At 32.3% G+C, this 60,948-nt stretch overlaps 5 protein-coding genes and 3 pseudogenes across 8 annotated transcripts; 6 read left to right on the top strand and 2 right to left on the bottom strand.

Annotated features, from left to right (window-relative positions):
• Positions 1–3,047: 3,047 nt before the first annotated feature.
• On the top strand, positions 3,048–4,528 carry LOC106385920 (endochitinase At2g43610). Its single transcript, XM_013825821.3, has 2 exons — positions 3,048–3,553; positions 3,872–4,528. Exons 1-2 carry the CDS (start codon positions 3,103–3,105, stop codon positions 4,264–4,266), a joined length of 846 nt encoding a protein of 281 aa, XP_013681275.2. The 5' UTR covers positions 3,048–3,102; the 3' UTR covers positions 4,267–4,528.
• A 2,298-nt stretch (positions 4,529–6,826) lies between these two features.
• On the top strand, positions 6,827–12,954 carry LOC106388329 (inactive endochitinase At2g43600). The gene is made up of 2 exons (XM_013828379.3): positions 6,827–7,688; positions 11,738–12,954. The coding sequence occupies exons 1-2, from the start codon at positions 7,244–7,246 to the stop codon at positions 12,136–12,138; spliced, it is 846 nt and encodes a 281-aa protein (XP_013683833.1). The 5' UTR covers positions 6,827–7,243; the 3' UTR covers positions 12,139–12,954.
• On the bottom strand, positions 8,112–11,561 carry LOC106388330 (protein PIGMENT DEFECTIVE 338, chloroplastic-like). Of its 3 annotated transcripts, XR_007321297.1 has the most exons (4): positions 11,006–11,557; positions 10,567–10,922; positions 9,695–10,435; positions 8,112–9,620 (listed from the first exon to the last, which is right to left on the bottom strand). XR_007321297.1 is itself a non-coding variant. In XM_048752668.1 (2 exons), the coding sequence occupies exons 1-2, from the start codon at positions 10,663–10,665 to the stop codon at positions 10,262–10,264; spliced, it is 273 nt and encodes a 90-aa protein (XP_048608625.1). In that variant the 5' UTR covers positions 10,666–10,922; the 3' UTR covers positions 9,760–10,261. The 3 variants fall into 3 exon arrangements, 1 of the variants encoding a protein (XP_048608625.1); XR_007321298.1 differs by lacking the exon at positions 8,112–9,620 and having other exon boundaries at positions 9,760–10,448; positions 11,006–11,561; XM_048752668.1 differs by lacking the exons at positions 8,112–9,620; positions 11,006–11,557 and having other exon boundaries at positions 9,760–10,435.
• A 232-nt stretch (positions 12,955–13,186) lies between the features above and the next one.
• On the top strand, positions 13,187–15,902 carry LOC106385490 (inactive endochitinase At2g43600). Of its 2 annotated transcripts, XM_013825403.3 has the most exons (3): positions 13,187–13,685; positions 14,144–14,527; positions 15,660–15,902. In XM_013825403.3, exons 1-3 carry the CDS (start codon positions 13,241–13,243, stop codon positions 15,671–15,673), a joined length of 843 nt encoding a protein of 280 aa, XP_013680857.2. In that variant the 5' UTR covers positions 13,187–13,240; the 3' UTR covers positions 15,674–15,902. The 2 variants fall into 2 exon arrangements, with proteins under 2 accessions (XP_013680857.2, XP_022554880.2); XM_022699159.2 differs by lacking the exon at positions 15,660–15,902 and having other exon boundaries at positions 14,144–14,670.
• A 10,481-nt stretch (positions 15,903–26,383) lies between these two features.
• Positions 26,384–28,088, top strand: LOC111197713 (annotated as a pseudogene).
• A 10,522-nt stretch (positions 28,089–38,610) lies between these two features.
• LOC106384011 lies at positions 38,611–43,226 on the top strand (annotated as a pseudogene).
• A 4,179-nt stretch (positions 43,227–47,405) lies between these two features.
• Positions 47,406–48,789, top strand: LOC111204439 (endochitinase CHI-like). Its single transcript, XM_022699158.2, has 2 exons — positions 47,406–47,894; positions 48,210–48,789. Exons 1-2 carry the CDS (start codon positions 47,456–47,458, stop codon positions 48,617–48,619), a joined length of 849 nt encoding a protein of 282 aa, XP_022554879.1. The 5' UTR covers positions 47,406–47,455; the 3' UTR covers positions 48,620–48,789.
• Positions 48,790–59,497: 10,708 nt separating this feature from the next.
• The window catches only part of LOC125584326, a 3,431-nt pseudogene continuing 1,980 nt past the window's right edge, over positions 59,498–60,948 (bottom strand).

Genomic DNA, 60,948 nt, shown 5'->3' with positions numbered 1-60,948 from the left:
ATGAAATGTTAAATTTATTGATCAGAATAGAAATAGTAGAGTATTACAAGCTTTAGTGCAAACTATAGCTAAATGATTTACAGATCGAGAAGAAAATCAACTAGGCCGTAACTTCAAACCAACGACGCATTAAACCTTCTAACTTATGGCCCGCCTTGTATCGGAGCGAAGTAATCCTGTTCCGTACTGTTTTATCAATGATCCTGATCAATTGATATACTGTTCGCAAACATGTGTGATGCCTCCTCCCATTTCTTTCCTTCCACAATAAATAGACGCATGTCTGGAACGCCATTTTTAGCAAAATCCTGTCAAATAGGGGAAGTGAGTTGTCGCTGACGTGCCGTAGCGTGCCCATCCAGTCTGGATCTGTGCCATTTCCAGTCAACCTGTTCACCAGCTTGTCCCACACCGTGAAAGAATAAGGACATGCGAAGAAAAGATGATCACGGGTTTCATCCCTCTCAGCACATAATACACAACCTTGTTGGATGCCCCAAACTCTCATTCTATCACCCGTGGACAATCTATTCTTTACCGCAAGCCACAATATAAACGAGAAGCGTGGAACTCCCTGTGGAAACCATACAACTTTTCTCCAAAAGACAACGGGTTTTTTGTCTCTTACCTGCTCCCAAGTGCTTGATGCTGAGAAGTAAGGCTTATAATTATCATCGGAGTGCTTCCACAGCGCGACGTCGTGTCCGAGAGTTTCATGAGGTAGTTGTACAGTTTGGATGCGATCAATAAGTTCTTGAAAGTAGCGACTCCTGTGGCCACGGATGTTCCAACTTGAATTCCCGGCTGCATCCCGCACCCTTGCATGGCGATCAATTCTCAAATGGCATGTGCCAATTGGGCCAGTGATATCTATTAACTTCCCTACTTGTAGCCAATCATCCACCCAGAAGAAAGCCGTGTGGCCATCATGAACTTCAAAACGTATGAACTCATAAACCTGCAGACGAAGTTTCAAGAGTTTCCTCCAAACCCATGATCCTTTCCCATCATGAACTATGGTTAGTTTAATAAAAAGCTTATTATATAATTAGATGGACCAATATATTTCTCTAATAATTCTAAGAATCACTCTAGTGAAAAAAAATGGCTACAAAAAAAAGTTGTAATGTTTCACAAATAATATATAGGGGATTTACAGCTCATGCCATTCCTTTTAATTAAAGATTTTCTAATTAAATATATAACATACGATTGAGCCCAAAATCTTTGCAAATGGGCTCAAAATTACTTGCGTTTGTTTAAATTCATTTGGGACAAACTTTTTTCGTGTTAATTGGTTCGTATGAACTGTATAACCAATCGTATATGTTTGGTTATCAAAACCATTATAAATCAAAGTGATCCAATTTATGTCAAATGTATTTAATTCCTTGATCATGGCATTAGCTCATAAGTCATAATGGAATCATTTGCTAAACCAGCTAGACAATTCTTGCTTTCAAATTTTTAAAAGAACCATTATAATTTTCGTACAGTCACGCTGCAACCAATCTTCGTTATGATTAAAATATAATAATTCAATTGTTCACATTATAACAAGCACCACGATAAATAAGGTTAAATAACCAACTTAAATCAACATCTATCCAGTTTAACATATTTTCGGATACTAATAACTTCATATTCAAATCGTGATTCTCACACGTATATTTCGCTCCTATTTAAAAACACATTGTTTTATAAATCTAAAACGTGATTACTACTATAAAATCTTACCATATAATTGGTCTAGAATATTTTAATCAAAATCAACTACTTTGCCAATATTAATTTTCCAAAATATATAGATCCTATGTGTATTTAACTCGTATAATGTCAACTTCTATTTAGTATATCTTATTAAAAAGAGATCAACTTTTCATGTACAAAATAAATAGTCTATTTATATTATATACAATAACTAAATTCAGAAATATTTATAATTTTGTACATGAATACTATGTATTTGACATAAAAATAATTTAAATTTCAAATAGTTTCTTAAATTTGTATTACTAATTGCATTATACTATACAAACTAAAAAAACATTTAATACACATATTAAGATATAAAATAAATATGACTCAATTTCAATAATTAATAAATATTTAGACATATATTTTTTGTCCAAAAATAAGTTCTCCATTAATAATATAGATATATAATTAGTAATTTTAACATTTTAAATATTAAGGTTTGAGTACCATATATAATTATCAATTAAACAAAAAAAATAATTAATACCTGAATGTATTAGTAATACAAAAATGTAAGAAAACCGAGAACCGAATGAGTACCTAAATATCCAAAATACCATTTATATACATAAAATATTAGTTATATGTAGTATTAAAAATACCAAAAACTCTAAACATACTACTGATACACCGAACTATCCGACAAATCGAAATACTTGAATATTTTTTTTATCTAAAGTATTTAAATTATTCCAAATATTCTAAAGAACCAAATTACCTTAATAGTTTTTATCCAAAATATTAAAGTTTATCCGAATAACCAGATATATATCCAAAAACCTTCCAAAATTTTGTTTTTACCCTGAATTATCCAAAATTGACCGAAAAAATCTGAACCGAATTGTAACCTAATTGGAAACAAAAATTTATTGGATATTAGTCGGTTCTTATAATTGTTACCCGAACCGACCCTGAACCGAAAGAACCGAAGAGGACACTGAACCGAATTATATAGATAACCGAATGGTTCATATATCTCTAGAATAAAAAAACTGAAAATCAAAATAATCAAAACGGAACGGAACCGAACCAAACCCACATGCCTAATACATTCAATACGATAATTATCAAACAACGTTGACCACAAATTCTAAAGCACAATGATTACCTATGGTTTATGAGTATATAATGATTTTACAAGGCAAACACCCGCGCATGATCTAGTTTATCCTTAATCACAACTACAAGAAAAGGAATGGGTCATGACTTGTTTATAAAACATATTTAACCTTGACCAAACATATTCAATATTGTCATATTTACACTATAAATACGTCTCCAGACCCTCTCATTTCTTCATACAAATCACTCTCAGAAACATTCGATCCAAAATTATATCAAAAGATGGCAACACACAATGTTCTACTCAAAAACGCTCTCATGATTTTCCTCTTCACTTTAACCATCATGACAGAAACCGCATTTTCTCAGAACTGCGGTAAAACCGGTTGTAAAGGCAACATGTGCTGCAGCAGATGGGGATATTGTGGTACCACAAACGCTTACTGCGGCACGGGATGTCAGAGTGGACCTTGCAAATCCAAACCTAAACCTACTCCAACACCCAGCGGTAGCGGCGGTCTAAACGCTGGTCCTCGCGGTACCATAGCTAGCGTTGTTACCCCAGCGTTCTTCAACGGCATCATGAGTAAAGTCGGACGTGGTTGCCCAGCCAAAGGGTTCTACACTCGCCAGGCGTTCATCGTGGCCGCTCAATCGTTTGCAGCCTACAAAGGAACCGTTGCCAAGCGTGAGATTGCAGCCATGTTGGCTCAGTTCTCTCACGAATCTGGAAGTAAGCTCACCGTTTATCATTTTTCCATCAGAAAATATCGTAAAGTAATTAATCTATAGTTACCTTTCATGGTGATTTTCTTATAATATGTAGTCAGCTATAGAAAGTTTAACGCAAATATATGTAAAACCGTTTGTATTAGGGTTTAATTTCGAGAGTTGAAGAAATTTTTAGAGACCGGAATCTTCCTCATAAAATATAAGGATTTTATAGCTTTATTGCAAAAATATTCGATTATATTTTTATTTTATTTTATAGATATTTTTTAATTAGCTGGATCCATTTTATTATTAAGTTTACGTCTTTGGTGATGTAAAGGTTTCTGCTACAAAGAAGAAATAGCTAGGGGAAGGTACTGCTCACCGAGCACAACGTACCCATGTCAACCGGGCAAGAATTACTACGGTCGTGGTCCAATCCAAATCACATGGAACTACAACTACGGTGCAGCCGGGAAGTTTCTTGGACTTCCTCTCTTGAAGGATCCAGATATGGTGGCTCGTAGCCCAACCGTGGCTTTCAAATGTGCCATGTGGTTTTGGAACAAAAATGTGCGTCCGGTTTTGAGCCGAGGATTTGGAGCCACCACGAGGAGGATCAATGGCGGTGAATGTGACGGTGGACGTCCAGCCGCAGTGCAGAGTAGGGTTAACCATTACTTGGATTTCTGCAAGAAGCTTGGGGTCACTCCTGGAACCAACCTCAAATGTTGAAGACACTACTAGTCAATGTGGGGTTTCAAGTATTGAAGTATGTGTGGGTTAAAGTGTCGAATAATAATCAGAAGTCATATACTATGTTGTGTGTCTTACGGTATGTAATGTTGTGTTGTGTTGTGTTGTACCCGCTGTCATATATTAACCCAAAATATAAGAAAAATATATTATTTCCTTAAATAAAAACTACAGAATTATCTAATATGATTAACATATATATGACAATTAATGACTATAAATAATAAAGATTTGATAACAATTTTTGCATCCTTCTAAATTTTTGTTTAATTTTATATTATTAAAAAATAATAAACATTGACATTAACCATATAACAAAAAGTTAGATTTTTTTCTCATATGTTATATTTTCAATTTTCTAAAATGACTTTAAATTACAAAAATGAGGAAACCTTATATGTTATATTTTAAATTCTTAAAATGACTTTATATTACAAAAATGAGTAAACCTTATAAGTTATACTTTTCTTATATGTTAGATTTTTCCTTATATGTTATATTTTGAATTTTTTAAAACGGCTTTAGATTACAAAAATGTTAGTTTTCCTTAAGAATACGACTAAAAACATTAAAATGACATGTATCAATTCGATGGTTGATCTGAAATCTTTCAAAACCATATAGAAGATAAATGTCAAAATAATTCAACTGTGGAAACAATACTGTTGAATTTTTTAAAGAATGTGTTCGTTGGAAAAAATAAAGTTTTTGTGTCATAATTTGTTTAATGTCCAATCCGATCAACCCATGATATATTAATTATAGTTTAGTTCCATAGTTTTTAATAAAAATTGATCCGGTCATCGGAAAGAAATTATATAATAACAAAAAAAACATTATATATGTACAAATAAATTGATCAAATATATACAAAAAAATTATCGATAATATATATATATAAATAGGTCTCCAAATCCTAGTGTTATTTGGAGGCCTCCAAATGTGATACATATTAAAGATAACTTAGTTTTGGGGTAGTAGAATTATGCTGGTATTTCCGAAACTAAAAGCGCACATTACTTTTCCCACATCACCTGCCAGAAAACTAGCAACCGATTGAAAGTCTTCGGGTGGGCGTTCGGATCAAGTATTTCGGATTTTCGGATATTTCGGTATAGGGATAGAGAACCCGTTCGGGTATTTATGTACTTCGGATCGGGTTCGGATATTTTTAGTTCGGGTTCTGTTATTTTGAATCGGATTCGGATATTTAGATTTTTTTTTAAAAAAAAATTATTTTTTTCATTGTTTAAGTTTCTTGTATTTAAAAATATAGATTTCACTTAACTGATTTTTTTATTTTTTATAGATTGGATGATTAATAGGTTTGGAGATAATATTTCAAAAACAAATAGATATGAATTTGGGTATTGTTTTTATTAGGGGTGGGCGTTCGGATACCCGTTCAGGTTCGGGTCGGGTATTTCAGATTTTTGGGTATTTCGGTATAGGAATAGAGAATCCGTTCGGGTATTTCTGTACTTCGGGTCGGTTTGGGTATTTTTAGTTCGGGTTCAGTTATTTTGAAACGGGTTCAGATATTTAGATTTTAAAAGAAAAAAAGTATTTTTTTCATTTTTTAAGTTTCTTGTATTTAAAAATATAGATTTCACTTAACTGATTTTTTTTATTTTTTATAGATTGGATGATTAATAAGTTTGGAGATAATATTTCAAAAATAAATAGATATTAATTTGGGTATTGTTTTTAAACTTTGAATGTAACTTTTGTTAATACACGAAAAAAAAAGTTTGACATGCATTTTAAATGAATATCAAATCATTTTATCCATAATTATATATATATAGTTTGATCTCAAAGCATGTGTAGCATCAATATAAATATTTTTTAAAAAATAAGAGATGTAAATTAGAAATATAAGGGTAAGTATATATATGTTTGGTTATCTTCGGATATCCATTCGGGTTCGGATATTACCAGTTCGGGTTCGGATATCCAATCTCTCATAACTTAATACCCGTTCGGGTATTTTACTACTTCGGTTCGGATTTCGGTTCGGGTTTTTCGGGTCGGGTACGGGTGCGGCTTCGGGTATCAGGTAAAGTGCCCACCCTTAGTTTTTAAACTTTGAATGTAACTTTTGTTAATACACGAAACAAAAAGTTTGACATCCATTTTAAATGAATATCAAATCATTTTCTCCATAATTATATATATATATATATATATATATATATATATATATTTTGATCTTAAAGTATGCGTAGAATCAATATAAATATTTAAAAAAAAATAAGAGATGTAAATTAGAAATATAAGGGTAAGTATATATATATTCGGTTATCTTCGGATATCCATTCGGGTTCGGATATTATCCGTTTGGGTTCGGATATCCAATATCTCCTAACTTAATATCCGTTCGGGTATTTTGCTACTTCGGTTCGGATTTTGGTTCGGGTGCGGCTTTGGGTATCAGGTAAAGTGTCCACCCTAGTCTTCCTGTTGGCTGATCTTAATCTATCAAGTTTCTTATGACCGCCTTTCATTTTTAATGATTTTTCTATATTTTACATCTTTAGATAATCTGTTCCCTTTTTTACTCCAGTCACATGAAAGCAAATATTGATCGGCCACTGATATATAAGAAGGCAACATGTTAATGTCACGTGAACATTAATTCGAGTTTCAACTTCTCAAGATTTTAGGGTCAATAGTTGACATCTGAATATTTTAGTGCTCAGCTCATCTAGTGAGTATTGATATGTCTAGTATCAACCAATGGCTAACAAAAGCTTAATATTTAATATAAAAACAATTTAAAGAAAAATGGTTATACTTTTCTATTAGTAGTAAAGAATATCATATTATAGTCAACCAACTGGATTTGGATTACAAGTCAACCACTTTTGAACTACAAATACGTCCACAAAGGCTCCTCGTTTCTTCTTCACACAAATCTCTATTTCTAAAGTTAAGTTAACTCTAAAACGTTAAAATGGCAATCCAAAACGCGATTCTAAAACACGCTCTTATTCATTTCCTCTTTATTTTAGCAATTTTGGCCGAGAATGCGTTCACACAAAATTGCATGGATACTAGTTGTCCTGGCCTAAAGCAATGTTGCAGCAGATGGGGTTCCCGTGGCACCGGAGAAGATTACTGCGGATTTTTTTGTTTCAGTGGACCTTGCAATATCAAAGGTAAATATTACGGCTATGACTATAACGTGGAAGCAGGACCGGGTGGTAAAATAGAGAGTATCATCACACCAGCGTTGTTCGACAGCATCATGAGCAAAGTTGAAAGCAACTGCTCTGCAAAAGGATTCTACAATTATAAAGCTTTCATTACCGCTTTCAAATCATTTGGAGCTTACAAAGGAAAAGTGGCTAAACGCGAGATCGCCGCCATATTTGCTCATTTCTCATATGGATCTAAAGGTAAGTTTATTAAAACACTAGGGTCTGACGGGCGGGTAAACAAATAGAAAAAAATATATTTTAAATTTTGATAAAAATTTTAGTTTATTTTTAATCATAATTTTCACTATTTTTATTATCTATTTTACTATTTATTTTCTTTTAGAAATTATATATTTGTTACTCTATTAAAACAAATATATCTATTTTACTGTGTTCACAATATTTATTTTTCTTGTATTTAATAGATTTTTAATATATTTCTTCTTAAATTTTATAATTCTAACAATTAGAATAAGAAAAGCCATTTATTACCTTTTTCTTTAAAAAATAAGCAAGTAGCATAAAATATGATATGAATAGTTGCTATCTAAGATTTATAAATAACATATTAGATTATATATTTATGAATTATTATATTTGAGAAAAAGTATATCTATGTTGTTTTTATGTCTCTTAAAACTCACATCAACAAAAATTTGAAATAAAAAGAATTATGTAATTGTTTTCCTTTTTTTACCACTAAAATCTAGGTTAACTAATAAAATAATAGAAAACCATAACTATTTGATGTATAGTTAGCTATGAAGATTATTATGGAGCATTTGATGTACAATAGTATGATAGTTCAAATGTTAAAAACTTACAGTAATGTGTCATGTTTCTTTTTTCTCGTTAGTTGAGGTGGCAGCATAAAATATCTAAACTTATAATAGTACTTATTTTATTATTAATAATGATGTAATTGAGAAATGGATCTGGTTTGAAAGAGTACCAAAGTTCTTTTATTAGACTGTCCAAAGAAACCAAAATTTTCTTAGCTAGATTGTTGCATAGAAAACAGTTTTGAAAGATTGTTTTGATCAAATTGCAACATAATTGTTTAACAAAAAATTGCAACATAATTAAGAAAAATGAAATTGCTAAACATGGTTTTTGATTGAAACTGATTGTTTAAACGGTTTATTTTCTAAGTAAATCAAACTATTTTATAATAAAGAATGAATCATGTAAAAAAATGGTAGAACGATAAATATATTTTTGGTCTCTAAACCAGTTCATGAGAAGACATTACAGATAAAATAAGACGCATAGCAAATAAAACCAAAGAACAAATTTTCTTTAAAAAAAAACACCACCCAAACTCTCCTTTAAATCTTTTAAACCGGGCCATCAATATGTAAATTGGGAAGCTTTTCTCTGGATAAAAAAATTCCTAGCTGCTACTTACATCCCCACTGGCCTCTCACCTTGAAGATATTCAGAAAGTTTATTTCTTCCATCTATCAGTGGACGGCAAAATAAGAAACCATGTTATTGTTTAGTACAATCTCAATCACGATCATTAAAAATTATTTTATTGATTAACTATTTTTGCATTATCTTATATTCCTTTGACACTCATATCTGTCAGTTTAGATGTAAAAAACAAAATTCTGATTCTTCCTGAAAATCAAAGTATCATTCACGTATGCTTTGAAAGTTTATTCTGCGCATATATCCGCCCCGAAATGTAGAAAACGATGTTGTCACATCTAAAGCCTCATGTTGAAGAATAAAAATCTATAGTACTAAGAGTGAAAATCATGAAAAGGGGTCCAAGTGAAATCCTTTATTCTTTTGTACTTCTCTACTGCTATCACACACAATCATCAACTTCCCTCATTTCCATCTGTCTTTCCGTCATCATTTAGCATCCAATTTTTTTATGATTTGTCTTGTCATAGATTACTACTACCTAGATTTTAACACATCCTTGCAACATCTCGCTATGTCCGGCTTGTATATCGAGTTCGTCAACTTTGAAACAATTCCTTGTTATCTCTGAAACTCTTAAAGCTTTATCATGCTTCCATCATAGAAACAGTGAAACCAAAAAGCTTACTGCAAGTCAGCAGAAAAAAAGAAAGTCTTCCTTTACTTTTTCTTCAACAATATAGAACCTCTCAAGCCCTGAGATTAAACAAAAACCTAACTATTAAATCCACTAAAATGGCATGAACTCTAAAAAAACATGTGAAGCCTACTTCAATTCTGATGAGAGATATCCCACTCAGTTATCTCAACGTCAGTATCATTAAGCTGCTTGATCTGCCACATAACAACCTACTTTTTATTAGAATCTTCTTGATACATCAACCAATAACAGTTTTTGAAATCAAGGAACAAAAAGAGACATGCCTATTCTCCTAAAGTAACGTCTAGAAGAAAGCAAAGGCCTTCCACTCAACGTCCTCCCTAAAACATCTGCAAAGATCATTGTCCTATTTCCACCATACGCATGCCTTGCCTTGCAAACTACACAACTTAAAAACCATATTCATCATCATCCCTAACAATCCCCATTTTACCATGAACCAAGAATTCTTCAGCATCATAATTTAAATCACAGAGCAAGTAATCAAATTCTTTGTAGTACAATGGAACTTTCTCATTCGTCATCATGGTCCCCAACATATCTGCAACTATACTCACATCGAGTTTGTTCCCGTTACCAGAAACCACAGGTCCACAACACCAACCACAAATTCACCTGGTTTGGGATCGTAATACTCGGCGAGTCTCTCCGTCTCCTGGGAAACCTCCGATTCATTTCAATCTTCATGCTTTAAGAATTTCAGAAAGGGCTCATGCAGGACCTGACCATAGCCTGCTTTCCGACACTGATTCTCGTCCTCCTCTGGTGTCAATACATGATTAGGCTTGTTCAATAGCTGAAGCTCTTTCTCCGCCACAATTCCTCCGCTTTGTACATCGGCAACGACATCCTGTGAGCAAAATCTCCAAACAGCAAAATCATTAGATTATTAAGAAGCAACAGAGTTACATCTTATTAGTGAAAATTATTTTAGTTGGGATTTCATGTGATCACAAAAAAAAAAAAAAATCATTTTCATACTTGGTATACAAAAGGCTGATAACTTCGGCTGATATCAAACTTCCTCTCTCTTATCCCATTGCAATAACACAGTATCATCATCCTCATCGTCACTGTCATCTTCTCCCTCAGCTAATATCACATCAGGCCTCACACACACTCTCCCCAACAAATTCCCTATGGCTTCCACATCCCCACCGTCTTCGCCGTTATCGTCCACATCTTAATTTCCGTATCTGAAATCCTTTCGATTGCAGTTTTTCCGCAACTTATTCTCTCCCTCGCTTTATTCCTGGAGCAATCGCCAGCCCGGACAGAAGACGGAGGCCACTTGTGGATCCAAGGAGGGGATGCGTTTAGGGTTCCGGTGAAGAAGACTTTCGATTTAGCCATAACAACGCGAATCAGTATATTGCAAGAGATAGGAAGAGAAGATGAGTTCGGAATGAGAAATACTCACATATTTATACAGATGACACACTGCCTCGAAGATATGAACGACACATTGAAGACTTCATAGTGGGCGATGGAGTTAATAGGATTAATCACGAAATCACAGCTCAGGCCGTTTCCGACAGAGAAAGGAAGCACAGACATCACGCGGCGCCATCGCAAGAAGAGAAGAGACGATTTGCGATTCTTCAATCGAGCGGAATTAAGGTTAGAGGGCGAATCCCATCTATCCAGGCTGAACAGAACGACATACCAGAGCCCAACATGCCATAAACGTTGAAAGCCCATCAAAACTCGCGTTTCATTTAAACGATGAGTTTCGTTACTAAGTGACACATGTCAGTCTGAGAGAGCTTGATTTATCTAGCCGGCGGCTGAGTTGGAGACATGAGGAGTGAGAGAAGTATCTTATAATAATAGATATGTGTATTTATTTAAATTTTCTCTTGAATTTACGTTTGCATTCCAAACCTTTGAAATTAGTTTTCGTGTGCTGACATGCAACATTCACGTTTGCGTTTAAAAGTAATGTAATCAGGGTCGATCCTAAGGACATATAAAATATGTGTCTTGTTTCACAAATTATACAGAACTATTCTACATAGATCGTATAATCAACATTCATTTTAAATGTTTCAGCCCCATAAATTTCAGAATCGGCCTTTGCAATAATCATCACATCTATACTACAATTTTTTGTTAATTTGGATGCCTCTAACTAATTTTATGTTATGTAAAGGCTTTTGTTACAAAGAAGAAATATCTCCCGAGAAGTACTGTTCAAAGAGCAAGAAATACCCTTGTGAACCAGGGAAATACTACTATGGTCGCGGTTTGCTCCAATCAATCACGTGGAACGAGTATTATGGTGCGGCTTGCAAGCACTTAGGGCTACCTCTACTGAAGGATCCAGATCTGGTGGCTCGTAGCCCAGAAGTGGCTTTCAAATTCGCCATGTGGTTTTGGAATAGGAACGTGCGTCCGGCTTTGTACTTAGGATTTGGTGAAATCACAAAGAGGGTCGATGGCCGAGAATGCAGTAACTGGCGTCGCGACGGTCCGAATAGCAAGGTCAAACAATACATAGAGTTCTGCAAGATGCTTGGGGTCACTCCTGATCAAGGTCTCGATTGTTTTTAGTCACTAATATGCTATCACTACCATTTAAAAAAAAAATATATATATATAGTTGACAAAAAAGCAAAAAATAATATATATATATATATATATACTACTTGTAATAATTCGAACCTATCTACCTCAAGGAATCTATGAATTTTATAAACAATCAAAATGACAAACTTTAATAAATGTTTCTTTTTTCATTTAGAATACAAGAAATCAGTTCAGTTAAGAAATATATAGTAAAGCTCTTTTCAGTTCGTAAAAAGTTGTTATGTAGAGAAAAAAATCTTGATAATATTATAAAATAATGACTAAAACGAAATATTAAGGTACTATAAAATTGTATCCAAGGCGAAGATTTATTGTTTAGTGGTAAATGGTGTTTATGTTCTCGATAAGTTACCACATGGGTTCATCAAATTTGGTATAATGGTAATGACTGAATAATAATAGAAAAAGAAGAAGCCTGCGACATGGGGAGAACATGAAGGATGAAAAGCAAGAAAATGAGTAAAAGAAGGTGATTCAAAAACCTTTATTTATGATATCCCAGTCACCCACCAAGTCACCAACCCACATCCAATATATAGTAATCATTCAAGCACAGAATGAGGTTGAAAGAGAGACTTTAAGTTTTAGTTCGAAATTTTACCCCAAAATGGGTTGAGAGATCCGGTTACTAAAATATTTGCTTTAATAATCAAGCTGAATCAATCACACTAAACTTTCTTGCTAGTTTTTAATCTAGATGCCGAGATGTAGTTTATGTTTTTACTGATGTTTTATTTAATTAATCTTTATAGATGATGGCGACATCCAGCTCTTCATAATTATATTGTCAGATACTACATCTAGCTAGTGAGCATTATTGATATCTCCACTACTGGCGAACAAAAGCTTACTGTATTTTGTTGTTGGTGTAAGTTATTGTTATATTAGTTACAAAGAAAGAATTTTGAACTGAATTAAATTAAAAGGACTTCATTAATCGTAAAGAAATAATTAATTAATTTTACACGTAGCTGACTAGGTTTGCATTACATATACGTTCACAAACCAACCAGTTTTCTTCACATGGCTGATTTTACAACTAACTCCATCAAACGGAAAAAAAAATATGTCGAACCGAAACGCGACTGTTGAAAACGCTCTCCTGTCTTTCTTCCTCGCGTTTGCAGTCATGGCCAAAACTGTGTTCTCGCAGGATTGCCAAAGCACTGGGTGTCCAGGCCTCAAAGAGTGTTGCAGCTCGTGGGGTTCCTGTGGAATCAAAGATGACCAGTGTGGCTTTTGGTGCTTCAGTGGCCTTTGCAATCTCAAAAACAAATCATATGGATTCGACTACAACGTCAGCGCCGGTCCACGCGGTCCAATAGAGAGCATTGTCACACCATCGTTGTTCAAACGCATCATGAGCAAAGTAGGAAACAACTGCCCGGCAAAAGGGTTCTACACTCACCAGGCTTTTATCTCGGCGGTTAAATCGTTCCAAGCCTATAAAGGAACGGTGGCTAAGCGCGAGATAGCAGCCATATTGACTCATTTTGCCCACGGATCTAAAGGTAAGTCCACTATACTAGCCAAGGACACAACTGTTTTCATGAGATCCCCCTTTATCCATGGCCACCGTAAGATTTTCAAACTATGGCTGCGTTTACAGGATCTTGAACAATAACACATTTTTGTTGTGAACATACACAAATTAAACAAGAAGAAAGCAAAACACTCTAAAGAGAAATACGATTTGAGACAAATATTCGTTTATGGTTTATATATATATTGATTATATGAACAAATTTTTTACAATCTCTTAGATTCAATATTTTTATTACTTTAAAACACGATGTTTATTTATTTTTTATGAAAACCTTTCATTTTTATCTACAAAACAGCTTTTTTAATCCTTAAAGATATTGTACAAACGAATGTGATTTTTTACTGTGCACCAAAATTCAACTCACTCTGAAAGCAGCAATTTATGCGAGGGCCTACTAATAAGATGTATTGTGTTAAATTCAAGGCTTTTGTTACAAAGAAGATAAAGCGAGAGGGAGGTACTGTTCTCCGAGCAAGAAGTATCCTTGTGAACCGGGAAAGCAATACTATGGTCGTGGTCCGCTTCAGTCAATCAGATGGAACGAGTACTATGGTGCAGCCGGCATATTCCTTAGGTTGCCTATGTTGAAAGATCCGGATATGGTGGCTCATAGCCCGGAAGTGGCTTTCAAATTGGCATTGTGGTTCTGGACCACAAATGTGCGTCCAGCTTTGTACTTAGGATTTGGAGAAACCTCGAAAAGAGTGGACGGTCGACTATGCGATAACTTACATCCTGACGATACTAAGAACTTGGTTAAGCAATACGTGGACTTGTGCAAGATCCTTGGGGTTACTCCTGATGAAGGTCTGTCTTGTTAAAACAACATCAAATAATGTAACATTAATTTGAATTAATTATAATTTATTATTGAGGATGTTAAAGTTTAAACGTCTTGCAAATTAATCAAGTAACTAGATCACGACCCGCCCAGCGGGTTTTTGTTTTCATTTATTTTTATATAAATATTTTGTTTTCAATTCTAAATTGGGATATATTATAATATATATGTATCTATCAATTTTTAACACATAATAACATAATTTTACTGTATATTTTTTTCATTGAATAGATTGTTTCAAACTTTCACATGTATTTGTATCTTCTTCTATATATATATTTTTGAATTATTATTTTATTATTAAAATCATAACTATATATATAAAGATTATTAAATATTGTTTTATTGTCATATTCAAAAATATTGTAACATTTCACAAATTTAGAAAGTTTTTAAAAAATTAAACTTTTCGCTTCATAGATTAATATTATCAAGTAAATAATTAAACATTTAGCATTTGTTTAATTTTTAAAATAAACTATATAGTTTAAAATTTATTTTCATTGGTTTAAGGTAGTAAGGATTAATCATTGTTAGATAATATGATTTTTGTTATTTAAAAAAAAAATCTTTATAATTTTAAAAGTTAACATCGACAAATATTTAAATATTTAGCATATAGAGGTATAGTATTACAACGTTAAATTCTATCTATTTAATTTATACTATCTATAAATCCAATGGATCATCTATTGTTTAAATCCAATTATTGATAGCCCAATAAAAATTATGGTAAGCCCAAAATTTAAATGATAAGATTAGATATTAAATATAACATGACTTTCTAGGAATAAATCTATTAAGTTCATTTTTTTAAAAATCACACATGAATCAAGGTTGTGACTTCTGTTTTAATATATAAAAAGCTTGGTGGCACACAGATTTCTGTATTGGCAATCAGGTCCCTGACTGGTAGATAAATTTTCTATCTCAAACAGTTTTTTTAAGAATATTTTTCTATCTCAATAATATATAAAAATTAGAATCGTCATTAATATGTAGTTTAAGAGGTTACTGAAAAAGATAACTATATGTAATATAGTTTTGCTAATCGTACACCGATGTAATTGTTTTCCATCTACGTTATAACCTTAGCAGCTAGCACTCACTGAAGCATATAATGGGAGAGTCAGCCTCATTTGACGATTCGAGAGAGATATTTTCGTATTTTCATGAGATTGTATGACTATATGAATTTGAAATAGTTGTTTTTGGATCCCAATATATGAGATATATTTTAAGTGCACATTATATTTCTAGATGATCTGTCAGCAACTAGCAAAGAGGCGAAATTTTCTGTCAACGAATCTGGTACTTGTACATTTCCTTGTATTGAACATGATTCATTTTACGGAAATCAAATAAGTATTTTTTATATCTGGTCTTCATTAGAAAATATAATAAGATAATAATATTTTATAACTGGAAAACTCAAAATGAATTCCTCAGTGGATATTTTCTAAATCTTAACATTTTCAGAAGCGGTTGTCACTAGTTAATATAATTTTAACTGGTGTTTTATCGGTTTGTAATTGATAACACTTATGATTGATCGACGGTAGTATATGTGTTGGTTGTCGTTGTGGTTGAATGTTAATCCATTCAAAGTGATTGCTACATAAGTTTTTGTTTTGAACAACATGCTACATAGTTATGTCATGTATTCATGTTTTATTATATGGACTATGTTTTATTCTATTTATTTATAATCTAACTTTTTAGTGTGCTTGTGTATATTAAATAAAGCTTCCTCAAATCTTTGTAGTTTTTTTTATAATATTAAGATAGTTCGATATATAAAAATTTACATGACCGTATTTATTTATTAAATATTAGAAGTTTATAAATTAGTTATCATTTATTTTTAAAAATTAATTTTTTGGAATGCAATTAAAGTTTGATCTATACATAATTGGTTATATTAAATATAAATATATGATGTATCAATAAAACCTGCGAGATATGTTATCTTTTCGTTTGGAAATATTTTTATTGTTGGGATAAGAAAAAAATGAATTCTATAATTGGAAAATTAAAATGATCCTCACTGGAGATGCTCCTAACCTTAAAATTTTCAGAGGCGGTTGCGACTAGTTAATATAATTTTAACTTGGTGATTTTCAGTCTGTAATGAATAAAAATTATGATTTATCGACTGTTTTTTATTGTTTGTATATGTGTTAGTTTTCCATATTACGGTTGAATGTTACTCATTCAACGTGGTATGCCATAAATTTGTCATTTATTCATGAATACAAATCTAACTATTTTGTATATTAAATAAAGCTTGTTCAAATTTGAACAAAATTGTTAAGATTGAAATCTTTGTAGGTTTTTGTTATAGTATTGAGATAGTTTGATAAATTTACATGACCATCTACTCTATTAAAATAGAGTCATTAAAAAAATCTACCATAGAAAAGTTTATGCTGAACCAGTCTATTATAAACAACTACCATGTATCCAATATAAAGATTACTAACAATAGATCAAACTAATAATATCTATTCCATTAATAATCTCTTTAATATTCTGAATTTTGAAAATGTTTAGTGTTTGAAATATGGAAAATTTTTATGTTTACCACTTTCATGGTACCACTTTTCACATTTATCGCTACCAAAGAGACATTTTCAAAAATATCTTCTTCATTAAATATCAAAAGACTCTTATACCCTTGTTATCGATATATATAATAAATTATTATTTAAATAAATAAAAATAAATATTTTTTTTTTATTTTCGAATTATACTTTTTCAAATTCGAACTTTTCTATAATTTGTTTTTTTGAATTTTTTTCGAACTTTTCTTTTTTTCAAAATTTATTTTTGAAAATCGAAAATTATGTTTGAAACTATTTTATAAAAAAAGTTTTCTATTTTTTAAGTATTTATTTATATATTTATTAGAATCCTAAATTTCACATTCCAAAAACCCCACCCCACCCCCTCAACTCTAAACCACAAGTCTAGATTAGTTAACCTTAGGGTATAAGTGTCTTTTACCCTTCATTAAAATTGAGAGTAAAAGTGATTAGTGTAAACATGAAAATGGTACTATAAATGTGGTATTTGTGGCAATTTCCCTTGAAATATTTCTAAGAATCTTTCTACCAACAAGATTTCCCAAAATAATATTTTACAAAAATATTTATTACAAACGTATGATATATATTATTTTGTTAATTATATTATATTTAATGAACAACAATAGGATACAATCTAAAAGGGTTGAAAACCTGTCCCTTTTGGATTCAAAATATGAAGAATCCAATTTAACAAATTAGAAACAATCCCCATGTTAACAATTAGGCATGCGGGTTTGGGTACTTCGGGCAATTCGGTTCGGGTAGTTTGGTCTGACTAAAATCTCACCAAATTGAACCGTAAAAAAGTTTAGTTTGGTTCGGTTTGGTATCCGGTAGTGTGGTTTTTAAAATTTATATTGAAACTAACTTAAGTTTTGGTTTCGTTTATATTTCGATTAAAATTTTAGGTAAATCCGGTTAAATACGGGTAATTTTGGTTCAAAAGTTTGGTTACTTTGGTTAGTTTGGTTTAAGAAATTGGTTAATTTGGTTAGTTCGGTTCAAAATTTTTGGTAATTTTGGTTATAAATTTTGGTTATTCGGTTAGTTTTGTTAAATTTGGTTAACAATTTTTTTTTGAAAAACCGAATAACTTAAATTACCATACCAAACCAAAAACCAAAGTTTTGTTATAAACCTGCCGAATCGAACCAAATTTCTCACCGAACTAACCAAAATTTTGGTTTGGTTTGGTTTGACGTATTTGGTTAAAAATCTCAGCCCTACTAACAATGTTACAAATTTCTAAAATAAAATCTTATTAATTTTGTTTAAATCGTTTTTCAATATGTATTAATATGTAATAACAATTAATAACAAAGTGAATCATATAAAACATAAACTATTATATGTTAATAATGTCGAACTAGACATTGTATATGTTTGGAGAGTTATATAATACTCCCCCCGTTTCAAAAAGATAGATTTTTTAGAAAAAAAAAATTGTTTCACAAAGATAGATATTTTTTGTTTTCTATGAAAAAATTGTAAACTTCAAGAAAATTAATTGATTTTATTGAATTACTATTGATTAAAAGATATTGAAAATTGAAAATTGCAGAAAACAGTACATTTATTATAGTGATTTAATGTGTTTTCTTAATATGTGTGAAAACGTTAGAAAGTCTATCTTTTTGAAACGGAGGGAGTATATAACACCAGAATGTATATCATATATTTAAAATAGTTACTATAATATCAAAGTTATACGCTTATAAAATAAAATAATACTCGCACGAATGTGGGGGTTAAATTCTAGTATTTATAAAATATTAGAATATTTGTAATTGTCATCGATTTTTAGAAATAGTTATTTTTTTGGGATGCCGTTCAGGTTTGATCTATGCATAATTGATTATATGAAATAAATGTCTCAATTAAATTAGAAGGTTGTTATATGATATCTTTTGTTTGGGAATATATTTATTGTTGGGATATAATTAAGTTAGTAAGAAAACATATTTATAATTTTTTTAAAGACAGTTTAGCGTAAAAATTATAAATGAAATGTTGTAACTTTTATTTTAATAGATAATATATTATTAGAAAAATTGTTAGATACCACAAGTTAAGTATCATTTTTCAAAAATATCACTAATCAAAAAATACACTAACATTTGGGTTTATTCTCTAGTGATTATTGTTTAAGATTTGTATTAAGAGGTTGGGGTTGAGTTTATAAATGTTCTATAAATATTTTAAAAAATTAGCTTAGTGTTATTTTATTACAAATTTAGGATATTTATGAAAATAGTCATTCATTAATGATAAATTTGAAAAGTGATATTAAACTTACCATAGAATTGAAATTTCCCGGTATTACTAACAAGATTCTTTTAAGAAAATGTCATTAACAATGCCTGCTAGGCCATGCCTTTTGGACTTAGTGTGGTTGTTGACCCAAAAAAAAGTTATAGAGATCGTTCTACACCGCAACCCATTATGATTTGTTTGTCTGGTTTTATCGGTAAGGTATTGACTATTGAGATCTTAAAATGCAGCTGTAACATTAGGATATTGTATTCAGCTGAGAGTTTTGAGTTGATTTTATTAAAATGATAATTCACTATATTCAAATATAAATTTTTTAAAAACTCATTTAAAATTCATTGTTATTGAAACTGTTTTTGTAAAAATTGTTATTGAACTTTACATTTTATAAAGTATTGTGAAATTCACTGTTATTCAAATATTAATGTCAAAAACTTATGTAAAATTTGTTGTTATTGAACTTTATATTTCATAACGTATAGTAAAATCCACTGCTATTCGAAATATATTAAGTTGTGATATTTAAAGTTTTCAACTAATTTTCTAATGTTTTGTTGGAATTTATTAGCTAAAAAACCTAAAATCCAAATATCATGGTTTTAGATCAAATTTTAGAATGGTTTAACAAAAACTATTTTGAACACTCTAGCTTGTATAAAATCATCTAAGAACTCACTAAAAATCAAATCACTTCACACTCAAGATTGAATACATGCCATTAGCTTTTTTCTGTTCATCCTCCTTTTTTTTTTAAACTAAAAAATTTATTGGACTGGCCTCCACCAAGGCCTATGGCCCAAGCCCAAACCGAGCCAGCCGGACAGCGGCGGCGCCTGCGGAAAGAGACTTTCATATATGTTATTTAGTAATATATATCACATTTGAGTAATATAAACTGGAGGTGTTGATTTATAAGTCATATATGTTATTTAACAAACTTTCAAAAAAAAACTCAGCTATTACCAAAAAAAAAAATCAGCTATTAACGCATGATATTTGACGTTATGAGTTATAACAAAAAAAAACTATAAATCAAAATTAATTTCAGATTATTGTAGTACAATTTTAAAACATTGTAACAAGTTTATATACTGACAGTCATCTTTGATAAAAAAAAAAAGAAATACTGACAGTCATCTATGATAATTCATAAATTGTTTTTTTTTACTTTTTGCTTGCTTGCGTTCAAATACATGGCACGATAAATGTACAGAAAATGATGTAGATGTACTATAACTTTTTGTTTTGTTTGTCTTAATAAGAAATTATTTTCTTTTAGACATTATTTGCAAAGTAATTTTTTAAATCTTGATAATGTATTTTTTCTACAAAAGAATTATTAAAAAAATGACAAAGCCTAGTAACAATTATGACATGACTCATGGTTAATGTGATATGAATATTAACATTTATGAAAAAACATTTTATGATAAAAAAACTTTTAAAATATGGTATTAACTCATATATCATAATTAGATTAATATAATCAAATATAACACCCGGAAACAATGTAATAAATAAATAATTTTATAAATAATTTTACAAGATTTTGAAAGTAAAACTTAATTATAATTCTCATAATTTTATGAAAATTTTCTTTTCTTAATTATACACTTTGAATCTTAATAAAAAATTCCTTTTAATATCTAGAAATATTCTTAAATACCATTTCAATTTAATTTTTTATAATTATAAATTTTGTAAAAAATTATTTTAAATTTTATATAATTTTATTTTAATATATTTTAACTATAATAAAACTTGTTACATGAACATTTATATTTATGTAATAAAAAGTCAGATATCATAATTAAGCTAATCTAATCAAATATAACAGTAAGATAATGTAATAATATATCATATAATTTAAAAAAAATTGAAAATACAATTTTATTATAATTTTATGTTCCTTAATTACATACTTTGTTTTTTATATATAAAAAACTTGTATTTATAAAAATTTCTTCAATTATATTTTTTAAATATATAAAAATTTCTTCAATTATTTTAATTTTTTTATAATTATAAATTTTGTAACCAAATTTCTTCTTAATTTTATACAATTTAATTTAATTTTAACCAAAGTAATTAGTATTTAAGAAATCAAATAAAATACTAATACAATTTAATTTGGTTGAATCGAAATTAAATTAAAATTTTATTTAAGAAATAATAAATTATAATTATAATTTTTAATTTAAAAAAAATAATTTTAATTTAAAAATAAAATAAAATATTTGTGCGCATAACGTAGAAAACACATAATACATCGCACTAATTTCTTTCTTGCGCTTAAAAACAGGTACTTTGCAAGTGTTGATGAATAGCCGATGACTTTGACTTTTATGTATGCAATGATACCGGTGGGAGACCACTCTAGAAGAAAAATAATTGAATAGATTATAAACTTTTCTTTTTTTTGAACACCGAATAGACTATAAACTACCATCAGTGATGTATATGGATCTGTTGATGAAAATAATTATTGTACCATAGACAAGAAGAAGAAGTTAATGTGCATGTAGGTGTGAATAGAGATCAAATACTACCAGAATTTTAGTATTTGTATTTTACTTCGTATTTTACATATTTCTAATTTTTCAATTAATTTTGCTTCTAAAATATAGATATCCGGTTTTTGGGATATCCAAAAAAATATAGATATTTGCGAATATTTATGGATATTTACAAATATCTCATCCACTTTGTTAAATTCAAAAAAAAAATTAGAAAAAAAAAATATACAAGTTTGTTTTCAAAAAAATAATTTTTACATAAAAAAAATAAAGATTAATGGAACTACTTGTTCCCTAAATTTTTTAAATTAATTATTTTTTTATAAAGCATAAGACTTTAGAAATTTTTTAGTTTTTGTAAAGATTTTATATTCCTTTCTTAGTTTAATACTTTTATGATAATTTTATAAATAAAATTATATGTTAAATGAATAATTACATAAAATTATACATTTAAAGTTTTATATTTAATTGTAGATATACATCTATTTGTATAAAAGGCGGAGCGGAGTGTATGTCCAACTCTTAAACCGATATTGATTTTTAAAATTAATGGATAAATTTCTCGGTCCTATGCAGATGTGTACTCTATGAAACAATAAATGATAATAATATATTTACGATACGTCTACAAATAAAAGATGATTTTTTTTTAAAGAATGAGTTTTTCAAAGAATGAGTGAGTTTGCATATACCCCATCTAAGAGCACTTTTATTGCAATAAGTGCTCAAGATTATGTTTCTAATAATATTACTTTATATAATTATGTTTTAATATCTAAATATATAGAATTTAATTAGACCACTTAAACAAGTGTGAGATAATGGTTTCTTGTCTATTCATAGATCATGAGCTTTCATTTGAAAACCTCTATTCATCCAACGCAACTACGTCAAATTAATTAACTCGTTAGCTTTACATTTTTATATTAAGCAAAATAAATCAGACTATTTATTCAAATAATTAAATTTTGTTTCGGTTAGTAATTTAATGCCGTTAGTTTCTATAATTTATTTGCCCTAGAATATCTTCACTTTTAAAACCCACGTCGAATTCGAATCCATGTTTGAAAACTATATGTTAAACGCCCCTTTTCCTAGTTGACAAAAAAAAATAAAAAACGCCCTTTTCCGTATCGTTAAATCCATGTAAACAGTAGGGTCTTCGCTAATCTACTAGTAAGTTAGTAACTAGATAAAGAGACGCGAGAGGAAACCATGCCATATGACATGAATTTTGATTTCTTAAAGCAAAATAGTTTCAACAGAAAGTGTCGGTTACGGAATCATACGATCCTGAACTTCCACTCTAGCGACCGAACTGGAATCCACAATATCGGGCACAGTTGTCACTTCCACCAGAAAAATCGAAACCGATACCTTTGAATTGTCAAAAATAATTGCTGTCGACTCTTCAACGTATGCGACGTAAATGGCACGCCAGTGCATATGAGTCATGACTTTGTTGTATCGAAAGTTTTAGCCTTAACCCAAAGACTACATATATTAATTTCAGTAGTTATCGTGAAGGTGTTGTTGATGTTCTTTTTTGCTAACAGTCTTTTTCTATTACATGTTAATTAATATACTAAAATAACAGGTTCTGTTACAAAGGCTGGACAAAGCTATAAAGTTTTACTAAAGTCGAGTTCGCCTGTGACAAAGAGACTGCTAGTAGCCTTCTGCTGCTCCGATTCAATTCACGTTAGAAAAAACTATTTATAATTTTTGGATTCTCGACAAAGAGATGAAACCATTTTTTTTATCAAAAAAGAGCTATAAAGTTTTGAAAGATCCAAAAAATCAAAACAGGATGAAGTCATACAATCCATAGAGTTTTTTTGACAAAGTATAATCCAGAGAGTTAATCATTCACAATCCAGAGAGTTAACCATCATAATTATACTGCTTATGATCTCAACAATCTTTTTGGTTATATTATGGTGGATGATTCGTTCGCAATCTTCGTGTAACCCATTATTTTTACACATATTGATTGATCGCATGTTTATTTCCATAAACCCATCGACTGTAAGATTTTTTATTTTCTTATAAAAATATATATTATTTCTCCTTTGGTTTTTATTTTATGAGTTGCATGTTTATTTCAATTTATATCCTTCTTAGGAAATTAGCTACACATTGTCTGTGAGACATGAATATGTATTACTAGTACTTATTTATTTGCTATATTTATGATTTGTGTATAGGATTAAGAAAAATGTAATACATCTATGGAGAAGAAATATCAAAATGGCTGGAATTGAATCGTAAACATAAACTTAGATTTATATTAATTGAATTTGAATAGCCAGATAGTGGACCCAACCAATGGCTCACATGGTACCAAGATTTATAGTGAAATATGCGACTTCTCTTCTTCACGGCCGCCTTGGCTCACATGGTACCAAGACTTATGTGACATATGCGACTTCACTTCTTAGGGCCGCCTTTAGGAAACGCTAGACGAGGTAGCCACTGGTAATAAGATAAGCTGATTTTTTTTGTGTAACGTTAAGTTCAAAAAAAATTGTGAAACGTAAACTACTTTTTAAACGTTTACTAAAGTACTAAGTTAAAATGTCAAAACATGAAGCAAATGGTTGCATCATAAATAGATGAATAAAATTGATAGAATTTTGCATTCTTCTGAATATTATCATTTAAATGAAAAAGTGGAAATATATTTTTTTTTTTGTAACTGAAAGAGTGGAAATATTTCTTCCACTTTTTCTGAAAAAACTGGATTTTTAACAAAATCTAGCTCCTTTTTTTTTTTGTTATTCTGTTATTTGTTAGAAGAATGAATAACGTAAAATTATTATTTATCATCCTTTTGTCATTTATCTCTATTCTAGTCATCTTTGTTTCACTAGTTCTTCTAGTGACAACCATTTGCACTCGAAATTTCTGTATCGTATATCGACTTGTTTTTCATATTGTCTATTTCATTTTTATTTTATATTTTATATTTATATTTTATATTTTATTTGTAGATACATGTAGTAACATTTCTTTTAGAAATCAGATATGTAAAATTATGGACGAATTTCGTTAATTGTGTTAATTTTAAGATGAAGCTCTCTAAACTCTTATCAGTAAGTAATTATATCACAGCTCATTTATACTAATACTTTTCTTTGAGTCGGCTCTTAACAGATGTTGGTCAGCAACGCAATGGAGCCTCGTTATATTTTGTCATTTGTAATCTTTTAGTAATAAATAATTTTGCGATAACGAATGGTCATTCTCAATAAATATCTCACATTATATTCTAGCAGCCCTAATCTCTTGAAGTTTTAAACATTTCTTCGGTGATATAACTACTCTCCATTCCGATAACAAACCTTCCAAAAATATTTGTCTCAAAAGATGTCGTCAGAATTTATGGTAAATTTTCTTTATAAAAACACATAGATTTCTCTAATCAAATTTTCTTTACGCCGTGTTATCGGTATCAGCGCCGGCCGGCCCCGGGCCTAGGAGGGATTAAGGCCGAAGGCCCGAAACCATCCTGGTTTAAAAAAAAAAAAAAAAAAAAGTTAACAAAAACTTAAAATATAAATATAATTCTAAAAGGCATATCTTTAGAGTGGTTAATGGTAATACCTAAATCGTTCGTTCATTCGGCTGAAAACTATATAAAACAACCTTTAAATTGAAATTAAACTAAATTGTACATATAATATGAGAGTTTCAAAAAACGATTGATAGGTTCTTACAAAGAAAAAGACCAAAATTACAGTTTATTGTGTTTTCACCTAATTAATGGCTCCATTGCCTCAGAAGGAAGATGACATCAAATCCTAGTGCTCAAAATTGCAAGAAGAGGTAGGTGTTCTGCCACTTTGCCCACAGAGTCTCGAGAACCAGTTCAGATTTGTGTCGGCTATTTGCTCTATAGAGTTCGTACAAACATGAATTAAGTAGATTAATAATACATCAACTTATATTGTTCCATCATTTTTTTAAAGCAACTTAGAGCATCATTAACCATGGAGTTTAGGGAGTGCTTAAAAAATAAGAATAAAATAGTGGGTGGATCCTACCATTTTCAAAAATAAGGGGGTTTTTGCTGCCTAAATAAGCATCGATTTTGGCGATTCGCGATTGGAGGGTTTTTAATTTTTTTTTAAATCAGAGAAAAAAAATAAAAATAAAAAAATAATTTGGGGTCCAGGGATAAAGATGTTATTATATTGTTCCATCATATGCAAAATCAAATAAGTTAGCAAAACAAAAGATATTTAATTTTGTAAATTATAATACAAAAGTGAGAAAAATACTGTAATACATAACTATCTTGTTTGTAAAAGAAAATTGAGTTCTCACTCATAGACCAAATCCAAAGTATTTATCTTGGGCAAGAGCAAGACTAAAAGTCAAACTCGTTTTACAAATACATAAATATATATTTAAAAATACTATTATAGATAAAACAACTTTTTATTTACAAAAGTAAATGACAAAACTACCCAACATTTATCCCTATATATATATCTCACACCCTCTTCCTTCCCATCTACAATACAATTACACAAAACATGGCTCTCACAAAATTATCCTTGGTTCTTTTTCTTTGCCTCTTAGGTTTATACTCAGAAACCGTCAAGTCTCAAAACTGCGGTTGTGCCCCAAACCTGTGTTGCAGTCAGTTCGGTTACTGCGGTTCCACCGACGCTTATTGTGGTACTGGTTGCCGATCAGGCCCTTGCAGAAGCCCTGGTGGAACCCCTTCTCCCGCTGGTGGTGGATCAGTTGGTAGCATTGTGACACAAGCTTTCTTTAACGGTATTATCAATCAAGCCGGTGGTGGTTGCGCCGGGAAGAATTTCTACACCCGTGATTCTTTCATTAACGCCGCAAATACTTTCCCAAACTTTGCCAATTCGGTTACTAGACGTGAAATTGCAACCATGTTTGCTCATTTCACCCACGAGACTGGACGTAAGAATCACTTTCTCTCTTCGCTTCCTTTAATATATTAGCCATGTAAACAAAACATGGTCAGATATAACCGTTCCTCAGAATAATATATTTTACCGACCAAAACTAAAATTTAGTTTAAGTTTATGAGCAATGGACAAAAAATAATAATATCTTATAGAAATAACAAAATTTGTGTATATACATCTAGTCTCCGTAATCGCCGATTCTAATTTTTAAACAAGAAAATACAAATGGAGTACTCTATATATTGTCAAAATCTTAGGCATGGATATCTCTAAACGTTCGTTTAAAAAAAATTAAAAGATGCTGATTATATAACACGTAAAACCAGTCTAAGACATAAGAATAAACCCTCGGTTATTATTTTTTTTTTTTTGAAAACTCGTAAACCCTCGATTATTGAAAGAAAAGAATAATAAACCTTCGATATAATAAAATGAAACTGATATGACGTGATCTCAATTAGTTGGAATGATCCTAAAGCAATTTATTTTGACAAGTATCCTAAAGCAGTTCGTTTCATGTGTATCTTTATCCTCTATAGATTTCTGCTACGTAGAAGAAATAAACGGAGCTTCACGTGACTACTGCGACGAGAACAACAGGCAGTACCCATGTGCACCAGGCAAAGGCTACTTCGGACGTGGTCCGATTCAACTATCATGGAACTACAACTACGGAGCTTGTGGCCAGAGTCTCAACCTTAACCTCTTAGGCCAGCCCGAGCTAGTGAGTAGCAACCCAACTGTCGCTTTCAGGACGGGTCTGTGGTTTTGGATGAATAGCGTAAGACCGGTACTAAACCAAGGGTTTGGAGCCACCATTAGAGCCATCAATGGAATGGAGTGTAACGGTGGGAACTCAGGTGCGGTCAATGCAAGGATTAGGTACTATAGAGACTATTGTGGACAGCTTGGTGTGGACCCTGGTCCTAACCTTAGCTGCTAAAGAGTTATTCGAACAAACACGCACACACTTGACGTGGGAAGTGATGGAGAAAGTTGAAGTTATGAAATAATAAATGAGACAATAAAGTTAAATCTCATATATATGCTCCTATGTGGCTATGCTGGGTCTTAGTATTCCCTGCGTCACAAGCAATAAGTAGTTGTAATAATGTTGTGAAAGTGAATTTTTTTAAAATGTACTGCGAAGTGAATGCAACATTAATAGATGCCAAAAATAACAGTGATTTTAGTTAAGAATGATTGGTATAATTTTAGAATGGTGATTCTGTAAAATAACAGTGGTGTTAGGGATATTCAGTAAAAAGTCTATAAATTAATAATATTAGAATTATGATATTTTATTAATTTGTAGAAAAAATATTTTAGATCTATATATTTTCAATTATGATTTTATATCAAATAAGAAGAAAGATTAATTTTAAGGTATATATATTGATTTATTTTATAAATAGAACTTTTTTATTCGGTTATATGATGTTAATAAACTATGTGTTTTACGGGGTGATTAGAATGCAGTGTAACTTTATGATTATGGATGTAGAATTTAATTTATATATTTATTTGTTGGAAAGAACTATGTGTTTTGCTCTAGAAATTAAATTTTTATACATTCATATTTTAATTTTATAAAATATTTTTGGCTATAGTTATTTTAAGAAAAAAAAAAGTTAATTGGTTGATATAATATGGTTTTAAATAAAAATTTGGATTTCTAGACCACCTATTGTTACAACCAATCAACCCCTTAAATGTAGACTAAATTTAGGTGTAAAATAAGAAAACTAACACTAAAATATTTTAAAGTGTTTAGAAAAATTAACTTTGATTTTATTGTAAATAAAAAAATTATTTTCATTTTATTCCTACAATCAAATTGAAAGATGTATGCATGTTTCACATTTTATTCATAAAATATTTTAAAGCGGCAATTATGCATGTTTCACAGTTATATGAATAACTTTTTTATATACTATATTTTAATATTTATCGTTATATTCTCTTAAAAATATTTTGATTAAATTATTTGAAGGTAATTTTTATAATATTTTTATAATATTTGACCTTATATTATTTTATTTCTTACAAATATTATATTTAATATCTTTTGGATACTATATTTATTAATTTATGAATCTATCATAATTATACTTAATTATTAATAATGTTAAAGACTAAAATAAAAATTACTAATTCTTTTAAAAGTAAATTTAAGGATGATTGTTGATTATCTCCTGGTTTTGAAAGATGTTCCTCTCTAAAATAAGGAGGCTTGCTAGAGTCTTATATACCTCTAAATTGGAAAGAGTGTTTTACCGTTTACACTTTAATGATGATGTGTGCATTTTTTTAAGTCAAAATGATGTGTGTTTTATTACGCAAATAAATAATGTGTAGGACGGATGAGACCAGGCTCAATGTTGCTTTGTCTACTCTTCAGTGGCAAGGTTGTAAGTTTTGGGAAAATACTTTCAAATATCAAACAAGTTATATGAGTTTAAAGTCCTTTTTAAAAATTCATTAATATTTCTATATCAAAAAGTTTGTATTCGAATTTAAGAAGTGCAGTTTATAATTATTTATATCAGATAATACAAATAAATTTCTGGATCTTTAGTATGAAACAAAATTGAATCACAAATATATAGAAGATTTTTTTTTTAATTTTACCATACATTAAATATTATTTTCTAAATTTATCTTTAATGGATAACCACTTTTATAATTATTTTATATTTGTGATAAAAAGACTAAATTAACCCTACTAAATTATCCATAAAATGATAAATGTTTAAGAATAATTTATAAAACATATATAGAAGTTTATAAACTCAATCTAAATTCCTAAGTACTAAACCTCAAAAATATAATTATTAAACACTTAACCTAAATATTAGAGTATTTTGGATTGAATTTATTTTAAAAAATGATAGCTAATTTATGTTATTTCAAACTGTTTTTCTATATAAAATAATGATACAACTAAACAGATTTCCACGTAAAAAGAAAAAAAAATTACTAACATGAAAAAGTTACATAAGTTACATCAACACTGTAATATAGTTTAAAGATTTAAATTTTTACTGTAATTTAAAATAAATATGAAAGTCAAAACGAATTTGTACGACATTTATTTTTAACTTTAAATCCACTTTACATCGAATAATAAAAAAATAAATTGATTTATGTAAAAGGGATCGACTAGTCTTGTTGATTTAAAAATAAAAAACAATAGTTTTGTGGATTTAAAAGCATAATCATAAAACAGTCAACCATAGTGGTCAAAAGTAATTCATAACTAGAATAAAAACTGAGTCTTGCGCATGATAAATTTATAGAAAAATTATTTAAAAAATATCGTATGGAAAAAAAATTATATTATTGATCGAATTAATATATTTGGCCCTTAAACAATTTTGTAAAAACTTTTTTGTTAATTACATAATTTGTTTACTAATGAACTAATCTCATTTTTGAAAATATTGTAGGTCAAAAAATTATTTATCGCATAAAAATCTAGCGTTTAGGTCGAAGAATCTCATGCCTACTATTTGGTTATAATGAAACTATGTCAGCTCGGTTTTATATCATGATTTAGCAATTTAAAAGTTAATTAAGGTCATGAGAAGTTTACGTTCACGTGCCAGTCCTATCTATCTTCGATATTATTTTTTGTGTCATTTTGGTTATTGCTCGATATAAATATTGATTTTTGAGTTTATTCTCATTTCTTTTTTTTATTTTGGTCTGAGATTTAGAAAATGTTTAAGATTCAAAATTATTAAAGAGATACATACTTAGGTTAAGATATGCGCCTTGTGCAGAAAAATACTTATTTTATATTTTTCTGCATAATATAAAATAATAAAATAATAATTATATATTAAATAACTAAGAAAACAATTAATATTATGTAATAAATTGGCTTGCACATATAAATCAAATGACTGCTCTTGTTTACTCGCAACTATTTTAGAATAAATAAATAAAAACAATCAATCTTATCTATCATATATGATATATAATTAAATTTAAACAATATGAAGTATATATATATATATATATATTAACATAAACACCTATTAAAATAAAATCATTTATTTATATGATTTTATTACATTGTATTTTATTATAGAAAAAAATTTAAACATTGATCACAAAAGTTTATGTGAGACTTTTAACAGTTTTAGTTATTTATACTCGCTTTGAAAAATTCAAAAACATATACAAAAAAATCTAAATTTTTAATATATGATTAATGTAATTGTGTAATTTATTTTAATCGTAAAGAATTAAACAAAATGATAGAAATCATACAGATTATTAGCAAATCTTCATTATTTAAAATCATTAATTACTATATATATTATAATCACATTAGTTAATTTCGAAAGATTTATTTAAAGAAATAATATATAATAAATAGTCATCTTGCTTTAATTGATATGATATGTTATCATATAGTTGGTATTAAATATTTCTAGTGGGATATAAAAATCGAATTGGACCAATATGTTTTTCAATTTCAATGTGAAGTTGACACGTAGGATTAATTAACTAACTAATTGATTGACACATAAGCAAAAGATATTTTTTAATTATTACAAAATTGAAGTTATTTCTTTTCAAATGTTCTTAAATTAATATATAGGGGACGTGGATTCGATAAAAAAAAATATTCCAATGTCTTTGCTGTGAATTTTACTATTTCAGTTGTAACGTGTAAGTGCAGTAAATGTCGATGACATCCGCCTATTAACTTTGAAAATTAGTTATTTCCTAGACATTATTCCAAAAGCAATTAGCCATTTTTTTTTACTATTATTTTCACGCACAAAACGGATATGACTACTAAAATGATGACATATTTTATGATTAAATCTGACATAAACAATTATATTTAATGTTGATTTATATTTTTGGTAATTTTTTTAGAATATGATATACATTACATTTAAGGCAATTCTCTCAAATAATCATTTTAAGTTTTTATCACAAAATAGCCCTCAAAAAAATAAAATGACCAAAATAGTCCTTTTTATTTTGAAAATTTTAATATTTTTTTTATTTTTAAAAATTTGAACTCATCCCCAAAACTCAACTCATTAACTTTAAACCCTAAGTTTTAGATTAGTTAACTCTACAAGTATAAATGCATAATTATCCTTCAATAAAACTTCTTTTGGTCATTTTTCTCTTTAGAAGTCTATTTTTGTAAAAATAAATTATAAATAACTATCAAAAAGAATTTCTGTTACATTTAAAGTTAATTTCTACATTTTGTAATTTCTTAGAAAATATGTAATGACTCATACATCATCATTAAAATAAAAATATCGAATATTACATTAAAATTTTTGAAATATTATTGATTATTTTTCAGAATCATACAATTTTACCACTAACAATTTCAAAAATTTCTACTATTCTTTTTAAATATTTTGTTAATCGTAAAACCATCAGTAACTTTTATATATCTACAAATGTTGTAAACTGTTTTGTTTTAATTTTTTGATAATTATATAATTTAATATCAATTTTTATTAATTTTATACAAATTAATTTAATATATTTAACCAACAGAAATAGATAAAAATATATCTAAGATCATAATTTTAAATATATACATAATTACATATATTCTTAAATATAATTTAAAATAAATAAAAACATTTTTAATCTTAATTTTATGTTTAATTAAATTAAATTTATAATAAAATATTGATAAAATAATAAAATTTCCAATATTAATAAAAATATTTTTAATATAATCTAATTTTAAAAAAATTATTATTGAAAATGGTGCAGAAAAACATCTAGTTCTTCTATAAAAATAAAACTAAGGAAATTATAGAAATATTGTTAATTGGTACTAGGAATCGTCAATGGAAAGTCATGCATTGTTAGGCCATTGACGGAGACAACACGCGTGTTTGCCCATTGGCAAGTTCTTAACACACTATCTCAAAATAAAATAAAAAATTAATGGAAACTGATGAAAGAAAAGAGAAAAGTTTTCATAATACATATTTTCATTTGATTATTAGTTCTATTATATAAAGAAAATTCAAAGATAAATACATAATTATTTTTATTTTTTTTGACATCAAATACGTAATTATAATACTAATATTTTTTTCTTTCAGAAACTGTGACTACCGATTATCATGTTCTATTAAGGGATGCTGCCTAACTTAGTCCCTACTATTTTCATGCCATTGCTTTTATTGGAGAAATGGTAATTGGTTACTTATGAAAACAAAATGGTGCGCACTCCTATTACTAATAACCATATTGTAAATTTATGATTTCATTGGCATTTTAAATGATTCAAATATTCATGACATTTTTTTTTTTTGTTCAACTAAGGATTTCATTAAACTTAATAAAACGGCAGTTTAGCCCACTAGGGATCCATTACAAATTGAAAGTAAAGATAAACGGAGAGTTCTTTTAGCTAACTCGTCGGCTTCCTGGTTCTGAGTTCGTGGCAGAAACGTGAAGGAGATTGAGTTAAACGTAGAGGAGAGTTGATGGATGTCGGTGATGATTCCATAAATTTCCTTATCCTGCATCGTGGTGTTGATAGCTCTGATGAGCGTTGAAGAGTCGGAGAAGACTTTGACATCGGGGATCTCAAGTTCTACTGCCATAGTGATGGCTGATCGAATCGCTAGGGCTTCAGCCATCAAGGGGGAAGATACGAAGCTTTGAGTCTCCGATCCTTGTCTTTGTTCACCGTTGCTGTTCCTTTTGAAGATCCAGGCTAGGCCTGCCCTCATTGAGTTCTTGTCCCATGAGGCGTCTGTTCTACAAGTCATCGTTCGAGTATGATTCTGATCTTGGGGCAGTGATTGTCGTTTAGTGGATGATCCTGATCCAGGTAGTGGCTTCTGTCTTGAGCTTTCCTCAATTTGTGCTTGATTCCATTCCTTTCCTTTGCTAGAGTAATGCCTTTTGTTGCGATCTCCACAGGTGTCGATGCTTTATCCTCAAAGATTAGCCTGTTTCTTGCTGTCCATAAGGCCCAAAGGATCCATGGGAGCACGAAGTTTGGAACTCCAGTTGGGGGGAGACAGATGGCTGATCGAAATTTGACTAGCATCGTCTTCATAGTGTCTTCCACAGCTACGATCACCGCCTGTTTCAAAGGTACAAATTCCCAGACCTTTTTCGTAAATGGACATGAAAAGAACAGGTGCATTGGCGTCTCTTGTTCTTTGCATCTTGGGCAGTTTATGTCTGCGGTAATGCCTCGTCTTTGCAGGTTTTCCCCAATGGGTATAGCGTTTTGGATGATGGACCAAAGGAATACTTTCAGCTTCGGAGAGAACTTTCCCGACCAGACATCTTTGATCCATAGGAAGTCTTGTTCCTCTGCCTGTTGGGTGTGGGGCTGTCTCAGCGCTGCAGCTGTGGCGTAGCCTGATTTTGTGGAGTAAATTCCTGATTGTAGAGGTTGCCACACGTAGATGTCTGTTGCTCCTGTGGTACTTGGTCGTAGGGATTGGATCTGTGCTGCCATTTCTGGTAAAATCTCCGCAATCCTTTGCTTGTTCCATCTCAAGTCTGTTGTAAGGAGGTCTGAGACTCGCAAATCTAACACTGCTTCTGTGCAGGGACCAATCGGCTTTACTCTTTCAGATAGTGAGATCCACGAATCCTGTCAGACCTTCGTTGTCTGTCCATTTCCAATGACCTTTCCAAGGTTTGACTTCAAGAGTTCAAGGCCATGTAGTATACTGCGCCATCCATGGGAGCATACTGAAGGTACAGACACCTCTAGAAAACTTTTGTTGTGGCAGTATTTTCCTAATAGGATCCGTGAGAGTAGACAGTTAGGCACTGTGAGGATTCTCCATGCTACTTTGGCTAGGAGAGCTTGGTTGAACAGTTGAATGTCACGTAATCCTAGTCCCCCTTTTGCTTTAGGTCTTGTCAAAGTGTCCCATGCTACCCAACACATCTTTCTCTTTCCATCTGGTTCATCCCACCAGAATCTAGTTAATGTAGATTGGATCCGTTTACACAGTGAGATTGGTAGTAAGAAGCATGGCATTGTGTGATTTGGCATCGTCGTCAGGACAGATTTTAACATTGTGAGCTTCCCTGCTTTTGACAGGAATCTAGTGGTCCAACTCGCTGCTCTATGCCTTATCCTATCAACCACAGATGTGAACAGGTCCTTCTTCTTTCTACCAAAGTGTTCAGGTAAGCCAAGATATTTGCCTAACCCTCCTTCCTTGGTAATGTTGAGAATTGATTTTGCTGTCTCCTTCATTTCTGTGGGTGTTCTTGATGAAAAGGTAATTGCTGACTTGCTTCTGTTTATCTTTTGTCCTGATGCTCTCTCGTATTCTGAGAGTATTTTGACTAGGTTGTTGCAGCAGTCAGTTGAGGAGTTGCAGAAGAACATAGTATCATCTGCAAACAGCAGATGATTCACCCGAGGGCATCCTCTTGCAACTCTGACTCCTTGTAGTTCTCCTGAGCTCGCTGCGTTTTTGCACAAGCCTGAAAGTACTTCGCCACACAGTATGAAGACATATGGGGAGAGTGGATCTCCCTGCCTGATTCCCCGGTAAGGCTTGACTGATCCATACGCTGCATCGTTAATCAGGTAGGAGTATGAGACTGTTGTGATGCATTGCATTAACCATTGAGTCCATGTGTCGTGGAATCCTAGCCTTTTAAACACCTGAGAGATGAATTCCCATTCTATCCGGTCGTAGGCTTTAGACATGTCAGTTTTGACTGCCATAGGACACCATTTTTCTGCTTGAGATGTTTTCAGATACTGCAGGACTTCATGTGTTATTAGCACGTTATCTGATATGACTCTTCCTTGCACAAAAGCAGATTGGTTCTCTGAGATTATGTTGCATAGCACCGGTTGTAGCCTCATGGTTAGGATCTTCGAGATGATTTTATAGTAAACATTGCACAAGGCAATAGGTCTATAATCTTCCACCTTTGTAGCGTCTAGCGTTTTAGGGATTAACCTGACATGAGTTTCATTTAGGGATGGTGAGAGTATTCCTGTAGTAAAGAAACGCTGAACTTCTGTTACTATTGCAGGCCCGATCACTTCCCAGTTTGACTGAAAGAAGCTGGCTGAGAATCCATCTGGACCTGGTGCCTTGTCAGCATGGATGGCAAAGGTGGCATTTCTGATCTCTTCGGGTGTCGGCTCCTTTATCAGTTCCTCATTTGTTTCAGGGGAGATGCAAGGTTTCAGAGCTTTTTCAATTGTGTGTGCACTATCAAAGTGGTTGGAGGTGAATAGCTTGTCGTAGAACTTGCATATTACTCCCGAAATCTTCTCTTCTTCAAAGACCGGTAAGCCATCTTCATCCTCTATCACTGAGAGTCGGTTTCTTGCCCTTCTCCCTTTCGTAACCGCATGGAAGTAGCCTGTATTCGCATCTCCTAGAGCTAGCCACAACTGGCGGCTCCTCTGCTTCCAGAATTCCTCTTCTATTTTATAGGCTAGGAGCAGTTGAGAGTTGAGCTCCTGAATCACCCCTTCAATAGGGTTCTGGTCACTCATAGCTAGGTCCAGTCGGGTTTTGAGCTCCTCGATTTTCTTTCTACTATTCTCATGATGTTCCTTGCTCCATTTGCAGATAGCTTTTCGGCATAGTGTTAGCCGCCTTTCAACTTTCAGATGCTGGTGCGTGTCACATATATCTTTCACTATCTGTTTGACTTCAGCGTTCTCTCTCAATCTGCGATCATATCTGAAAATTCTGCGGCATTTTCTCCGTGTTGTGTCCAGGAAGGAGAGCAGGGGTCGGTGGTCTGAGCCTTCAAACTTTAGGTACTGGCTTCTACAAGCTGGAAACTGCTATGTCCATTCGCTGTTACTCATTGCTCTGTCTAACCGACATTGCACCACATGTGTGTGTCTTTTCCCTCTCCAGGATAGGAAGCTGCCGTGATGTTTAAGGTCAAATAGTCCGTTTTAGGACATGAATGATCGGAAGGCACAGAATGAACCTTCTGCTCTATCAGGGCCTCCACTCTTCTCGCTGTTGTCAATGATTTCGTTAAAGTCCCCAATGAGAAACCACGCTTCTTCTGGGTCAGGGTGTAGCAGTGAGAGCTCGTTCCAGATTGCTTGTCTTTTCGTGTGGTCTGGTTCTCCATAGGTGAAAGTAGCTTGAAAGGTTATCCCCTTGTGGGAGATGATTGTATCAATGAAGTTGTGTGAGCTACTTCTAATGGTTAGGTTCACATCCTTTCTCCACCCTAGGTAGAGACCTCCTCCTCCCGGAGAATGCGGTGATACCAGATGGGAGTCTAGTTGCAGCTCTTGTAGGTCTTGTAGGACTTTGGCATCAGGGTTTTTTGTCTCCATAAGGAAAACAATGTCTGGAGAGTTCCTCTTTCGGATCTCCTTTAGGCGCTGGACTGTTATGGGGTTCCCCAACCCACAACAGTTCCAGCTAGCTATGACTAAGGACCCGGGTGTGGAGGAGCTTGAAAATCCTCCTTTTTCTTTGAAATTTCCGGGATTAACTTGATCTTTGGTTGATTGTTTGTTGCAGACGGTCCGACTGTGTCAGATGGAGCTTGTGGTATTGACTGCCTTTTAGGAGATCCCCTTCCCAGCGCCCTCGCTGATCTTCCTAGGGAGTGTTGTACCAATGATAAGAGCCTTTTCTTCGAGCTAGCTCCCCTATTTTGTTTTGGGCTAACTCCTGCAGTCCTGAATTTTGCAGGTCTTCCTCTCTTTCTCCCCGAGGTTCTTGTTGGTGGTTCCGTGACTGTTACGTTACTAGGTTGTCCCCCCGTCGTTGTATCTCCAGGTCCCATGAGTAGTAACGGCGCATTTATCACTTCACGAGAGATTTGTTCAGTCGTGTGTTGGGATTGAGCTAAGTTTGCTATAGCTGTTGCGATGATCCCTGCTGCAACTTCATGTACTTCTCCTCGTGCTTCACTCTGCATAACCCTCTGTCTCCTTGCTGAGCTTTCAACAGGGTCTGCGCAGTTAATGTATAGATTTGTGGCATCCTGAATTTCCTCCAACACCTGTTCCGTGGTTGGGACACTTTGGATGGTTGGTGGTCTCCACTCTTCGTTTGCAGCTTTCACACTTGGCCTTAGTTGCACTGGTGGTGGGTTGCTTTGTTGATCTCGGCCCTCGTCAAGCCCACGTGGTTTCTCCCTCCATTGCAGTAAGTGATTTCTTGTATAAGTAGTTCTTGAAAGTGATTGTGTCCGAGTATGACTATCTCTGTGGTGTACATACTGGGGAGAGTTGGTTTCCACTCCCTTCGGGGCCTGCTCCCTAGGCTTCTCAGACATTCTTGAGCTTGATTCTCTAGATGGGGTCGTTCTTTCGGGAGGGGGGTTTCTTGTTTGCTTTGTTTCCACTCTATCTCCATAGGGTCTTCCATGTCTGTCCACACGTTGGTGGAATTTGTGGTCTTCTCTGTATGTATTTGTTGCAGCTCTATTGGTCCTTTGCGGTGATCTCAATCTGCCTCGGTTGAAAGTTTCCTCCTTCTCACTGTTTGTTCTCTCGAGTTCGTGAGGTCTAACAGCCAGGTCTCGATGGTGTTCTCCTTTGTCAGTAGCTTGGCATTGTTTCCGAAGGTGACTGAGGCTTCCACAGGTTGAACAGTGGTTCTCCAGCCTCTCATACTCAAAAGTGAGGGTACATTCTTCTCCTGCATCAAATTCCATTACTGTTTCCTTTGTGAGTCCCTTGAGCCCATCCATGGAGACTCTCACCCGAGCTGATGTTTTGGTGAGTTCATGGTTCTCTAATGTCCCCAATTCCTGTCCTATTTCACAGATGACTTTATCGTGCCAGTAGTGGAGAGGGAGCCCTTTGATTCTTATCCAAAAGGGGATCTGCGCCGGGAAGGATGAGGAGATGACCGGTTCCCATTTTTGGAGAATCACCATCCAATAGTCAAAATGGTATGGTCGGTTATCAAGTACGCTCTGGAGATCATCTTCCCTCTCAAATCGAAACTGGAAGCAGTCGTGGCCAAGATCTGACCCTACCGCTCTTCCTCTTAGGTTCCATTTCCTGGGGAGTGACGGAATCAGGGCCCTCATACGCTGTTCTTGAGGGTTTGTGAATCTCCCTATCAGGGTGAGAGAGTTGTCTTTGACCAGATCTGTTGTATCCAGGTATGGAGCTTTCATTCTTCTAAGACCCTGATTTTGTGACGGCTGCGCCAGTCCTTTACCTTTTTCCATAGCTGAGAAGCGTTTGTTCATGTTGCCTTGCGCCAGAAGAGAGTATCACCCTCAGGAGGCCCTGGGAATGAACCGTTGGATACTGGAGGAGTAGAACTGTCGACTCCAAGTATGCACTTGGGGGCGGTAAGTGGGGTGTAAACGAAGCGGGATTTGGTTACTGAGGGAGTAGATCAAGCACAATGAGAGTTGGAGATTGGGTTGAGGCGGTGTAGATCTGGTGGTAGGAGGATCCAGATTGTCAAAAGATGGGGAAAGTTGCTTGGAAGATGCTTCTTAGAGAAAAGAACTAGGGTTTGGTGGAAGAAAGTTCTAACAGATTTGAAAAAGTTTCTAAAAGGGGGAAGTTAGGAGTGTTGTCACAATCCTCAAGATCCACGCTTTGCTCCACATGTCAACGCCTCGGGGATAGTGCCTGGGAGAGAACTCTACGACCAGCAACAAAAGTTCCTCTCTGCTTTGAGTTATGCGTGATGGTCTTATTCATGACATTTTTAATGTTAATTATTCATGAAGTCAACAAATACGTAATCTAGTAATTTCCACTAAAATTCATCACTAGCTAGAGGTAGGATCATGTGTAGATGCCATTCTTGTTGGTTCAAATTTGATTCATCCTTCAAATTACAATTGACTAGTATTCTTGATTGAAATACGAATTTTTATAGAAAGTATGAAAAAACTCAAGCATAAAATATCCATTTATATAAATATGGTACTAGGAGCCGTATGCTCTGACGTCTTGTTATGTACATCAGTACATACATGCCTTAGTATTCTAAGTTTATCTCTTTCTGCCATGGATGCCAACCATGCCATCTGTATGAACAAACATAAAGAAAAGGAATGCGTGTAAACGTTATGACCTTTCCTTTAATTGGGATGGTTTTGAGGCTGCTATTTCGGGCTACCTTTTCTTGTTCTTAGGGATGATCTTTGGAACTTTGTTCCAACTTCCAAGATGATGTTTGTGTTTTGTTCTACGTCACTTGCTTTCATTCTCTTTCTAGATATGAGATTACGTACTTTTGACCCAAGTAAATTGAAAAGTCATTTTTTTCTTAAACCTACACATAGACTTTGAACTTCTCTCCATAATCTATTGTTTTACGAAAAACTTTCAGGGGTCCTTTTTGCTATCAGGACATTATATTCTGCCATTTTAATTTTTTTTTTAATTAATTAAGTTGAAGCTTGAAATTCTTAGTTGCAACTTGCAACCAATCAACCTTAAATCCACAGGCCAAGAAAATTTCATATTCACCGTAGTAACATTGGTTCATTGCAGCCTTTAAACGATGAAAAGGGTTGAAGAAGGTAACTACTAATCAAGAGAGTCAAAATAATGGTACTGGCCCATGAAGAGCCACTTCTTGTGGAGTTAAAATAGAAATGCATCGAAGTACGGCACGATAATGGACCCAACGCTTCACATGGTGCCAAAAATTATACATGTGCATTGTGCGAATTCATCTTATAAGGGCGGCTTTGGAGAAATAGTACAGATAAAGTAGAGAGATGAGAGATCCCATACATATTTTATATTTGATTGTTTTTCTTAGGGCTGGATGTTAGGAAGTTGACTGGAGCTTACTTAAAAAATTTCCAATAATTTTTCAACCCATTATTTTTTGAGAGGTAGATTCTTATTCCATTAAATTTTGAGGAGGTAAATAGTACTTTGAATTTGTGGAGTGTATATATATATATATCATAATTTTATAAATAACTTTCTATATATCATATTTTAGTACATATCGCTATATTTAAAAAAAAAAAATATTTTTCTACATTTATACTATTTATAGTTATATTTGACTCTATACTATGTTATTTTAAAAAAAAAATACTTTATTTAATATATTTTTTCCAGAAACTTATATAAAAAGTTATACTATATCCAAATTGTTAAGGATAAAATAAAATAAATGAAAAAAATCACTATGTATTACTCCCTGAAATGACCAATCTACCCAATATCTTTCCCTATATAGAAACTCTCTCACGGCAACAACTACCTAAAAAATGGCTTCCAAAAAAATCTCCTTAATCCTTCTCCTCTCCCTATTAAGTTTCTACTCTGAAATCGTCAAGTCTCAAAACTGTAACTGCCCCCCAAACGTCTGTTGCAGTCAGTTCGGTTATTGCGGTACCACAGCCGCTCACTGTAGTCCTACGTGCCGATCAGGTCCTTGTAGAGGCAGTGGAATACGTCATCTGGTGCTGATGCTGTTGGTAACATTGTGACACAAGGATTCTTTGACGGCATCATTAACCAAGCCGGTAATGGTTGCGCCGGAAAAAGATTCTATACCCGTGACTCTTTCATTAACGCCACCACTACTTTCCCTAGCGTTGCTAATTCTGTTACTAAACGTGAAATTGCAACCATGTTTGCTCATTTCACTTACCAGACTGGACGTAAGAATCTTTTTCCGGTTCTATGTCCTTTTTTTTTTATATATCAAGAATTTTCTTGGGTTAAACTTATACTTCTATTTTGATGACCAACATGGGTACGTCCTGATTTTGGGGGATAGGTAATTTACGAAAAAGTTAGAAAATAAATTAATTTTGAGAGCTTATATTTATGTAAACTATTTTATAAATTTGAGAGGTAATAGGCCAATGTTACCCATGACCAGTTCGGATGACCAAGAGTGGCAAGATACAATAGTAGACTAAAGACTATGGAAACAATTATTCTTTACGTTTGCATTTACAATGGTGTTTGAAATGTACACATAATTATTAAACTACTATAGCATACAAAAGTTTGTGACAATCATATTATCTAGATGTAAGAGATTCATGCATACCTCAAATCTTGGATATTATAAAAATTGAGCATTTGATTTGATCTCAATTGGTCCGTTTGTTCCTAAGTACTAACCACTATGTTTCGTTTGCATATCTATATTGCACAGACTTCTGCTATATAGAGGAGATAAACGGAGCGTCACGTTCATTTTGCGACCAGAGCAACAGGCAATATCCATGTGCACCGGGAAAGAGCTACCATGGTCGTGGTCCGCTCCTACGATCATGGAACTATAACTACGGACCGTGTGGCCAGAGTCTCGGCCTCGACCTTTTACGCCAGCCTGAGCTGGTCAGTAGTAAGCCAGTTGTGGCCTTCAGGACGGCTATGTGGTTTTGGATGAAGAGCGTGAGGCCTGTGCTGAACCAGGGATTTGGAGCCACCATAAGAGCTATCAGCAGTTTGGAGTGTAACGGTAGGAACTTGGGTGCAGTAAATGCAAGGATTAGGTACTATAGAGACTATTGTGGGCAGCTTGGTGTAGATTCTGGTGCCAATGTCACTTGTTGAAAAGTCTTCGAACATAGACGAGATGTGTGACAAGTGAGTGTTTTAGGTGAAATAAAAAAAGAAGTTATTAAACATGTAATCTTGTGAAAATGAATCGAATTATAAAGTAAAATAAAGATTTGTTTTCATACATATACGGTATCTGCTTAGCTTAGGTATGTTCGCAAGAGTTGGTATCTTGGTACAAAAAGATTGTATTTAAACGCAAGAAAAAATTGCATTTGATAGTAAACGAAACGGTGCGTTGTCAAAGTCTCAAGGAGATTTTTTTAAGAAGAATAGTAAACGGTGCGGTAGTCAAACAGAACGGAACGGTCTAAGCGGTTTGAATGATTACAATTATACGATAAGACATATTGGAGCGTTCTGGAAAAGTAAAATTATTCCAATCGCTTTCACAGTTTCACACAACTCTTTATACTAGTAAATTACTATTTTTGGTTGAAGAAAGCAAATAAAAATAGTAATACAAATTTCATTATTCAACTCTTTTATATTTGAATGTTTTCTAACGGAAATACCTCAGCCAGATAACCCAAAAAAAACTTTTATTTCTTACATAGATATTGAATGGACTGGGTCTGGCACATAAGACCTCTGTTCTAAAACTCGGACGTGCAGCCGCCTAGGCGTCCGCATAGGCGTTCGTCGGTGGTGCACCGCCGCGGTTTTAGCCAATTCGTTACAATAAGTCGGATAAGCAATAAATCACTTAAAACCCGACTAATCGCCGCCTAATTGTCCAGAAATCGGACAAAAAGACCAATTTGAACAGTAAAATTTTGGATTTTGAAGACAAATGTTTGGGCCATAAGACAGCCCATTTGCTTGAGTTGAGCTGGGATCTCCTCTATGTATTTATAGAAGACTTTGAGGCTCCTCTTCTAAGGAATTAGTCGATGTGGGACAAATGCCACTGGTTTCTAATTTTTTTTTTCTGACTTGTGCTACTTAAAATAAAAGAAAGGTTGCATCAGAGTAGAATCGAACACCACACCTCTTACTGCAACAATTGCTAAGTAAACCACTGAGCTATGTTGATTATTCGTTAAACATTCACATGTAATGGTATGTATACATATATTTATAATTTAAAACATATAAAAACTAATCCCCGCGTATACCCCGCTTAATCCCCGATTTTTCGGTAACTCGCTAGGCCCAGGATTGCCGCCCGACTAGCGCCTAGCGTAGTTTCTAACAGGGCATAAGACACATAACCTTCTAGAAGTAAATAAACATAAAATAAATGTCTTTGGATTGTGAGATGACGACGATTATCGGCTGTGTACTCTCTCGAGAGAGATTATAGCGAATTTTGTTAGAGCATCTCTAAAATACATTTTATAATAATACACTTTATAATTTCAAATCTAAGATACTCTCTATGACTTCAAATATGAACAAAAAAAAACTTCAAAGCTTCAATTGAAACTCTATATTTGAAGTTTCACTTCTCAAAATTTCAAATTTGAAGTTTCATATTTTTATTTATATTTTGGTCCCTACAATTACACATCACATTTATAATTCAAAAATACTTTTTTGTTTATTATTTTAATCCTTATAAAAATTATATCTCATAAATATTTTACACATAAAATTAAATAAAACTTTAAAAGAAGATTTAAAATATTTAAAACTAGATTTAGATAACAAAAATATACAAAACAAACTTAACAATAAAACTTAAAAAAAATTACATGAAGACATAACTATTACACAGATTTAAATATTACAACAGCACTAATAGTTAGGTAAGTTTGATCCGGAACCTTAAAAATTTTCAAATATTGTCCAATTTTTTTGTGTAATTGAAGATGGTTGTTGTTGTTGTTGTTGATGATGATGTCTTTTCGTACAATTCTTTCTTGTTCATATTGAATATATTCACGAGTATTAATATCATCGATAAAAATTAGTCTTTTAGCAATATTTTATGTTTCTATTTTTACTTTCTTGTTCTTATCTAATGAATTTACAAGTATTAATATCTCTCAGTTTCAACAATTTTTATCTCTATTCTACAAATTAAAAATGAGAAGAGCTATTTTTACTTCGAAATGCACTAGTAGATCATATATGCATTACGAAAATCACTTTATGGAATAAAATGGTATTTTTCTTGAAGTTTAATATTAATTAAGTTATTTTGTTTAAAATTTTATCTTTTATTAATTAATATTGTTGTAATATGTTTATATATGTGCTAGTTATTTACAAAAGTCTTATGAATTCAAATTAGTTATGACAAATATAAGGACCATATTATAAAATACAAATAGTTTTGAAGTTAAGTTTGAAGTTTTGCTCTTTGAGAATAACACATTTAAACTTCAAATATAGAGTTTTGGAAACACTTCAAAATAGAATTCATTTTTGGAAATGCTCTTGGTAGTGATTTGGGGATCATAACTCCGTAATTATTTTTATGTCATCTTTAGTATTTATTTTATTGATCTGGTTAAGATGTTTTAATTTCTTTCTCAAAAAAAAGAGATGTTTTAATTTCTAAATGAGTTTAAGTAGTTTTGTACCAATATTTATTTTATTGATCTGGTTAAGATGTTTTAATTTCTTTGTCATATATAACCCACACATACATTAACATATTTAAATATGGATTATATTAAACGACTATACTAATAAAAATCAGTAATCTGTAGAACTCAAGTGAAGCCATATTTTGAGAAAACATAAAAACTGAAAACCATATTTTAGTAGTTTTTCTAATTGACAAATATATTTCTTAATATAGAAGTGGACACAGATGGAATATCCGTCTTTCTGGAGGTATTCATGATCCGATATGTTTCATACAAATAATCAATTATCAGATTTAAACCATAGCTATGCGGATATTTGGTGTCATGGATATCCAGAATTTTTTTTAGATTTTTAATCAAATATCCGATTCGATATATACAATTAAAAAAATCCAAAATAATATAAAATAATATTATTTATTACAAAATAATAAAATATTTACTTTTAAAAAATTCTAATAACTAATATAATAAATTTCTTAAATAAAAATATTTTAAAAATATAATATATAATAGGAGAAAAATGGGTTTTTGCAAATATGACTCAAAACTTAAAGTCAAACCCAAAACTAACCAATGTTTTTTTTTTGGAACTTTGACTTGCCTCTTTCATCCTCAAAATTCAGATTATTCACGAAAATGCCATCACATTTTTTTTCTTTGTTTTTGAAAATGCATATTTTACTCTATCACCCTCATCTTCCTCAAGTATTCACAATATTGTCATTGCCATCAATACACCAACCACCATGAACAACCAATTTGAAGCTCTTAATGCACCTAAAAATCGATATACACTTTTTCTTTCTCAATTCTAATGAACTAAAAACAACATCTCTTTACTTTCTCTCCATATTCATCCAAAAAACCCAAGATTTTGATTCTAAAAAGTTTATGGTTCATAGAGCCATTGAAGCTTATGATTCTTGGTGGGTCACTTTTGTTTGAGATTCTGGGTGCTTGGAGAAGACTTTTGTGTGCTAAATAAGTTATCTCACTGGTTGAAACTATGAAATCAGTTTTTTCCCAGATCTGTTGGTATGGCTGTAGACGACTAAAATGGAAGTCTTCTGGTCAATGCAGAGGTTAGTTTTGCAATTGACTTTAAAATGTGTTTTTATAGACGACTTACATGGAAGTCGTCCATCTTTGTTTGTTAAAACAAAATTTGAGACGACTTACATGTAAGTCGTTTAGGGTAAACGGGTTAGTTTTGCATTTGCCCGGATTGTGTCAGAAATTTTGACTTTTCCTGGACGAATTACACGTAAGTCGTCTAGTAGAAAATTAAAAAATCAATATTTTGTTATATGTAAGTCGTCTCACGTTAGTTTTGCAGTTGAAAATAAAACAAAAAAATTTACTTTTTTCTAGACGAAGTTGTCCGTCCGACGACTTACATTGAAGTCGTCCATAATTTTATTCCGAGATAATGGTTAAACCTTGCTTATATTGGACGAATTCCATGTAAGTCGTCGGACGGACCCGGTCAAATGCAAAACTAACCTAAATGGACGACTTCCTAGAAGTCTACCAGACGACCTCCGTGGAAGTCGTTGGCGTCAATGTTTGATAAACTGTTTATAATTACATGATTTTAATTTTCGCTTATCAAAATATTTTTTACAAAATTTATAAATTATTTTTAAGATCAACTATACCAGACGACTTCTGTGGACGTCGTCCAGAAGACTTAACAGAATCTCAGAAGACTCAGAAGACTTAGCGAGACTATATTCGTAAAAATGAGTTTTGTTTTTTTGTTTGGTCACAAGGGTCTGACTGTAATTTCACAAGGCTTTTGGGTTACTTTTGCATTTGATTCAAGTTTGGGTATACTTTTGCAATCAAAATCAAGTTTTAAGTCATATTTGGTAAATCCATTTATAAAAGTTGTACATAATTTTTTTTAAATATATGTATATATATATATATATGTGCATATAAGATCAGATTTGATCATTGTTTCTAAAAATATTAGTATTTGTGATTTGATTTGTTTTTTTACGGATATTGATAATAGTTACGGATATATGTTCGAATCAAAACGAATAACGAATCGAATCAAAATTTATAGATAATTTATCGACTCATAATTTTTATTTTGCTTTATGTTTAAATTTCTTCCCCACCATGTTATTACAGATGTTTTTTATTTACAAATTTTACTTTCAAAAATCTATAGGCAAAACAAAGGAAGAATACTCTTATCAACAGTTCATAAACAAATTATTGAATTTTATTACTTTTAAATGAACGTTTTGATGTTTGTGTGGAAATTTCCTTACGTAACGAAATGGTCTATAAACCAAAAAGTCTTACATGAGTTGACCTTGACTTGGAAAGCAAGAAACAGTTGTCTCTCACAACGTCTACTTCACGGATCCGACAATGGTCGTTACTCTCCCTCATCGTCCCAACCAGCTTGATGTGCCATTGTCCACTATAAAACACCAACCTAATATACATCTCTAAGTCCCAAACACATACAAACAACATCAAAAACAATGGCGAATAACGCCAAATCCACAACAAAAAAACACCCATTAGTCCTTCTCACAACTCTCTCTGTCTTGATCCTAACCGTTTCCAAACCAGTGACCTCCCAGAACTGCGGGTGTGCCTCTGACTTCTGCTGCAGCAAATGGGGTTACTGTGGTCAGACAGAGGACTACTGTGGCGACGGCTGTCGTGAAGGCCCTTGCCAAGGCGGTGGTGGCGGTGGCGGTGGCGGTGGAGGCGGAGACGCCGTTTCGCTTGAAGAAACGGTGACACCAGAATTCTTTAACTCTATAATAAGCCAAGCAAGAGATGGTTGTGCAGGTAAAGGGTTTTACTCTCACAACGCCTTCATTGCCGCAGCCAACTCCTATCCGAGCTTCGGTTCTTCCATCTCCAAACGCGAGATCGCTGCGTTCTTTGCTCACGTCACTCATGAAACAGAATGTAAGTAAATCTCTTAGGGTTTTAGACATTCAGTTATTTTGGTTTGGATCAGTTATTTCATTTGCAAAACAATTAATTTTTGATTTTTGGATCTAAATATAAAAAAATTATGTAAAATTAATAAAACTCTATTAAGGTAATTATAATAGCTTTAGTTTATCTTGATTTAATTGGTTTACATATATAACTTTGGTTCGATCTAGTTTATTTATTTTTAGTTTAGCTTGTATGCCACTAACTAATAGAATTTAAGTTCAAAAAAAAAAAAACTAATAGAATTCGTTTTTGTAACCATTTGGTTATACCTCGTTGCAGTCATGTGCTACATTGAGGAAATAGATGGACCAGCCAAGGCTGAAGACTATTGCGACAAAGAGAACACAGACTTCCCATGTGCACCAGGAAAGGGCTACTATGGTCGTGGTCCGATCCAGCTCTCCTGGAACTACAACTACGGTCAATGTGGCAGAGACCTAAACGAGAACATATTGGCTTCCCCAGAGAAAGTGGCTCAAGACCCAGCTCTTGCTTTCAAAACCGCTTTCTGGTTCTGGACCACTAATGTTAAGGGGAAATTTAACCAGGGCTTTGGAGCGACCATTAGAGCTATAAATGGTATGGAGTGTAGCGGAAGAAATCCTGCAACGGTCGAGAAAAGGATTGGATATTTCCGTGACTACTGTGGTAAGCTTGGAGTTGAACCTGGAGATAACCTCTCTTGTTAAGCTTTGTCTCACGAAAGAAACAATGTTCGAAATATAATAAAAGTGATAAAATAAGAGAAACGTTATCATATGATACTATTGTTGTATTAGTAATGTAATGAAACGATGGATGATTTTAACTAAATGCGTCGATTTTTGGCGCAAAATGTAATACATACTATATTATTCCTTGTTTTAGTTATAAAATTTTAACTAGATCTCGAACCGCGCAACCGCGCGGATTTTTGTTTCCATTTATTTTTATATAAACATTTTGTTTTCAATTCTAAATTGATATATATTATAATATATATGTGTCTATCAATTTTTAAAACATAATAAGTTTACGGTATATTTTTTCATTGAATAGATTGTTTCAAACTTTCACATGTATTTGTATCTTTTTCTATATATATATATTTTCGGATTATTATTTCATTATTAAAATCGTAACTATATATATAAAGATTAGTAAAATATTTTTTATTATCATATTCAAAAATATTGTAACATTTCATAAATTTAGAAAGTTTTTAAAAAATTAAACTTTCCGCTTCATAGATTTATATTATCGAGTAAATAATTAAACATTTAGTTTTTGTTTAATTTTTAAAACAAACTATATAGTTTAAAATTTGTTTTCATTAGTTTAAGGTAGTAAAGATTAATCATAGGTAGATAATATGATTTTGTTATTTAAAAAAAAAAATCTTTATAATTTTAAAAGTTAACATAGACAAATATTTAAATAATTAACATATGTAGGTATAGTATTACAATATTAAATTATATCTATAAATTTGTACTATCTATAAATCCAATGAATCATCTATTGTTTAAATCCAATTATTGATAGCCCAATAAAAATTAATGGTAGACCCAAAATTTAAATGATAAGATTAGAGATTAAATGTAACATGACTTTCTAGGAATATGTCCATTAGATCCATTTTTAAAAAAATCACACATGAATCAAAGTTGTGACGTTCGTGCGGATATTTTTTTCATTTTATAAATTAATTTTATATTGTTAGAAATGTTTTAAATTTATAATTTCTATTTTATTATTATATATTGTGTAACTTTATAATATTATTGTTTATATTTTTTATTCGGTATTATTAATATATAGTGACTTATTTAATACCTTTTACTTTGTTATTAATTTTTATTTCTTACAAATATATTTTCTAGTTAGGTACAATAAAATAACAATTTGAAATAATTAAATAGATAACCTTCTTCAAAATATGTTTTCTCTTTAATATATACATTTTTGATATAATACATTCTTAAAATTTATTTATTTATATTATAGAAAAAGATATGTTTAAGATAATTTATATTTACATGTTGTGTTTAAAAAAATATAGTTTAACATATAATATTTTAGTATTTTACGGGATTTATAAGTAGAAACACTGTTTAAATATTATAACCCTATTATTTTAGTAAATTTTATATATAGTAGCATCTATCGTATTATTTTAGTAAATTTTATTGATATAAGATTTTTTGTATTGTATGATATTAAGTTTTCATTTTATTTTTAATTAATATTTCAAAATATTATATTGCTTTAATTTTTACAACATATATAGTTTGGTTTCGTAGTGCATTTAAAATTTTTTCCTATTTATTATCTACGATTTTATATTTTGTAAAATTTAAAATATTATTATTTTGAGGTTGAATATTTATTTTCAAAATTTTATATTTTGTCCAGAAAACTTTGAAAAGTTACACTACTATTTTTGAGTTTGGAAGATGGCTTGAATTTTGAATTTTTTTTGTTACTACATTAGTACATTATTTTATAAAAATATTTGAATTTTTGGTAATATTTTCTAAATATTTTTCAACAGATTTTGTTATAATTAAAAAATATAATTAAAAATTGATTTGTCATTAATATTTTTGATAAATTACTAAAATTTCATATTTTCCTAATAATATATTTTTTAAATAGTATATGAACTAATGGTTATTATAAACTATTATAAATTGTATATAAACATTTTAAACAACATATTTTTGAGAATTTCAAAAAAAGAAAGATAATATGCAGTTGTAGATATAAAAGTTTAACCTACGTTTATAAATTTATTTTATATAAAAATATTATATAGTTTACAAATTTAACTCATTTTAATGATGAGTGGTAATTTATTTAGAAGCAAAGTGGGTCAAGGCAGCAGAGAGAAGTAATATCAGAAGCAAAGTGGGTCAAGGCAGCAGAGAGAAGTAACACAAGAGGCGCTCAGCATCAAGGAAAACGCAGAGGTGATAGCGAGGGATCAAGCCACAGAACTTATAGAAGGGAGGAGGTACGATCTGGTGATCAGGAGACGCGTACTAGGCCCTCTTCTGGTCAAACAAGTGCTCAACGAAATCCCATTGGCACACGAGAGGAGTCTAGGGAGGAAGGAGAGTTTAAGGTGATCTGATGAGAGCTCGCTGAATCCACCTTCTCAGGAGTTCCAGTTGGAGTTAGCTAGGACTCAAGCAGAGGGAACAGAGGTAGTCTCGGATCCTACTGATGAGGGTATGGGGTTACAAATAGTAAATGGTCTGTTTGAGGAACAGGAAGGTCATGTAGAGGATGATGATATGGAGATGGATGCTCTTGAGGCTAACCTGTTGGAAAGCGGTTTCGATTTGGGGGCGGAAGAGGATTTTCAAACTCTTTCGGAGGAAGAGGATGAGAAAGCTTTGGCCAAGGGAGATGAGGTCCCTATACAAGAAAAGGGTCTAGTGGAGAGTGATACTAACAAGGGCGAAAGCAAGGGAGCAGGGGACGCACCGTCGAAGCAAGGGAATCGAAAGCGAATTTTCAAGCCTACTTCGAGCACTGTAGGAAGCACCAAGATGCGTATTGCTAATGCTCTGGTTAAGCATGCTGCTTCCAAGGGAGTTACGCGTTACGGAAACAATGGCAAGCCACCGGAGGCCAAGGGAACTTCAAACCCGAAAGAGCCAAATCAAAAATCCTAAGTTTTATGGATCAGGTTTTATTAGCATTTCATCTATGCAAGGAATGTGGGGTTTGCGGGAAATAAGTTTTAAAGTATTCACTGAGATTAATGAGCGTCTATGTTTTATTTGGTTTCAAGGGTCTGTGGTTTTATCTTTTTGAATTGTTGTTCTTGTTATCTTTTAAGTTCTGGAATAAAAATGGTATTTTCTTTTGTTGGTGGTGTGTGTATGGAGTCTGGCTTTGTTACTGTAGGTTCTAGTCTCTTCGTGAGAGAACTGAAGCATGCTACGGGTTATAGACCTAAGTATATAGAGGTTTATAGTTGGTTTGAAGGGATGTGGCTGGGTTATGGATACATGAGGAACAGGAGTGCTTTGCTTTGTATATATTATATTGTTGCTGATTCTTGGTATCATAGGGTCTTCTTCCTTAAGATGGCCTGCTCACGCACTGTCTACAGGTGGGGCACCCGGTGCCCATGGTTATTGATGCAGCAGTGGGTAAATTTGGTTTTTGGTTGGTGGAGTGGATCGTCGGTTTTGATTTTGAGGTTGGGTTTGTTCCTCAGATCATATTATAGCCTTTGGATCCTTAGCTTGAATACCAAAATGTTCATACAAATGTGTTACGGTCATATGCGGAGATATATATGGCCATATTTTAAAGAATTTTTTATTGAATCTCATGTGGAATATGCCATGAGGTATTGGTTAGATATTGAGGTATTGGTCAAAGGATAGATATTGAGGCGGTGGTCAAAGGAAAACAAGTTTTTCTTACTTTTGTTTATGGAGACCCGGTGCAAAAGTTACGAGAACAGGTCTGGGAGAGACTAACTCGGTATGGATTATCACGCTCTGAACTATGGTTTATTATTGGAGATCTAAACGAGATTACTGGAAATCATGAAAAGGATGGGGGATCCCTGAGAAGTGCCACCTCATTCATACCCTTTAACAATATGATAAGGAATAGTGGTCTACTAGAATTTCCGGCTCGCGGTAATAAATGGTCATGGCAAGCAAAGAGAGGTAAAGGAAAAGGAGCAATGACGATCAGGTGTCGATTAGATAGGGCCTTGGCAAATGAGGAGTGGCATACACTGTTCACATGTTCTTACACAGAATATTTGAGGATGGTGGGCTCTGATCATCGCCCTGTGATAGCTTTTTTGGAGGATAAGGTATTCAGGAAAAAAAGAGGTCAGTTCAGGTTTGATAAGAGATGGATTGGCCAAGAGGGGCTTATGGAATCAATTGTGGCAGGATGGACAGAAAATCATGAAGGACAGCTGGAGGATGTTGTTACAAAAATTAGTAATTGTCGTCATGAAATTTCATCATGGCGAAAGGATAATCAACCATATGGAAAGGATAAAATTAAAGATCTTCAACATGCACTTGAGGAGGTCCAGTCAGATAATAGTAGATCACAAGAGGACATCCTTGAAGTATCCAGAAAGTTACAAGAGGCGTATAAAGATGAAGAGGAATATTGGCATCAGAAAAGCCAAAATATGTGGCATTCATCTGGAGATCTTAATACCAAATTTTACCATGCTCTGACAAAGCAGCGTAGGGTCCGTAATAAAATAGTGGGACTCCATGATGAACAAGGAAAATGGGATTGAGAAGGTGGCGGTGGATTATTTTGATGGTCTTTTTAGTACTACAAACCCAACGGACTTTGATAATTTTCTGGATGAGATAGTGCCGTCTATTTCCCCCCAAATGAATCAGATACTATTGAGAACATCAACAGAGGAAGAGGTTCGTCAGGCCTTATTCATGATGCATCCAGAGAAAGCGCCAGGCCCGGATGGAATGACAACCCTGTTTTTTCAGCACTCCTGGCATATTATTAAGAAGGACTTGGTTGAGATGGTGAATAATTTCTTGGTTACAGGAAACTTGGATCCACGATTAAATATTACTAATATTTGCATGATTCCAAAAGTAGAGAGACCTACAAAGATGATGGAACTACGGCCGATAAGTCTATGCAATGTAGGTTACAAGATTATATCGAAAGTTCTGTGTCAACGACTTAAAATTTGCCTCCCCCGATTAATTTCAGAGACGCAATCGGCTTTTATGGCAGGAAGGTTAATATCGGATAATATTCTAATAGCTCAGGAAATATTTCATGGTCTGAGAACAAATAAGTCATGTCGAAATAAATTTATGGCCATTAAAACGGATATGAGCAAGGCGTATGATAGGATAGAGTGGCGTTTTATTGAGGCCCTTCTTAACAAAATGGGGTTTGATCCTCGCTGGATCAATTTAATGGTGGAATGTATCTCTTCGGTTCAATATAGGGTCCTCCTCAACGGCCAGCCGTGAGGCCTTATAATTCCCCAGCGAGGTCTACGTCAAGGGGATCCTTTGTCTCCGTATTTATTTATTATGTGTACTGAGGCTTTAATTGTGAATATAAAAAAAGCGGAGAGGGTAAAACAATTAACCGGTATGAAGGTAGCAAGAGCTTGTCCGGCAATATCGCATTTGTTATTTGCCGACGATAGCCTTTTCTTTTGCAAGGCAAACAGAGAAGAATGTCAAGCTATTCTCAGGATTTTAAAAGAGTACGAGGCTGTTTCCGGGCAACAAATAAATTTTCAGAAATCTTCAATTCAATTTGGTCATAAGATTGAAGAGTCCAGTCGACAAGAGTTGAGGGATATTTTGGGTATTCAGAATTTAGGAGGAATGGGATCTTATCTAGGGTTACCCGAAAGCCTTGGGGGATCTAAAGTCCAAGTGTTCGGATTTGTTCAAGAACGTTTAAATAAGAGGGTAAATGGATGGACTTTTAGATATTTTACTAAAGGTGGGAAGGAGGTGATTATTAAGTCGGTGGTTACGGCTCTGCCAAATCATGTCATGTCTGTTTATCGATTACCAAAAGCTACTGTTAAAAAATTAACGAGTGCAGTAGCTCAATTTTGGTGGAGTCCAGGAGGGAGCACAAAAGGCATGCATTGGAAATCATGGGATAAGTTATGCCTCCCCAAGGACAATGGTGGATTAGGTTTTAAGGATCTTATGGATTTTAACACGGCGATGCTTGGAAAGCAACTGTGGAGGCTGATTGAGAAACCAAACACTCTTTTCTCTAGAGTCTTTAAAGGACGGTACTATAGGAATGCTTCACCCCTTGAACCGATCCGATCTTACTCCCCGTCATATGGCTGGCGAAGTATGATCTCTGCTAGATCTCTGGTTTGTAAAGGACTAATTAAAAGGGTGGGAACAGGTTCATCTATTTCCGTATGGAATGATCCTTGGATCCCAGCCACTCGCCCGAGACCAGCAAACAAAAATCTTCACAACAGTTACCCGGATCTCACAGTGGATTCCCTCATTAATTTGGAATCCCGAACTTGGAATCTTGAGGAAATCAGGGCTTTGGTGGATCCTCATGATGCACAAATTATTGAAAGTATTCCATTAAGTAGACATCAGATGGATGATAGGAATGGATGACATTTCACTAATAATGGGAAATATTCGGTCAAATCAGGGTATCAGGTGGAACGGGTATATCCTGATAAGGAAAAACCACCATAATTTTATGGACCCACAGTGGATCCGTTAAAAGCTTTCTGCTGGGAAGTGCGGTGCCCACCGAAGTTGAAGCACTTTTTATGGCAACTCGTTTCAGGTTGTATAGCGGTAATGAAGAATCTGCGGGGGAGAGGAATACAAGGGGAAATTTGTTGTGCTCGATGCGGAGACCCGGAGGAATCAATTAATCATGTGTTTTTTGAATGTCCTCCAGCACGTCAAGTGTGGGCACTATATAAAATACCATCGAGTCCGAATTTTTTTCCAACTTGTTCGTTTTTTGGTAACATGGATCATCTCTTTTGGCGAGTTACTCCAAAGATGGATGGCCACCAATTTGCATGGATATTATGGTATATATGGAAAGGTCGGAACAATAAAGTGTTTAGTAATCTGGATATTGATCCAAGGGAAACACTTAGATTAGCAGAACTGGAATCGACACTTTGGGCTGAAGCACAGGTTAACACTGATCAACGAAGGGAGAGGCAAGTACAGGCCCGACCTACATTAGAAACTACAGGACGCTGGTGTTTTATAGATGGTTCGTGGAAAGAGAATGAACTATTTTCGGGACAAGGATGGTATAGTACCTTACCAGGTTTTGATGGTTTATTAGGAGCAAGGAATGTAAGAGCGTGTCTGTCACCTCTTCATTCGGAGGTGGAGGCATTGATTTGGGCAATGGAATGTATGAAGAATCTAAGACAGTTTCAGGTTACGTTTGCAACAGATTGTTCTCAATTGGTGAAGATGGTTTCGGAACCAGAAGAATGGCCAGCATTTGAAACCTATCTGGAAGATATCAAGCTTTTACGAAGAAGCTTCTTCAACTCAGACATCATCCATGTTCCCCGAACGGGGAACCAAAGGGCGGATAGCTTGGCACGTAGTGCTAGGAAACAACTGTCTTTCGTCGTTCATATGGATGTGGAGTTGCCGATTTGGTTTACAGAGTCAATATGAGTCTGTGAATGTCTTGCTGTCAAAAAAAAAAAAACTAATAATTTATTTAAATGAAACAATTTATAAAAACTAAAATTTATTAATTTAACTATTTAATATAATTTTGTCATATTTAATTCATATAGCACTTCTATTTTTATATAATACATAATATAATTATAGAATTTATAAAAAATATAGTAGATAATTTTAATTTTATTGTTTTATAATAAAATTTTAGTTAACATTGATTTATAATAATATTATATTACTAATTACAAAATTAATTAATATGTTATTTTATAAAAATATTTAAATTCTTAAGTAAGATTTTATTAGATTCTTTCTCAGCATATTGTTTTATAATTAAAAAAAATCAAATTTATAGTTGGTTTATTATTAATGTAAATAATCAAATATATCATATTAACTAATTTCTTAAGTGGTCCTACTATGACTTGTTAATGGTAGATAAAAATAGGATCCTAAATCAATAGATTAGTTTTGAAACTCTTAATATATATATATATATATATATATATATTTATTTATATTTTAAATGAAAGATATCAAAAGATATTACGATTAAAGTATTTCAAAGATTCTATATGTTATTAGTCTTATTAAAATATATTTAATAAAAAAATTTAAAGGTGGTCTAATTTAAAAAAAAAATCACATATGAAGAGAAGTTGTGACTTCTATTTTGATAGAATAGATAATTAGATTTTGTTGAGAAATAAATTAATTATATTTAATATATGTTTGTATTTTTCTGGTTATATATGTATGCTTGTATTTTTTTTATGTTAAACAACTATACAATGGGTATGCTTTACATATATCAAATGTACGTAGACGATCATGTTAGACGTTAGGATTTTGTTAAAATGGTTGGTTACATTTGTTTATTATGTCTATTTTATATTCGGTGGAATAAAAAGAATAATTAATATATTGTTAGGATTTGGTGCTGCAACTACATAAAAAATAATGTAAATAATTTTCTAGGAAAATATCCATTTAAAAATACCACACATGAAAGAAGTCATGACTTCTATTGTAATAGATAAGACTAGATTTCGGTCCGCGCAACCGCGCAGATTTTTGTTTTCATTTATTTTTATATAAACATTTTATTTTCAATTCTAAATTGATATATATTATAATATATATGTGTCTATCAATTTTTAAAACATAATCAGTTTACGGTATATTTTTTTCATTGAATAGATTGTTTCAAACTTTCACATCTATTTCTATCTTCTTCTATATATATATTTTCGGATTATTATTTCATTATTAAAATCGTAACTATATATATAAATATTAGTAAAATATTATTTTATTTTCATATTCAAAGATATTGTAACATTTCACAAATTTAGAAAGTTTTTAAAAAATTAAAATTTTCGCTTCATAGATTTATATTATCGAGTAAATAATTAAACATTTAGTTTTTGTTTAATTTTTAAAATAAACTATATAGTTTAAAATTTGTTTTCATTGGTTTAAGGTAGTAAAGATTAATCATTGTTAGATAATATGATTTTTGTTATTTGAAAAAAAAATCTTTATAATTTTAAAAGTTAACATCGACAAATATTTAAATAATTAACATATTGAGGTATAGTTTTTCAACATTAAATTATATATATTTAATTCATACTATCTATAAATCTAATGGATCTTCTATTGTTTAAATTCAATTATTGATAGCCCAATGAAAATTTCTGGTTGACCCAAAATTTAAATGATAAAATTAGAGATTAAATGTAGTATGACTTTATAGGAATAGGTCCATAAGGTCTATTTTTTTAAAAAAAATCGCACATGAATCATAGTTGTGACTTCTGTTTTAATATATAAGATATGATAACAATTTTAAGGAATACATATTTTACTTCTGTTGGCTTTTGGGAATCTGAGATTGATTCTTGTTATGAATCTAGATTCAACATCTAAAAATGGTCAAACCATCAAGAATCCAAATACATCAAGATGTATGGCTACAAGAGTCATTATAGCTTCAGAAACAAGTAACAAAAGCTGTAAAATCAATAATCTCACTAGCCGTCGAGACACAATACTGTTGCTACTCGGCGTGTCGGGATTGTCAATCTTTGAGTTCATGACATTGTGGACAGACTCTGCCTTATTGTACCAACCTTTGGAGCGTTCTCCTGCTTTTTTGAATGAAGGTTCCAATGATGACCACAGTGTCAGGGCTTCAGTATAAAGATATCAAAGTCGGTACCGGTTGGCTTTCAGGTAAGGAACTGAAAGATGGAAATATAGAGTTGAAATATATCCATCGGCCTTTGATGAGTTCGATGGATTTTATAAGACCTTCTGAAAAAAAGATTCTTTAAAGAAAGACGTCTGCAAAGTCTAGAGAGATACATTCATAGTTCAAGGAATCAAGGGTCGCGGACACGGAAATCACGGATGCAGAAACAGAGTTGGAAGCAGCTAGGTGTATTCTTCTTCTACCACTAAAGTCAACCGAAAATGATGATTCAACTGTTTCTGGTTCTTTTCATGATTCAGTTGTTTTTGTTATAACTTGTTGAATTGTATGATTTCGGTTATGGCGTGTAACGTTTTTAAAATTAAATAAATTAGAAGAAAAAGAACATACTGTTATCCTTGTTGCTGAGATATTGTTAAAACGTTTCAAATGTTGCAGGTTACTGCTAACTATGTGGCTATGGTTCCATCAGGGAGAATTGTCGCTTAGGTGATCTTTCTCAATCCTGGAATAATATTAGCTGAATGGATCTACTATAATCAACTGGCCACATTGACCCGATTGCAGTTCTCTGGGGAATGGTCTACCGTATCTGTCTCGCGTTGGGTAATCATTAAACTGCTTCTATCTACACTGGACAAAAGGTAATTTTGTGATACTGCTTAACAGGTAATCAAGGGATTTGATGAAGGAATCTTGAGCAACAAAAGCTGGTGGCAAACGCAGACTCTACATTCCAGGCCTGTAAGTTCTCATCCAGATACTAGTAGTTGAGGAAACTAGATATGTTTCTCCTCTTATATATATGTATCGTTGAAGCACAATACAGCAACACATGAAATCATTTGATATTTTGTGTTCTTATCGCAAACTGAAGCGAATTCATTTCAATATCACATATGAACATGTCGATGACTACAGAAACTACCCCCCTCCCCCCCAGCCAAACACATTCAATTATAACCAGGGGCCGACCTAGAGGTTAAGGGGGAATGGCATGTGCCCCACCCTAAATTATTTTTCTCCCATGATAACTAGTACTAAACTGTCTAATACTCATTTAAACTCAACATTAGTTACCATAACCTAGTTATGTGCCCCATACCAAAAACAATCTTGCGTCCGCCCCTGATTATAACAGAATCAGATTATGCTTATACGTAAATATTTAAGCTTTATTTCATGTAATGAGTCGCAAAATGAAGCGAACTCATGTTAATATCACACATGAACATGTCGACTACATACAAACACACACACCGAAACATTTTAAATTATACCAGAATGAGATTATGCTTATGTAAATGCATAACCTTTATTTTATATAATGAGTCGCAAACTGAAGTGAACTCATGTTTTTTTTTAATGTACTGTATTTGAATATACACTAGTAGATATTCTGTTGCTCATGTTAATATCGCACATGAACATGTCGACGACGACAGACACACTCACACAACCCAAACAGATTCCATTATAACAGACAACTGAAGCTTAGAACTGCAGCTAGAGCTTGTAGCTATCGCTTGCGTTCGTCGTGTTGCACATGTAACATACGCATCCAAGATTCTCGGTGATATGTCCAACACAGCGTCCTCCGCCAACGGCACGCTTGATCAAACGACAATAACAATCACATAATGGTGGTTGTTTAACACATAGTCTATCGACGTCACCGCGGGAGTCTATTGCACACCCAGGCTCCCCCACTTCTATCTCTGCCGCCGCTTCTGTTCATATACCATTTACGTCTCCATTTGATTGTTTCAAATATAATTTTACATACGTAAAAAAGGAATTTACGGTTTTAATACAATTTATTTTTCTTCGATTTCTCATAAATTATTTTAATTACAAAGTACGATACAATTTTTGTTCATAAGACAATATGTTAAAATTCAAAACTAAACGCAAAAAACAATAAATTCAGAAGTGGATTTAACTAATTGTCACTAACAAAGGAAAAACTTGTTTTTGAATAAGTAAGATCAGACCATGTTTTTTTTTTTTTGAAACTGAGATCAGACCATGTTAAATATAAGTAAAGAGGTTATGTGTTTCTAGGCCCTTTCATCCCCTAGTGCAAAGGTCAGACCATGTTAAATTTGGACTCTTATATTTTTATCAGGTAATCAGGTTTAATTTGCTTAGACGAACTCACTAGTGGTATATATGTTATTGGATTTTTTATCTTTTTTTTTCTTTTAAAGTTGATAACCTTGTAAAAATAATGAATACATTAAGAAAAGATAAAAGTTTTAATCACTATACCAACTCTTTGCCCTTCTTTGGTAAAGAAAAACTTTTTATTAGTAACAAGCACAACTAGTACAGCTATATATCCAATCTCAAAATCTTAGTAAAACATGGATTAAACTCACTGGAGATAACGAAGAAGAGGACAGCGATGATGAACACTGACTTTGTTGTCTTTCCCATTTTCTCTCTATTCAGATATGTCTCTCGCTCCAAGTTATGCTGTTTTGTCTAAGTGGCGTCTAAAGTACTTGTCGTGCTATTCATCTTTTAAAGACCTTCAAACCCACTAGGCTTTTCATTAACTTCCTTGCAACCACTCGTATAAATGAATCCGATAAGAAATATCATA

This window comes from Brassica napus, chromosome C3 (genome assembly GCF_020379485.1).
Source record: "Brassica napus cultivar Da-Ae chromosome C3, Da-Ae, whole genome shotgun sequence".
NCBI lineage: Eukaryota > Viridiplantae > Streptophyta > Magnoliopsida > Brassicales > Brassicaceae > Brassica > Brassica napus.
This window is presented reverse-complemented; position numbering and strand designations above follow the sequence as displayed.

Excerpts from the sequence above, each read along its gene's own strand:
- LOC106385920 (XM_013825821.3), top strand. The coding sequence starts at position 3,103 with ATGGCAACACACAATGTTCTACTCAAAAACGCTCTCATGATTTTCCTC. Across the intron at positions 3,554-3,871 it reads GTTCTCTCACGAATCTGGAA|GTTTCTGCTACAAAGAAGAA; the intron begins GTAAGCTCACCG and ends GGTGATGTAAAG.
- LOC111204439 (XM_022699158.2), top strand. The coding sequence starts at position 47,456 with ATGGCGAATAACGCCAAATCCACAACAAAAAAACACCCATTAGTCCTT. Across the intron at positions 47,895-48,209 it reads CGTCACTCATGAAACAGAAT|TCATGTGCTACATTGAGGAA; the intron begins GTAAGTAAATCT and ends ACCTCGTTGCAG.
- LOC106385490 (XM_013825403.3), top strand. The coding sequence starts at position 13,241 with ATGTCGAACCGAAACGCGACTGTTGAAAACGCTCTCCTGTCTTTCTTC. Across the intron at positions 13,686-14,143 it reads TTTTGCCCACGGATCTAAAG|GCTTTTGTTACAAAGAAGAT; the intron begins GTAAGTCCACTA and ends GTTAAATTCAAG.
- LOC106388329 (XM_013828379.3), top strand. The coding sequence starts at position 7,244 with ATGGCAATCCAAAACGCGATTCTAAAACACGCTCTTATTCATTTCCTC. Across the intron at positions 7,689-11,737 it reads TTTCTCATATGGATCTAAAG|GCTTTTGTTACAAAGAAGAA; the intron begins GTAAGTTTATTA and ends TGTTATGTAAAG.
- LOC106388330 (XM_048752668.1), bottom strand. The coding sequence starts at position 10,665 with ATGACAGTGACGATGAGGATGATGATACTGTGTTATTGCAATGGGATA. Across the intron at positions 10,436-10,566 it reads ATCAGCCTTTTGTATACCAA|GATGTCGTTGCCGATGTACA; the intron begins GTATGAAAATGA and ends TTTTGCTCACAG.